Source organism: Pungitius pungitius, chromosome 18, assembly GCF_949316345.1.
Source record: "Pungitius pungitius chromosome 18, fPunPun2.1, whole genome shotgun sequence".
Classification (NCBI taxonomy): Eukaryota; Metazoa; Chordata; class Actinopteri; order Perciformes; family Gasterosteidae; genus Pungitius; species Pungitius pungitius.
Genome location: NC_084917.1, coordinates 2672061 through 2727509, shown reverse-complemented (window position 1 = coordinate 2727509; position 55449 = coordinate 2672061). Strand labels below are relative to the sequence as shown.

The 55449-nt window shown below is 46.8% G+C and overlaps 4 protein-coding genes across 5 annotated transcripts in view; all 4 read left to right on the top strand.

Annotated features, from left to right (window-relative positions):
* The first annotated feature begins 11280 nt into the window (after positions 1–11280).
* Positions 11281–26074, top strand: map1b (microtubule-associated protein 1B). The gene is made up of 7 exons (XM_037484415.2): positions 11281–11726; positions 13328–13429; positions 17031–17113; positions 17627–17767; positions 17988–23217; positions 23298–23536; positions 23932–26074. The coding sequence occupies exons 1-7, from the start codon at positions 11306–11308 to the stop codon at positions 24085–24087; spliced, it is 6372 nt and encodes a 2123-aa protein (XP_037340312.2). The 5' UTR covers positions 11281–11305; the 3' UTR covers positions 24088–26074.
* A 2892-nt stretch (positions 26075–28966) lies between these two features.
* Positions 28967–32088, top strand: ptcd2 (pentatricopeptide repeat domain 2). Its single transcript, XM_037484901.2, has 10 exons — positions 28967–29096; positions 29431–29523; positions 29609–29738; positions 29850–29967; positions 30054–30132; positions 30222–30313; positions 30431–30544; positions 30645–30719; positions 30816–30929; positions 31127–32088. The coding sequence occupies exons 1-10, from the start codon at positions 28967–28969 to the stop codon at positions 31346–31348; spliced, it is 1167 nt and encodes a 388-aa protein (XP_037340798.2). The 3' UTR covers positions 31349–32088.
* Positions 32089–32253: 165 nt separating this feature from the next.
* On the top strand, positions 32254–37438 carry cacfd1 (calcium channel flower domain containing 1). Of its 2 annotated transcripts, none has more exons than XM_037485362.2 (5): positions 32254–32845; positions 34162–34234; positions 34811–34936; positions 35105–35212; positions 35714–37438. In XM_037485362.2, exons 1-5 carry the CDS (start codon positions 32734–32736, stop codon positions 35802–35804), a joined length of 510 nt encoding a protein of 169 aa, XP_037341259.2. In that variant the 5' UTR covers positions 32254–32733; the 3' UTR covers positions 35805–37438. The 2 variants fall into 2 exon arrangements, with proteins under 2 accessions (XP_037341259.2, XP_037341260.1); XM_037485363.2 differs by lacking the exon at positions 35714–37438 and adding an exon at positions 35438–35655.
* A 4189-nt stretch (positions 37439–41627) lies between these two features.
* si:dkey-34e4.1 (carboxyl-terminal PDZ ligand of neuronal nitric oxide synthase protein) overlaps positions 41628–55449 on the top strand; it is a 28043-nt gene continuing 14221 nt past the window's right edge. Inside the window, exons 1-4 of the mRNA XM_062559012.1 lie at positions 41628–42178; positions 43167–43238; positions 54858–54950; positions 55066–55124. Of these exons, the coding sequence (XP_062414996.1) occupies positions 42074–42178; positions 43167–43238; positions 54858–54950; positions 55066–55124 (329 nt within the window). The 5' untranslated portion in view covers positions 41628–42073. The remainder of the gene's footprint in view (positions 42179–43166; positions 43239–54857; positions 54951–55065; positions 55125–55449) is intronic.

Below are 55449 nucleotides of genomic sequence, written 5' to 3'. Positions count from 1 at the left end.
CCCGACTGGACTGCGCCTCTGATCACGCTGTAGGCCCTGGAGGCCCCCGGGATGCAGGCCAAATACTTTGTGTGCGATCTGGCTAACAGAAGTGCTTTTCCCAGAGCCATTGGGCAATTCCTCTGTAATTCCACTACGGTGAGCATGCTTATGGGCACGAGCGTGATTATTTATTAATTTGCGCGCCGCTGCTGGAGACTGATCGTTTCTCTGGAGACTGTGGAGCGAGAATACTGCAAAATACTTCACATGCAACGTCTTTACACGGAAAACACCACGTTATTGTCAGTAGTACAGCATATTTGGAATACCAACATTTGGGGTTTTCTGCACAAAAAACACAACAATGGCATCAAGCGTTTCCAGTTTAACCAGCGTTCATTATAACATTATAACCTGGTTACATCCAAACCTTTCCCCAAAAAGATCTATCTTACTTTGGATCTATGTTCGGTTTTACGTAGACGGCATTTCTAAAAGTCGGGTTCAGGTTGTGTAGAAACCCGAGGAGGGAACTTGCGTCTGGATGGACAGGAACAGGTTTATCTTGAAATCTGGGAACATTAACAACACCATTAAGTACAGGTTTTCAGTTTCGCACCCTGCAGCCGCTCTAAGCCGCTCTAATTTCTCTTTCTACACTCTCAACATAGAGTTTTTAGGGAGAAATGCACAGACAAGCGTCATGGTGTCACAGTGTGAATCCCGTACGAACGTCACATGATTGCTATAATTGTTCGAAAGTTTCATCCAAAACATACGGAAAACGTGTCAACTTTTAGATAAGAAAGAAAAGGAATTGGCCATACAAAACTTATTGGAATCACATTCTCACTTTTTGGGAATCCACTTCACACTAACGACTCAGTACCACATGGCACATGTCTTTTTGCCAAAGAAAAAAAAGTGCAAACACCTGTTTGTCTGCAGACGCTCGGTGAGCCTTTCAAAGGCAACATTTCCAGGAAATTCTACTGAAAATACACAGCATTCCTCGGCGCCGCGTCATTGCTGAAGTTGTGACTCCGTTTGACCCAGAAGTTGCATGTGGGCCTCTGTGAGGTCCCTGCACAAGCGACCGATCAAACAGATACGTGCAGCTTTTATCATCTGCAGTACGAGTCAGAGAAAACACGCTCTCTGATTCGTAGAATGGAATTTTTTTAATCTGCAGCATCGGCCCGAAACGAATCTCTGTCAATATCTGTTCTTGTAAATAAGCTTTTGTCAAAACATTACTGATAAAGTAAAGAAGTTTCATAGTTATCTTATGATAGGTATCTATAAATGCTGCTCTTTCAATTTCATTTAATTTGATCTTAATGACCTGAGCAGCATAACTGCATTTCTTGCTTTTTTAAATATGTAGCTGTAGTTTTGTGATGTATTTACAAAGTGAAAGTAGTTAAAGGCCAGATAATCCTTCTGTCATTGTAGAGACATGTCATTGCTAGTCCTCCTTTAATTGATGCATGTTGCCACTTGGAGACAGCATAACATGATGTAAAAAAACAGGTCTGAAATATGAACAACTTATAAAGTTAAGGATTTCGCGGATGTGCATCGATTTGGTTCTGTTCTGCTCTGAAATCAGTCAAATCGGTTCAATCAGTACGAGTCGATCTTTGCTCGACGACTTTATGTTTGTGAGGATGGTCTCACCAGCGCTATTAAACCTTTTCCATCACGCGACACCAAGTCAAACGGCGACGTTGTGACGGATGCATGTTCAGCACCACGGACAGCACTCCACGTCGAGCGGCACCTCCACATCGTGAGGGCGATTTCGTTCTTCTCCTCTGGCCCGATCCTTCCACTCGAAAAACACCCTGAGAGAGACCAAATGTTTTTTTGGACAGTTCCGTGAAGAAGAAAAGCGGTTTACTTATCTACATTCACCAGGAGACGTCCAAACCTTCCTTAAACCCAGGGCCTTAAGTAATGAAACCCTAGAAAATAACATATGTTGTGTCAAATTATTACATGCATACAATCGTTATTAGAATCCTAAAAGTTGAGAGGTTCTACTAATCTAACATGAATAGATTGTAACCGAACTTAATGCCTGCAAAGAACCCTGAATAAGTTGCAGTTTTGATGCGTTACACACTTTGTTTTGTGACTGCCTAAAAAAAAATAAACAAGAAAATACAAATTTGGAGAGCAGCCCAACAAAATTGCAGAGAAGCTAAATCACCCCTCCTATTGATACAGAGCTGAGCTGTTACAGATGGAAGGTCAGAAAGAAGTCAGCCAATAGTGTGGGTGTGTGTGTGTGTGTGTGTTTTAGCAAGAACTTTGGATGAACATCAGTCAACGCGTTGGTGGATAGCTTACAGTTAGTCAGATAAGGAGTGAGTGATCCTTTAACCTGACGGGAACCTGATTAAAGGAGCACGGAGCATGTGCAGCACAGTGCGGCCCGGTGGGAGAACGTCTGCACGGAACGTCATGTTTCAAAATCTAATTCTGAGGTTGAGAATCTACAGAGCCGACCGCAGGAATGACTGCTCGGGACAAAATGGGACGTCCTTGCCTCGCACTGAGGGAAAGCCGGTCATTTCTCTACATCTTCCATAAATGGGAAGTGAGTCCATCGGTGGTATTTTTCATTCGTTCTTTGAGCCCGTTTTGATGGCAACAGCTTGTGTGGTGTTTGCAGCGCTCTTTGGCCCCGACGTTGGTTGCCACAGCTCTACGACATGTACAGTAGTGCCCCGTGTTTTCCCACACTCCAACTCAGATGTCGGGAAAGGCGGCTGCCGCGTGCGACATTCTGCCGCAGGTGCCAAGGATTTTCGACGGAGAGGCGCTTTGTGGATTTAATGGACCCCGCTGTTGCCTTAATGTCCTTGTTGAAATGGAAACTGCTGGCGCAGAAAGCAGGCAGCACATTAACTCCCTGCCTCCTGAGGCAAATCTCAAGCATCAGCGCTAAAGCAACTCACTCGGCGCGGAGTGTGATGTTAATTCATGTCGCATGAAGAGTATATAGAAGACACTGCTAAGCTGAGCCGCAGGTTGTGGCCTAATGTGTGTAAAGGATGTGTGTGAAAGAGAGCTGGCTCCTCGTTGAGCTCCGGTTAAGAGGGGGAATCCTTTCCCCAAATTGTATCCAAAACATTCCGTTATTTCTCACACCTTTGGCCTCCCGGGGGAAGTCTGCTCCAAGGTGCCGGAGAGGAGGGTTCGGCCCGATAGTGGAACCAAGGGATCGAAGTGGGACAATGCGGCTTTCGTCCTGGTCCTTACTTGGGGCCATCCGATCCCTGTACTCACAAAGCGAGAGCTTATCGCCAGGATGTCGGGATATTAAGGCGTAGTCGGGGGGGGGGAGGAGGGTCTACAGTTCGGGGGGGGCTGCAGACTTCATCCTGATGGCGTCCTCGCTCCGCGGCCTCCAACTCTCTCACTGCAGCGGTTTGCGGCCGAGGGTGATTGAGCGGTTGGGACGAGGATCAGCACCTCCGGATCCGAGGCCACGGTTCTCAGCAGGAAAACCGATGGATTGCCTACTAAGGGTAGGGAATGTGACCTTATTGGCCGGAGTATCGGAGCAGCGGGGGCGGCGTTGCACTCGCTTTTACCGCACCGCTGTGACGAAAAGAGAGCTGAGCCCGAAAAGGCAAAGCCCTCGATGTACCGGTCAATCTTCATTCCTACCCTCACCTCCAGGTCACGGAGGATGGCTCATGACCGAAAGAACTAGGTCACGGGTCACGGGTACAAATGGGTTTCCTCAGGAGGGGGGGCTGGCGTCTCCCTCGGAGACCCTCAGAGGGTGAGAAGCTCAGCCACTCGCGAGGAGCTCGGAGTGGAGCCGCTGCTCCTTTTGCGTGGAAAGCAGCCAGTTGAGGTGGTTCGGGCGTCTGGTGAGGACGCCCCCCCCCCCCTCCCCCGGACGCCTCCCTTGGGAGGTGTTCCAGGCGCGTCCAGCTGGGAAGACCCAGGACCAGGTGGAGAGATTATATCTCTGCACTGGGAACACCTTGGGATCCCCCCAGTAAGAGCTGGTAGATGTGGCCCAGGAAAGGGAAGTTTGGGATTGGCCCCCGCGACCCGACCCCGAATCAGCGGTTGAAGATGGATGGATGGATGGATGGATGAACCTTTGACTTTAAAATCAAATCCAAAAAGGCCTGACCTTGTCACGGTTTGGCTTCGCTTCCTGTTTTAGTTTGAAGTTTCATGTCTCTTGTGGTCCTGGGTTAACTTCACTTCCTGCCTTGTCTTGTGATTGCGTGATTGATTCCACCTGTGTCCAATCACCTGCACCTCCCTTGTGTATTTAAGCCCTGTGTGCCAGTTGTCCTTTGTCGCGTCACTGTCCGTGTTACTTTCCGTCGGTGCACGTTGTCCTGTTTTTTCGAATAAAGAGCACACTTCGTCTGGGAATCCTGCATTTGAGTCGTGCTTCCGCCTGCACCGGCAATCCCCCATGTGACAGAATGACGCGACCATGGAAGGACTCAGCGGGATTCAGTTTTGTGAACCCGTTTTTGGGAACCCGTCTGGCCCTCGGCGGTCCCCGCAGCGTGCAGCAGGCTGCCAGGCGTAACGCCGACCCCGGCTCGCCAGCAGGCTCCGGGCGGCGTCCCGGTCGACGCCCTCGCCGCTGTCCAGACACTGCTTGGGACTCTCAGTGGGAGGCCAGCGCCCAGCCTCCAGTCCTTAGCGAACGCGGGAAGCAGGTGCTGGAGCTGGCCGCCCTCCTCCAGGCCAGGTACGATCCCCACGTCCTGGACCTCCGAGGTCGGCGGCAGCAACACCGTCCACGACGCCCGTCAGCGCCCGTTCCGGCGCCGAGACGCCCGTCAGCGCCCGTTCCGGCGCCGAGACGCCCGTCAGCGCCCGTTCCGGCGCCGAGACGCCCGTCAGCGCCCGTTCCTGCCCCGAGAACCCGGTCAGCGCCCGTTCCTGCCCCGAGAACCCGGTCAGCGCCCGTTCCTGCCCCGAGAACCCGGTCAGCGCCCGTTCCTGCCCCGAGAACCCGGTCAGCGCCCGTTCCTGCCCCGAGAACCCGGTCAGCGCCCGTTCCTGCCCCGAGAACCCGGTCAGCGCCCGTTCCTGCCCCGAGAACCCGGTCAGCGCCCGTTCCTGCCCCGAGAACCCGGTCAGCGCCCGTTCCTGCCCCGAGAACCCGGTCAGCGCCCGTTCTTGCTCCGAGAACCCGGTCAGCGCCCGTTCTTGCTCCGAGAACCCGGTCAGCGCCCGTTCCTGCCCCGAGAACCACGCCCCCGGTTCCGGCCCCGCGGCGCCTGACCATGACCCCTCCCTCCCACCCTCTTGGGACCGCCTGGAAGTCGGTCCTTGAAGGGGGGGTGGGGTCAGGGGTTGGGCCGGAGCCCCACGCCACGACGACGCCGCAGCCGCACTGCTCGGCGCCCCCCGCCACGACGACGCCGCAGCCGCACAGCTCGGCGCCCCCCGCCACGACGACGCCGGAGCCGCACAGCTCGGCGCCCCCCGCCACGACGACGCCGGAGCCGCACAGCTCGGCGCCCCCCGCCACGACGACGCCGGAGCCGCACAGCTCGGCGCCCCCCGCCACGACGACGCCGGAGCCGCACAGCTCGGCGCCCCCCGCCACGACGACGCCGGAGCCGCACAGCTCGGCGCCCCCCGCCACGACGACGCCGGAGCCGCACAGCTCGGCGCCCCCTGCCACGACGACGCCGGAGCCGCACAGCTCGGCGCCCCCCGCCACGACGACGCCGGAGCCGCACAGCTCGGCGCCCCCCGCCACGACGACGCCGGAGCCGCACAGCTCGGCGCCCCCCGCCACGACGCCGCAGCCGCACAGCTCGCCGCCCCCCGCCACGACAATGCCGGAGCCGCGCCGACCCGGCACGCCCCCCGAGACCCTGACGCCCGGTCTCCGACCCGGCAGGCCCCCCGAGACCCTGAGGCCCGGTCGCCGACCCGGCAGGCCCCGCGAGACCCTGAGGCCCGGTCGCCGACCCGGCAGGCCCCCCGAGACCCTGAGGCCCGGTCGCCGACCCGGCAGGCCCCCCGAGACCCTGAGGCCCGGTCGCCGACCCGGCAGGCCCCCCGAGACCCTGAGGCCCGGTCGCCGACCCGGCAGGCCCCCCGAGACCCTGAGGCCCGGTCGCCGACCCGGCAGGCCCCCCGAGACCCTGAGGCCCGGTCGCCGACCCGACAGACCCCCCGAGACCCTGAGGTCCGGCGGTCATCCCGGCCGGAGGGACCCGACCCCGTGCCGCCGACCCTTGGAGTCCCCTGGGCGGCCGGGGGTTGTCGGGTTCCCCGCCCTCCCTCCCTTGTCTGTTTTTCTGGGTTCCACCCTCCTTTAGGACCGTCTGGAATTCGGTCCTTGAGGGGGGGGTTCTGTCACGGTTTGGCTTCGCTTCCTGTTTTAGTTTGAAGTTTCATGTCTCTTGTGGTCCTGGGTTAACTTCACTTCCTGCCTTGTCTTGTGATTGCGTGATTGATTCCACCTGTGTCCAATCACCTGCACCTCCCTTGTGTATTTAAGCCCTGTGTGCCAGTTGTCCTTTGTCGCGTCACTGTCCGTGTTACTTTCCGTCGGTGCACGTTGTCCTGTTTTTTCGAATAAAGAGCACACTTCGTCTGGGAATCCTGCATTTGAGTCGTGCTTCCGCCTGCACCGGCAATCCCCCATGTGACAGACCTATGCTTCCAATGAATGTCAAAAAAACGATTCCCACTAAATGGATGTGGGTGATGTTTCTTCACGTTACGGAGCCACAGCTCCACCCCCTGGTTGTGTTTTAATTACAAATAATGACCCACTGTGCAAATTCAGATAATAAACCTGCTGATGTGGCAGTTACCCTCCCTTAAATGAAGCAGTTGGCTGTTAAAAAAAAAGCGCAGCAGCGTGCAAAAATCCGACCTCACAGATGGTTATCATTGGCGCTGATTTAAGGTAATGATGTGTTTGAGTGGGTTAAGGGAAGTGCGTGATGTAATGATGCGTGAAATGTCTCTCCTACCGGACACAACAAGGCAAATGACAGAACACAAATGCGTGTTGAAAAGTAGTACCTGAAGCGTGTCACTACACAAACTTAGTATTTTAATGTCATACCACTTTATACATTGACTCCACTACGTCTACTTCCCTTCCTAAAAGATCCCATTTAAACAGGGCTTCAGCTCAACCAACCACATCAAAATAATTAAATCAACTTTTGAATTAGTTGGAAATAATAGTCTAATAATCAATGTAAAATATTCCATCAGTGAGGGGGGATTTTTCTGCATAATGAGTATTCTTTACCTTAGATGAGTACATTTACATGAAGATACTATAAATATTATTCGGTGCAGGACTTTTGCTTGTAACAGAGGAATTGTGCCATGCGGTATTGCTAATTTTAATTAAGGAACGGATGTGAACGCTCCTTTTATCGCTGCTGGATTTAATCTACCAGAATAAGCACACGACCATGCAAGAGGCCAGATGTGATTCACTGTCATTCCTTTGTGAACATAACAACATCAACTCCGGGACCAGAGTGCCAGCAACACAACCAATTCAATAGAATCACCACACGGGGGAGCTGTCAGTCCAGTTATTGCAGTTATTACACTATACTGTACATCTGCAAGACACTCAACATCTGCCGAAGCATTCTAATGCAGAGAAAAAATCCCATACATTGAACAGATGTTTCCTTTAGGCTGTACTTGGTCACAGCGGTGCTTTGAGCTAAATGCTAACAAGGTCAACATGCTGACATGCAGGTGTAGCAAGGATGCTGCTTATTACAAATGTGTTTACCTGCTGGAGGGTTAGAAGTTAATGCATCATCAGAGATAATATTACTACTAGTATGTTTCCGCCGTATTCAATGCAACAGATGTTGGTTTAAAACTATTGCATGGATGCTTCAGTCTGCACCAGAGTGGTCAGCTGACCGACTTTGGCCTCCACGCAGTTTGTGTGTCCAAAAACGCACCAGGGTTCAGACAAACGCACACACACACGCATGCTCACACACTCACACACCACTCACTGCTGGTGGTCTTTCTGACCTTTGTGTACTAAAAAAAAAAAAAAAGAAGGCGGCAACTAATGGACAGGATGAAGTCGAACAATAATAGAAAAGTTCAACCCTGCTCCTCCAATAGAGACGTCCTACAGTAGTGAGCGCAACACCGGGTGCTCGTCCAAACCGATTGATTGAACTTTACTGGGCCACTTTCCGTCTCACTGGGTCAATTGTACTGCATGTTCAGACACCTAGCACTCCCACTGACACACACACACACACACACACACTACAGGGTGACACATTGCTGTTGTCAGCTCTGCAGGGTGTAGTCTGGCCCAGAGTAATGCCACAGAGATACCAGGCGGGGCAGAGGGGGGGGGGAGAGTGCTTCTCTTCTCCAGTCCTGTCTGTTATACGAATATCGGTCATTTTAAAGCTCAATGATGCCCCTTCATTTCTTTCGTCTTTTTACCACAGCGGTTGAAACACGCGTGATATGAACAGGCGGTGCACGTCCTCGAGGTGAAACAGGTGGTGCTTGTTGTGGCTTTTGCTATTCCGGATGCTGGCCCTCGCATGACCTCAGTGACACGTCTGTAGTCACAACTGTGCTTTTCCCCTGTTGCGTTGAAGGTCTTTCAAGGTTGATGGCAATTCAGGTGTTTGTATAAAGGAAACGTTGTGAAGCAAAAGTCCGTCTCTGACGACTTTGTACACCGCTGACAACGAATAAGTAGAAGTAACCGAATGAGACCTCAAAACGCGGGCTCCAAAGTGCGCCACGGTGGGTCACATCGGGGAACCTTTTGGCCGGCTGAGAGCCGTGCGGCAGGCAGGCGGCACTTTGATACGTGAGTTTTCAAAGCAACATGAAGAAAACAAAGAGAACTGTCTTTGACGGCACACGTGCGTCATGAAAAAAAGAAAAGAAAGATACAGCAGAACAAAACACAAATAAATCAAATGTGAAGGAAACATAGGGGTTTAAATGACTATCCAGTTTAACTCAAATGATATTTTTACCCACTTCAAATCTCTTATCCTTTTCCTATATGTTTATTTATTGTATCTGTTGTCTCTTCACTGGATACATCTCTTTGTTCTCCAGACTCACACAGTACATCGTGCTGTTTCTTTTGTCTCCACAAGTGACCCAAGGCGTCGCAGGTTTTGAAGTTTTTGCAAGACCCGCGTGGTTTAAGAATTGAATTATTAAAATCCTTTCATTTTTTTTGAACCGCCCCTACACGCACGGGCAGGTAGACGTGAATGCACGTGCACGGGCCAAAGGTCCACGGCGGTGTCATCCGTCAGCCCACCTCCTGATTTTTAATGCCTTCCTTTCTTTGCCAGCTGTGTGATGATGAATGTTTGATTTGCCCTTCCATGGCCTTAGGAGAATATGACCAAGCCCCCCCCCCCCCACCCCCCTCCCACCCCTCCCCTCCTCTCCATCCCCCTCATGCTACAAAGAATGGCCGGAGTGGCCTAATGTTCCCCAGATAGTCTTATTAAAGTCAATGACGCAGGTCCAGTGGTCCACGAGACCCAATCACATCAACGGGGGTCACCGGGGAGAAGGGGCAGCATTTGTGTAGGTGTGTGTGTGTGTGTGTCCCACGGTGCCTCCTTTTTGTATCTGCATCCGTCTCTTTCAAACGCACCACCTTTGTTCTTCGCAACAGTCGGCTGCGGTTCTGAAGTCTGTCGGCTTCCACAAAGGGCTCGACGGGTTTCGCCGATCCTCCTCTTTAATCTTTGCACCGTAGGACAAACATTGTTTTATTTTTCACTGCCAACTGCATTTAAAATCTATTTAATATCTGGGCCACACATGCATTCACACACACACAAACACACACACACACATCCTTCTGACATAGTGAGTTCCTCGTTAACCCCCCCCTTTCATTACAAATACATGTTTTTGTTAGATAGAAGATTTCCACAATCAAAGACTTTTTGTAGGTAATGAATCTCTTGCGGGGGACCGACCTGTCAGATCAGGGATGGATGCTGTGATCAGACATCAAACCACTCGCCTCTGCATGGAGAAACTGTAACACACTGTGCACAAATGCTCAAGTTAAATATGCAAAGACATTAATAGCATTTTTGCACAAAGCCTCCCTGTCACAGTTGCCTCTGCTGAGCGAAGCTTTTCAAAGCTCAAACTAATCAAAACGTACCTGCGCTCATCAATGGGGCAGGAACGTTTAAGTGGTCTGGCTGTCATCAGCATCAATGGGGACGTGGCTCAGAAACTGTCATATGACCTGAGAGCTGATTTTGCAGCTAGGAAATGCAGGCGTGTGCCTCTGCAGGGCCTTTGACAACTGATGGTAGTGAAAATGTTTGTAATATAGTTCTATCGGATAGCAGAATGGTCTCTTTTATAGAGATGGTAAAGTAAATTCTACTGTGCAGTTTGCACTTTATTATTATTATTTGTACTTACTGAAGAAATGTGCACATTATTACTTACACGGTTATATACTTGAATACTTTCTGCATTTACAATGTTCAGTTCCAAATCTGTGTTTTTAGTAATTGTGGTGGTATTTGGTATTTATAATTTTATCTTTTATATAATTTATTTCTTTTCATGTTTGTTTATGTAAATTATTTATGTTTAGAAGTTATTCGGGGAATAAAGAGAACCTAACTAAGACATTCTGAATGGTTGTTATTCCTTTGGTGGTGGTGGTGGTTGGTTGGTTCGTTGGTTGGGGGGGGCACCACCAAGCATTTGTGCTTAGGGCACCCAAATGGCTAGCGCCGGCCCTGAGCCTCAGTATATTCCTGAAATGAGATTTGAAGTGATGGTTCATTTAGAACTTGCCAATTGGTGCCAATCATTACCTCTGTAAACTCTTATGCGACTACTGCTATATTTTTATTTAAATGAACAAAGCGATCATCACATCACCGCATTTGCTCACGGATGTTAAACCTCGAGGGTCATATTTACAGGAGCAACACCTCTTGTAAAAATGTGTCCACAGAAAACTCTTTGATAAACACCGACAGGGGCACTCCCTCCGTGTGCCGTGAAATAAGCAGACATTTTTAATGTGGAATCAATATTGAGAAACCTTTTTTTTAGTGGTATTCGAGTGTCGCCCAAGCCTGGTGCTCCCCAAATAATCTCTTCCGATGAATATCTAAATGAAGTCTTTCAAAATATGGATCTAGTGAAAGTGGATATGTTTTATTTCCAACGGGGCAGCGGTTGAAAATGACCACAACCCACATCCGACCTGTAGGGAGTAACAAGCAGCATCTCATCCCAGTGACTTCCGGAGGCGTTTGGTTCGTTGCGGATGACATCAGCTGTGGAGCGAATGTGCGAAAAAGAAGAAGAAGAAGAAGAAAGAAAAAAAAAAAGAGAAACCCGGCGCCCTCTCCGCCCCCCCCCCCCCTCCCACCGGTTACCGAGCATACACAATGTCTGCTGGTATAAAACGCTAGGGCCACTCCTATCGCGCGTCTGGAGACTAGTCCGGTGCTCTGCGGCGCGTAACGGGGAGCGGGCTGCCGGGCAGACACGAGACGAGAGGATGGCCACCCTGGTACAATCTGCAGAAATGGAGACTTTGAGCGTTCAAAGCGGTTCGGGGACGTCTCCGACATCCCCCGGCCCCTCGCAGCACTTCAACGACGGCAAATTCTATCTGCTGGTGGTTATCGGGGAGATCGTCACGGAGGATCACCTGAAGTGTGCCATTGCGGACATAGAGAAAGGTAGGATGCGGCTTCTCCTTTTTTTCTTTTCTTCAAATGGCTGCGGACCAAAGCTCAACATCTTCATAACGAAAGTTCTTCTTGTGGGTTTAGGAGGGAAATCTGCTTGCTAACTTGCCAACTTAACATATTAATGGTTCGTCAACTAACATGTGGACGTCATGTATAATCTGGTCGCTGTTTGAGCTTGAGACCGTGCACGTTCATTTTAACAGGGGATATAAAGCTTGTCGCTTCCTCCATCGTGTTAATTCAGTAAGATTACCACATTAAAGTCGTGAGGCCCAATTGTTGTCATCCTCACACGTGGGCCCGGTCCTCTAATAAAGCCTCCAGCGGTGATTCAGCAATAAATCTGCACTATGCGTCAATAACGCAGCGCATCGCATTGTTTTGGCAACGGTTCAAATTTATTTTTTTGGTTGTTGTTATTGTTGTTATTCCTCCTGCAGCACCTTGACAGAGCTTTTATTCAGGTGCGTTCGGCTTTTGTTTGAGAAGAGCGCGGGGGGGGGGGGCGGCACGCAACGGTTTGCATGCGGGTGGAGACTCCCGGTGAAGCAGCAGCTTTCTCCCGGTCCGTGTCGCACGCGGAACCGGAGGAGCACGCGCTATCCACCGGGCAGCGGTAGATTTATGGCACCCTTTGGTCCCCGTGGGAACGTCTCTCCATCGTCATCACCATCATCCCGCATCCAGCTCCCTCATCCCTCACCGGCAGGTGGGCGTGGCCATGGCCGCACTGCGGTCCCTACGGAAAGCGACGAGGAACGTTTTTCTTTTTTTTTTTTAACCAAGCAGGGCGTTTTAGTAAAAAACGCCACAGCTGATGTGGCTTAGCTGTCTGGCTTTTGGGACTGTTGTCACCGTGTTTGTGTGAGTGGGGGGGGGGGGGAGAACGCAGGGGGAGAATATGGCGTAGTGGCTGTAGGAGGTAAGAAGAAAGAGGAGGTGTTTCCTTCTCGGTCTCACCGGATTCTGGTGAAACAATTTGACCTCGGATTCTCCGTTGCATTTTCTATTATTAGGTGTGTCCTTGTTATGTCAGAACTCGAGACCAAAAGTTTGCTGTCGCCCCAAACACAAAGTCCCTTTGTCATGGAAAATCCATTAGTTGTAACACTTCTTATTGATTTTGTATTAACAAATGACCTTATTCTTGTAAAACTATTTTATGATCTTTGTAGTATTGTAGAGTATTTTTTTGTCACCACGCCCAGTGCTCGTCATCACGTGACCAAATAGAGGCCTTTGTGAGGCCTTCACATGATCATGAAGAGAAGATGATGCCAGCGTGACTCAGCTCAGATTACCAGTGCGCCATACTGACCGGGCCATGGATATTTCCTATTATAGATTTATTTTCTCATGCCGGACCAGTCTATACATGTTCACTCTAAGATTTTCCAATAAACTGGGGGCAAAGGATCAGGCAAATAGAAGCGTGGGTGAGACAGCACGTTTGATAAACCTGTTGCCTGTGTTGTCTGCCGTGAGCATTGATTCCTTTTCAGCAAGCAGAATTATCCTATGTTTTTCTTTTTTCTCTTCGCTCCCTCTATTTCTATTTTAAACTCTTTTTTTTTCTGTTCATCTTCCAGGGATCCGCTCATGGGACACCAACCTCGTCGACTGCAACCTGGACCAGGAGCTCAAGCTGTTTGTCTCCAGACACTCGGCTCGCTTCTCTGCAGACGTCAAAGGTAGACTGGAAATTAAAGACCTCTTTACTTTTTTAAGCGTTTTATACTCTTAACAGCAATCAATAAATTAAAGTTTCTATGGCCGTAGCAAGACTGGAAAAAGACGGTCCAATCAAATAATTCGACCACAAAGAAGGGACGAGCTCTCAATATCTCCTTCGTTGTCTTTAAATTCAGCGGTTGTACATAAGTGTTTACTTTAATACACAATGTTATATTCTGCTGCTTGTCTGCAGCTTACAAGGTCGGTAACTTCCAAGCACCACAAGCAGAGGGGTTTTAGGACCTGTCCCCCCCCCCCGGGTGTATGTCCTGTCAGCCTTTTGTTGCATGGTGTTGGTATCATATGAGAGGTGATGGAAGACAAGTTGGGGCCGTATCCCTCGGCGGGATATTGGACGCGACCAAACGGTTCGATCCAACCAACGATTGCTGCCGCGGACTAAATCAGGTGGTTTCTTTATTAACGCGGTAATAGCAAATGTCAGAATTGGGCCTCCGGGACACAACGTGTTTCGAAGGAGGACTACTTTGGTCCAACCTCGTTTCTACCATCCTCCCAGCCTTCGCCCTCCCTCTTTCATCTGTGCTGTTGCCCTGCAACGCAGTTCTAGATGTGCAGTTGATTCCAGAGTAATTAGCAGTGAATCCCCAGCGGTAAGTGTCTGTCCATGAAAATGAGAGGGGAGGGGAGCGGCTGTGAAGAGGAAGAGGATGAGAGACAAGCAAACAAGGGAGAAGAGGAGGAGGAGGAGGAGGAGGAGGAGACAGGGTGAAAACATGGCTGAAAATAGATGTGACAGAGCCAGAGATGCTGTGAATGAATGAAAACCTGGAATATTATTGCTCTCTTGCATTGAACGACTGCCCTCATTCCTCAAAGGGAGGATTTCCATTGTCTTTTGAACTTTCAATACATGAACCGCTTCATGAGGGGCTTCCTAGAAACATTTTAAAAAACAGGGTTTTTGAGTTTGAGTCAATTACGTTTCAACAGATTGAAAGCAACGCATTGATTAATCTCTTATTTGCATCTTTTCTAAAAAAAAAAGTCTGACGAGAAGGTCAATGTACCTCTCTCATATCCTTCAGCTGCTTCGCTTTGAACAGCAAAGGTAACAAAATCACCCTAAAGCATCTCTAAATTGCACAAATCAGCAGGAACTCACTTGAAAGAACCATTTTATCGGTCATTTCATCCAGCTCTCGTCAAGAAAGTAACGTTGAGCAAACATGAAGTGCATTATTGAAGACAAAGATGACAGATGAGGAAGCTGATTCAATAACTCTACGGTAGTTTCCTGTTGAATTGTGTTTTCTATGTTCATATCTGAGCCGTTAGTGCGCTCAGGGGTAATTGCTTCCAGGAAAAACACAAACCAGCGGGTGGTGCTTGGGACGAATGCAATTATCCGTCCACCTGACGGATGATACGGCGCCCATCACAGGAAGCCCGGACCCCACGGCGAGGAGGACGAGAAGGCCGGTAAAAAAGGGTCAAAGAAGGAGAGACCCCCGGGTGTCCCCTCGGTGGATCAATCAATCAAGCCATATATTCATCGCTGGAATAATTGAGAAAGAAACAGGCGGCGTTAAGACATAATGAGGTTTTAATTGAAATTGTAGCCGCTCGGTGTATTGTGTAGAATATTAGAACAGAATGTTATTCAGACGCATCAATCACAGAGCGACCTGTGAGTCAGTTTAACACACGTGGTCGTGCCATTAGCTCCGAAACTAATTACACACACCAGTTTCCCTTTATAAACAAGCGACTTTGAGTGCTGGTGGGGGGGGGGGGGGGGGGGGGGCTGAAAGTCACATTATTATTCTGCTGCGGTGGAAAAAGGAAATGAAGGAGGAAGGAGAAAAGGGGCATCAGAGCAGATTCAACTCTTCATGTGAGCAGTATTTTCCTGTTTTTTTTCATGTAAAAATAAAAGAAGTGAGTGAATTTAGTTGTTCCACTGATCTATTTTTGGTGGGGTGCCAGCCGCATCGACGTTTCCCCCCGTGGGGGAGGGCGGGCGGGTGGGGCGGGGGGGGGGGGGGGGGTTCAGTCTAGGGCAGGTTTTTCACTTTCTATTCAGACTGACGGAAAATGCTCAGTGATGCGCGTCGCATTACGTCGCGTCCCGCTGAGACGGAGACACACTCTGGGCACTCAGGGGTTTTATATCAATCGAGGTGATTGTCAGGGTCAAGCAACCCCCACCCCCCCCCCCTCTCCCCCCCTCCAGGGCACAATCTGACAATTTTTTTGACGGCCCGCCATTTGGCGGCTGGAGGGTGGCGTCGCCGGTGGATCCTTTGTGTTGTAAGTATTTTCTGATAAAATGGGCGTTATGATGAACAGAAAGGAAGCGGGGGGGGGGGGGGGCTTCTGTTACATCGGAGACGATGGCCTGTGTGGAGATGACGATGATGGCCTGTGTGGAGATGACGGGATGAACGACAGACATCGAGGATTGATTGCTCTCCAATTTCACACACACCACTGGAAACTGCTCCCTGAGTCACTTGTTCTGCGGCCATCGGTTTGAGTCGACTGGGATTCTGCTGACCAGGTGGTATCGGACTCACACAGATCTCCTCCAACCCACCGCTGCAGAAAAACTATTTTCCCCGTAGCAACACATTGAAACTAAATGCTCATTGTTAACCATGGGAGAAGTTAATAGGAGTCTACATTTGATGAAACTATGATGTTGTAATTTTGGGGGGGAAAAAAAGACACCAAATATTTCAATGCAAATCTTCAAAAAGACAGCAGAAAAAAAATCCAAAATCGAAGCCACACTCTGAATAGTGTTCCCTCTGGGCAACCAACTCCATTATTCACGTGGAGTGCTGTACCAGAACTGCTTAAGGGTTGGAAAGTGGGGAAGGACTCATTATTTCAAGCATGGTAGTGAGGGACAGCCCTGTGGGAGGCAGTGTCAGGGTTAATGGCTTTATATATGGAAGATGCTGCTGCAGGATCACGTCTCTGGAGCTTTGAAGCTTACTCGAACAACACCTCACTAACCTATAGAAGCAGTAGGTTTGCAGCAGCATTTGTTACGATTTTTACCAGTAGAGTTTAATTCAAATGAACAAAATCAAACTCAATCTTTTTGTGAATCGGCAGTAGCAGAATTGACTGATTCATGTATTCAAAAATGAATGAAATAAGGAAAAAACGATGACAGATGAGTGAAGCCTCATGTGAATAATGACCAAATGCATACAGACACACATACACAGTGGGAACAAAGTCATCATAATAATAAAGTAAATACAATAAGATGATTGATGAGCCTGTTAATCTTTTTTTTATTACCTTTGTCTACTGAGAGGAGACTGCTGCTAATGGTGGGGTACACAGAATCATATGTACAGCCAATTATGGAGAGAAAACCAACAATTATTTGGTCCTAACAATTAATAATCTCCTCTGCATCGTTTTATCAGGAGTCAAGAAGCCGATTACCACTTAATCATTAGTTGATTCATTTATTAGTCGACACACGGAAAGATATTTGGCAACTCTTTTGAAAACGAAACAGAAGTCGTTTGCACCATAAATAGCCAAAAATGTGTCCTCTATTTTGTTTTGCAGGGCAGAGAATTCTTCACCATAAAAGCAATGTCCTGGAGACGGTGGTGCTCATCAACCCTTCAGACGATGCAGTTAGTACTGAGGTAAAATGACTATAACCTCATCTTCAGTCTTCCATATTACTATCAAGGAGGAATCATTCACAAAAAGATGAAATAAATGCACATCTACAACGCAACCCCTTTTTTTGCTGTTGCATTAATGCTTTTGCTACATTTTTATAAAGATACGGACACACGAGGGTCAGGAGAAAAGATGACACAAGACTCTCGTGTAATTGTTCCGTTTCAGTGTTGCCTCCAACCCCAACCCCAATGTCTGCAGTCCTACTATGCATTAATAATATCTCACAGCAGCCGACGTTGTTTAAGTAGATCAAATAAAAGACCAACGGCAGAGGGAGAGATCTGGAGATGGATCCTCTAGTCAAGTCAGCTAATTCGCTAATGGATTTGAGTGACGTGGAACCGGTGATATTTCAAATGCACTTAATCCTCAAGCTGATGGCTGAAGTAACATGGCTTTGTATTCAGGAGTAGTCTCTGTGGCCGGTCATTTTTATTTCTATTACGTCATTTTCCTCCGTTCGTTTCTAGGCTCGTCTGATGATCTCAGACACTGCCAGACACAAGCTCCTGGTTCTCTCAGGACAATGCTCTGAAAACAACGGGCAGCTGATTCTTCAGTCTGGATCCTTTTCTTTTTTCAACTTCATAGACATATTCACCGACCAAGAGGTGAGCACTTTTCTATGACATTATAATATGAGTTTTCTTTCTTTTTCATGAGTGGAGGTGTTTTTATAAAAGGAGAAAATGATATACTTTTGTCAATAACACCCTTCCAATTCCCTAAAATAGTCTTAAAACTCAATCCAAATATGATTCACATCTGTGATTACAAAACTCTAGTTTGACATATTAGAAACTAAAGCCCCCTAATTTCCCTCATGCACAGATCGGTGAATTGCTCAGCACCATTAACCCTGCAAACAAAGCCAACCTCACACTGTCCTGCCCTGAGCAAGGCGAATGGAAAAACTCAAACCTGGACAAACACAACCTGCAGGATTTCATTAATATAAAGTTAAACTCTGTTCCCATACTCCCTGAAATGGAGGGCCTCTCAGAGTTCACGGAGTATTTGTCTGAATCAGTCGAGATCCCATCTCCCTTTGACATGTTGGAGCCACCGACCTCGGGCGGATTCCTGAAACTCTCCAAACCCTGCTGCTACATCTTCCCCGCCGGCAGCGGCGACTCCGCTCTCTTCGCCGTCAACGGCTTCAACATGCTCGTCAACGGCGGCTCGGACAGGAAGTCGTGCTTCTGGAAGCTGGTGAGACACCTGGACCGCGTGGACTCCATCCTCATGACCCACGTTGGCGAGGACAACCTTCCGGGCATCAACAGCATGCTGATGAGGAAGGTGGCGGAGCTGGAGGAGGAACAGTCGCAGGGGTCGACCGCAAACAGCGACTGGGTGAAGAACATGATTTCTCCAGATATCGGCGTTGTGTTCGTGAATCTTCCGGAAAACCTGGAAAACCAAGGACCGGATTACAGAGTGCGGAAGAATGTTGAGGAGGCGGCGTTCACTCAGCAGTTCCTCACCAAGCTGAATTTGAGGTTGGAGCCTTTGCAAAGGCCTCTTGGAAACACTATTGAACCGCTCATACTTTTTCAGAAGATGGGCGTCGGAAAGCTCGAGATGTACGTGCTCAATCCGTCGAGGAACAGCAAGGAGATGCAACACTTTATGAAGCAGTGGACGGGAAATGAGAAAGACACGGCCTCCATTCTGCTGCCGAACGGAAAAGAATCAGAGTTCCCCGTCTCTTACTTGACTTCTATCTCTACGCTCATCGTGTGGCACCCTGCAAATCCCTCAGATAAGGTTGTGCGCGTTCTCTTCCCCGGAAATGCCACCCAGCATCACGTCTTCGAAGGTTTAGAAAAGCTGAAGCACTTGGACTTCCTGAAACAGCCGGTGGTCACTCAGAAAGCAGCGTCGACTGAAATGCTGGCCACGCCAACACTTAAGCAAGCTAAGATGAAACACAGAGCAGACAGCAAAGAGAGCTTGAAGTCCACCCCGAAGCCGTCACCGAGCAAAAGCATCAGAAAGGATTCAAAGGAGGAAGAAAAGGCAAAGGCAGATGCGGAATCGTCTCATGAAAAGACACAGAAGACTGAGAAAAGAGAAAAGGCCCCCCTGAAAAAAGAAAAGGCAAAAGCGCCTGAAAAAGAATCAAAAGCAAAGGCAGAGCCAACCGCTCAAAATGAAACTCCAGAAAAAAAGAAGTCCGAGGCGAAACCCAAAAAGGAGGCCAAAGTGTCCGCGGAGAAGAAAAAGGAGGTGAAAAAAGAAGTAGTAAAGAAAGACGACACACCCAAACACGACATTAAAAAGGATGAAAAAGTAAAGAGAGAGGAGGCAAAGAAAGCTGTTAAAAAGGATGTGAGGAGAGACTCGCCTCTGAAGGAGAAGAAGGAAGACAAGAAAGAGCAAAAGAAAGACGTCAAAAGACCCTTCAAAGACATAAAGAAGACAGCCGCTGTGGCTGAGAGCATAGCACCAAAACCAAAGCCCCTGAAGAAAGACAATGCTTCAAAGAAAGACATGGGGATCCCATCAAAGTCTAAAGAGAAAGGGAAGCCAAAGGTGACAAAGAAGGAGGCAAAGGTGGACAGTGGCAAGGTGGCAGCAAGTGCATCTGCTGTTGCAGAGGATCCAGAGGTAGTGAGATCTCTGATGTCCACACCAGAGGACCTCACTAAGGATTTTGAGGAGCTTAAAGCGGAAGATTTGGTGGAGGATGACGCGACCGTGCCACAAATTAAGGAAGAAGAGGCCGTGGTGATCCACAGTGAAGACGTATTACAGACCAAAGAGTCACCTGAGGCATTAGAGTCGGTGGATGAGGGTATAACCACAACAGAGGTGGAAGGAGACAGCGGAGAGACTCCAGAAGAACAAGTTGTCAAAGGAAGATTCCATGGCAGTGTGATTGAGAAGTTTGAAGATGAAGGTACTGTCATGGAGGAGTCATCTGAGGGAGGAGATTATGAAGATAAGGGAGAGATGGAAGAAGTCTCTGAACCACAGAGAGTGGAACCAGATACAAATAAGGGAGAGATGGAAGAAGTTTCTGAACCAGAGAGAGTGGAACCAGATAAAAATAAGGGAGAGATGGAAGAAGTCTCTGAACCACAGAGAGTGGAACCAGATAAAAATAACGTAATTAATGAAGATGAACATCAAGCGACTCTTTTTGACATCATACCAAGAGCTAGTGTTGAAGACAACACTGATTCCATTAATAAAAACGAAAGTGTGGCAGAGAGAGACAATCATAACATGTTTGTATCAGCTTCACCAAAAGTGTCCTCGCCCGTTTCCCCGGCTGCATCGATCCACGACGAAGCGCTCCCTGTTGCCTTCGAGAGCTCAACAGCCTCCGATTGCGAGAACAGAGATGAACCCCGTGAGGATCACACCGTCGCCACCTGCCACGCCGAGTCCACCAACGAGCCCTCCAGCGCGCCCGCTCCCGCGGACGAGGTGTTGACCCCCGAGGGCGTGGCGAGCGACGAGTCTCCTGCGCGGGACGCGGGCCGGTTTGTGACACCCGGGGAGTTCGATGGGAAGAAGCTGTCTCCGCTTCAGGACGTTCCGCGGGACGATCACTCGCACAGCGGTGCCACAGAAGGCCAGGACTACGACCACTCCGCTTCCACGATATCTCCCCCGTCGTCGCTAGAAGAGGACAAATTCTGTCGGGAGTTTCCCCCCGCGGGGACGTCTGGAGGGTTCGCCTCACGGCAGGGGCCGCGTGAGAACCCCGAGGCGGACTCGGACGCCGCCGGGCTCGGCTCGGCCTCCGCGGCGTCCCCTCTGGTGCGCTCCCCGTCAGTGGACCGCAAGGACGGGTTCGATTCGCCGGCGCCGTTTGCCGCCGCAATAGAACTGTCCACCACGCTGGCCGGTGGGGTCAGAGAGAGGGCCGACTCCTCCGCCAGCCAAGACGACAAGACGCTGGAGGGAGCGAATTCGCCTCAGTCATCCGGTCACACGCCTTACCATCAGTCACCCGTGGAGGAAAGAGCTGGAGATCTACCACCTGCGTCGGGGGACGAAGCGCCGGGTCCAACCATCGTGGAGGTCACGAGTGATAAAGAGGATTTCTCCGACGGAGGTACTCCAGAGCCTAATGAGCCAGAACAAGACATGGTATCCCCCGTTGAGAGGTTAACGTCCCCACCTAACGGCTCCCGTTCAACTGAACCCGATTCCCCGACGAAGACGGACAAGTCGCCCTTCGACGTAGATCAGAGGAAAAATGGAGATTCAATCTTGTCGTCGGCACCGATCCCCAAACAGGAATCGGACAGCTGTCCTTCCGCGGCCTTCAAAGAGGAGAGTAAAATGTCTATCTCGGAGGGTACCACTTCAGACAAGTCAGGCACCTCTCTGGAGGAGGTGGTGGCAGAAGACACATTTTCACACTTAGCTTCAGCATCCACCGCCTCGTTGGCCACCAGCTCCCTTCCGGAACCCACCACTGACTCTCCCTCCCTTCATGCTGAGGTGGGCTCTCCTCACTCAACAGAGGTGGACGACTCGTTGTCCGTGTCCGTGGTTCAGACCCCAAACACCTTCCAGGAGGCCGAGGGGTCGCCCTGCAAGGAAGATAGCCCGAGGCCCATGTCCATATCCCCGGACATCTCGCCAAAGACCAAAAGCAGGATGCAGGACACAAAATCCCCGGAGCACTCCACCATGTCAATCGAGTTCGACCAGGAGTCCCCTGACCACTCCTTAGCCCTGGACTTTAGCAAGCAGTCCCCCGAGCATCAGTCCGCGGGGGGCAGTTCACGCGCTACGGAGAACGGTCCGACCGAGGTCGAGTACAGCCCGTCGGACGAAGCGAACGGAAAGACGTCCGAGGGCCACAGCTCGTCGGTGGAAAAGCCTTTTCTTTTTGAAGAGAGCGATTCGGCGCTCGCCACTTCGGCGACCCCGTCGGACGCGTCTCAGTCGACCCCCTCCGTGACGACCCCGTGCCAGATGACGGAGATGCTACATGCCGCCGTGCACCAGACGGAAACGTCTCCGGTTGCCCCGGGGGCATCTTCTCTCACCCATTCTCCCAATTACAATGAGCCGCCCCCTGCGCTGGGAGGCTCGCCCGCCAAGGAAACCATCGGCCCAGTTCCCCCATCCGCGGAGAGCATTACGAACAAATCTGACACGCGACAGAAATGCGGCGAGTCGGCTCCCAGAGCTGCTTCTCCTTCGCCGCCTTTGGACTTTTCAAAAGAAAACATCTTCTCCCCCGGAAGAGAGACAAATCCCTTTAAATGTGAGGATTCTGCACCAGAGGTTAAATCTCCTTTGAGCCCTAAAGTTCCCTTTCCATCATATCTACCGCTCTCCTCTGATCCTTGTCATTTCAACTCTGCCTGCGGCTCCAGGGAGCCGGACTTTTCCACTAAGAAGAGCCCCTGTGGTCCATCTAAGACGGATGTCGATCTCTGTCTCGTCACCTCGTGTGAGTATCTCCACCCAAAGACGGAGCTGTCCCCGTCTTTCATCAACCCCAACCCTCTGGAGTATTTCATCAATGAAGAACATGCCGCGGACGAGGAGAAGCCTCTGACCAAGTCGGCGGGGGGTCCACCGCCTCCGGGCGGTAAGCTTCCCGTCAAGCAGTGTGAGGAGACCCCGCCCACGTCCATCAGCGAATCCGCCCCCTCCCAGACGGATTCCGATGTGCCGCCAGGGACGGAGGAGTGCCCCTCCATCACGGCGGACGCCAACATCGACTCCGAAGACGACTCCGAGACGCTGCCCACGGACAGGACGCTGACGTACAGGCACGCCGACCCCCCGCCGGTGACGCTCAGGGACTCGGCTCCGTCCTCGGGCCCCCATGACGTCTGCATGGTGGACCCAGAGGCCCTCAAGGCCGAGGAAAACCTCCACAATGCTAACACGGAAGCGGGAGAGAAGCCCAAGAAGAAGAAGCTTTTAAAGAAGTCTTCCTCGCCGGCTAGGAAGAGTGTCCTTTCGAAAGTGAAGGACACAAAGACTTTGTCTCCAAAAAAGAGCGTCGGGGAAGGAAAAGATGCAAAAAACGCAACCAATACCTCTGCATCCAGAGGTGTCAGAAGTGCCTCATCGGGTGAGTACTTCTTACTTATTGTCATCATTTAAATCCCCTTATTACTTCACACAATGTGCTCATATATTTAAACTTTTCAGGTGCCGGCAGTGGAAAGGCGTCCGGCGGGGTTTCTCTGCCCAACTGTCCTCCCATGTACATGGATTTGGTTTACATCCCCAATCACTGCAATGCCAAGAATGCAGACGCGGAGTTCTTTAAGCGGGTGCGCTCTTCTTACTACGTGGTCAGTGGCAATGACCAGACGGCTCAGGAGCCCAGTCGGGCTGTCCTTGATGCTCTGCTGGAAGGAAAAGCCCAGTGGGGAAACAATATGCAGGTCAGTGTTAATATGATTGATACGATACTGTAAAACTATCTAGAGTGCTGTTAATTTTTGCTTAATTGCTTACTAAGTCTTAAATTAAATTTGGTAATGACCCAACTATATTGTGCCTGAAATTTTTGAATAAATACAATATTTAATTATTTTTTTTAAAGATCTATAATTGAAATGTGGTTTGCTTTTTGTCCAAAACTTTCTTTTTGATTAGAAAGTTTCGATGGGAATAAAAGAATTACGTAAATAACTTATTTTTTCTGTGAAATCCCCATTTGTAATATTACTGAACGGAAAATGGGATACAGAAAGACAAAGAACGTTTAATATTTTACATTGGCTGAGAATTCTCTGAATGCTTGAGCTCACAAACTTCCCTCCTCCTGTGGTGTCAGGTCACTTTGATTCCAACCCATGACACTGATGTGATGAGGGAGTGGTACCAGGAGACCCACGACAAGCAGCAGGAGCTCAACATCATGGTCCTGGCCAGCAGCAGCACCGTTGTCATGCAGGACGAGTCCTTTCCAGCCTGTAAGATTGAGATGTAGGTTCAGCAAGAAGACCGCGGGGCCTAGTGACTGATGATGACTATTTAAGGAGAGGAAAAACAACAAATCCCTGTAGCATAAAACCTAAGCAGGCACTCTAACACTAAAATGCCCCTTCTTGTGTCTCTAATGAGGACTAATACCAACATGAATTAGCTGTGAGGGGCTCAATCAAGGTCAGCGTTCCCCGCATACAGCAAAGTGAGAGGTCTGTGACATCATCAAGTGAATTTTTAGGTTTAAATGGAACATGCTGGGAGGAAATTACAATCCATGAAAAAAAACCAGCAAAGTAATTAGGGTTCAATTAAGCTGACTTTTTTTCTGATCCCCGTAATCAACAATCATGAGGAGTTAAGTTAAATTGAACTCCTGTCAAGGGAGTCAACCTCCCTGCGTGTGATATAATCTTGAATAACGTCCGTTGTCCAAACCAAAGGATAAAACATTGTTTCTGTTATTGCCTTACGGAGAGAGTCAGAGTGAATGTACAAGAACTGGTGCAAGTAGCAGACGAGATGGCAGGTAACCCTACAGACCAGTGGTCAATCCCAAAAAAGGGCTGTTAGATCGTAACATAGTTGAATGATGGTGGGTAAGAATTAACTTGAAAGGACACTTGATAAGCATCGATATGACAAAAAAGTGCCCCCTTTTGTGAAACCTGATGTCGGCTGGGTTTCATTTGGTTTCTAGTGGATGCTTTGAATCTGCTTAATGTCGCTGCTTACGTGTGATTATTAATTTATTATGCTAAATGTTTTATTTATTTATTTATTTATTTATTGATTGTCCAGGTAGCCTTTTTTTCACTGTGCAACAGGAAACTGCTTCAGAATGCGCTCCCTTTGCCTTTTGTCTTAATGCTTTTTAGAACATCGCCTTTCATTTCAGATTGACAGTCTTATTTGAGGATTATTTAAGTTTTTTTTTTTTTTTTTTTTAAAGAACATCTGATCGTATCTGGTACACCTGTTTTTTTATGTAATCGTTGAGCTGTGGGAGTGCTCGCCTTTCCCATTGTAAATCTGGTGAAGCAGGATATTTTCATAGACCTTAAAATGTCTTGTTTTTCTAAAGCATTGTACTATAATTATAAATAGCTTTGGGGCCAATGGAGTGGTTGGAAGACATGCATGACATGTCAACTTTTTTTTGCTCAGACTTGCATTAAGAACAATAGGGCTAGGCTAAATTAATTGATGCGAGGAGCATTTTATGATTTTTGCAAGTTGTGCCACGGCATTGTACACTACAGTAACTCAAACAGCATACCAAGGTGTAACACTCGACTTTGGGTACAGTAGTTCTTAAGGGTGGAAATGAGAGAAGAGAAGATCCTCTTCAGTCGGGATGAAAAGGAAACACATAAACAAAAACTAGACACTTTAAACACTTAAATGACACAAACTAACAGTGCAGACACCACGGGTCAACTTTTGGAGGCAACCTTCCGGGAGAACGATCTGATAGATCACAATTCCATGATTACGCACTTGGGTGCTTTGCGATATTTCATCAGTTCGCCAGGCTTACCAGATGTTCCTGAAGTGATGTTCGTCAACGACCAGATTTCCTGCAGGGGAACTTAAAACCAAACGCCACGACCAACAAACACACCGTCAATCTCCGAACTGACATTTCTCTTGAACTGGCGTTTCGTTCTTTCTCTATACTCCTTCTCTTTCTCTCTCTCTGTCTATTTATCTATGCCTTTTCCTCCTTATCTTTCTCTTGGGAGAACTTTAAAATGTTTGTCCGCGGCTGTGTGGTATATTTGTCTTGTGGTCTTGCATCTTCTCGGGCCCCTTAACCCAACTCATATGTAACTCATAGCGATTAGTTTCAAGTGAAAGTATTCCTTAGTGCTTTCTGATGTTTGTGTGCGAATCTCTCCCCATATGGCAAATCTGATGTAAGAGGAACCACTACTAAAGAGCAAACATTTAAAACAAATACAATAAAATCTGGTGTGTGACAAATAAAAGATTTGTGGATTTTTTTTCTTTCCATTTATGTCATTGTGTGTTACAAAGGCAGTGTGTTATTTCTGTAACTAGACTGAAATATCAACAACTGCTAAGGTGCAGCAGTGTTGACTCCACTACTACTTTGAATCAAAAGGGGAAAAAAATAAAATAAATGTAGTGTATTTCGAACCAGAAGGCCTAAAATATTTAAGAATATCTCGAACATGAAATATGCCTGAAGAATCTGAGAAAGATGACATAAATTGCCAGCGTATTCAGTACCGAACTGAAGGACCTCGTCAGACGCCCCGCGGGAAACCACCTGAGAAAGCAGAGCCTGTTAAGAGGACATGTCTTCACGACTCAACATCCATCTGCTGTGCATGTCCACGTGTCTGATGTCTGGACTCGTGTCTCTCGGGGCTGTTGTTTCAGCCTTTTACTGCACGCCAGTAAGTCGAAAGCTTTTACGTGTCCTCCTTTAAAATAGGACATTACATTTGCAACGGAAGGAACATCCACACCGTTCGTCTGGAGATTTGAAGATCAAGATAAAGATTGATTGGAAAAATGTGCCACAAGGTGAAAATACATGCACACAGTATAAACGAATGTCCTGTTTATTACCATAGATGTAAGTTTCAATGTAATTGTCTTTTAACGACAGCGGCTTTAGATCAGTAGCACACAGTCCAACAAAGTGATTGGTACCAGCTGTTTTCCGTGCCAAAACCGTTTCAGTGGGGACATTAATTAATGATGATGGGGCACCCAAGGCGCTTTCCAAAACCAAAGGGAAAGTGCATTCAGGAACAAATCAAAGCAGATGTGAGAGCTGCTAGCTGTCCTCTATGTTAGGAAAACGACAGTGCGAATGCTTCAATAGACTTCGCCCTTCAAACGGTGCTATCCGTCCCCTGCGTTGTTGCATCATTGGATTTACCGCACCAAATCCTCAAATTGTATCTACAGTATGCAGGATCTATATCTCGTGAAACCTTATTTTATGAGATATAGATATAGATGTTATGTTTATTCATGCACAGAGAGAGAACCCCACAGAGACACATGCACCTTACAGGATACCATGAATTATCCAAGGCGCTTGTCTGATTGGCTGAGCGAGCAATCTCAGCTGGATCGGCTGAGATCTTGTTGCCAGGGCAACAGTGGGGAACTCCCTGTCCCAGCCCCTATTTTCTCTGCATGAGTCTATCTTTGGAGTCACTTTAAGATGCACCTCAATCATTGAGAGGAATCTTTGCCCACAGGTTCACTAATAATGTTTACATTATATTGTAATGAAATATACATGTGCATGGTGTGCATTTCCATAAACGACTGATTAAGACTTTTCTCCTGTCCGAGTTCTGACACTAAACGTATTTAAGAGTGGCACTGAATCTAGAACATACCTGAATGTTACAGAGAAAAGGCAGAAAGAACTCCTTCACAAGGGCGTCAGTCCTTGGTTATGTAATGCTGTGTAGGTCAATGGGTACACTAAGTGGAGGCAGGGTTTGGTGCTCACTGCAGCTGCCCCTATTTAAATAGTGGAGGTAAATTGATTTGAATTTGTAAAAGTTCCTACTTAACCACAAGGTTGAAACCAAAAATGTCAATAGTACAAGCAATTCTGAACTATTATGACATAAATCATGGCCTTTATGAACTAAATTGTTTGAGTCCAAGGGATGATATGATGTTTGTTTTGAGAATTATTCAAGCCCTGAAATAGGGACTCTTTTCTGAAGCATCTCAAGGATCTGGTGTGATACAAAAACAAAGATATGAAGTTACACATCAATAGTTGTGTACTTCAGCACTGTAGTCTTGAATTTTATATTTCAAGCCCTGAAAAGATATTCTTAATTAAGACTAGTTGTCCCATTAATTGATTTAGCATCAATTATGGCATTGTTTCCAAAGACCAAATAAGAGTTTTTCTTGTGTTGCTTCATTTCATTCCTTGTAAAAATGTTATATTCTGAGGGTATAATTTCAGTTGAAGCTAAAAAGGCAGAATAAAACAAGAAATAATAAATAGTAATACTTATTTTCTATAAGGGACAAATGCAATGGAAAACAGAGGTGAAAATATTTGAATAATGTTTTGATTAGATCGGATCAGATTGGAAAATGAAATGTGACTGTATTGTCTCTACATAAGTGCAAGTTCTAAGAAAGAAAAGTGCATATTAGCATTTAACCAGAAGAATAAATAACAGAAAAGTGCAGAGTAACATAGTGACAATATAAAAAGAAAATATCATAGACAGTTTAGGGTAGATTTTAATATGCTAACATGTACAACCTTCAGTATGAACAGTTTGAAGATATTCTAAAAAATATTAACCACTTAGCTGTACAAACTTTTTTTTTTAAATGTATAACAATGACAACATAATTCACGAAAGGTCAAACAGTTCATGTATTTGAATTGCTGTGTACCACACATTATTTACACAAAGGTTATTGTGTCTTAAAACTTGAAACATAGTTAACAACAGTAATACAACAGCGCCACCTGTAGGTCACAACATAAACACCTTTATGCTAAAAGAAAATGCTTATTCAGATTAAGCATGTTGGCCTGGTGTTTAAATAAATAATAAATACAATTCAAATGTAAAACCCGGAGTGAAAAAAATGAATGACGTAGAATTGTAAAGCTCTGTAGACTGCTCCTGTGTCGGATTACAGGGCGCCGCCATATTGGATGATACCAAATTGAGTATCACCACATTAAAGCGAACTTTAAGAAAGGTTACACACTCTTACCCAAGTTAGAATATACATATATATAATAAACTACTGCATTATAATGCATGTGTTAGTAGTTGGTAATGAATCGACGTTATGTCACTCTATTCTTTTTCTAATTCCCCCCCCCCTTGGTTTTGGCGCGCATGGTACGGTCAGTGGGCACTATGGCGCTGGTCGGGCTAGCTAGATGTTGTCGGTCTTTCGGACGGGATCCCTCCAAAGTGGCCTTCTGTGGTGTTTGGAAGCCGGCTTGGATTGAAGGTTGCGCAGGAGGTAACTCGTTGGCGTGTCTCCGTGTCTGTAACCTTAAAAAGGGTCTGTTTTTTGAGAGAAGCTACGTCAGCTGGTAGAGAAGTAACCCACATGTTTACAGAGATGCTTCATGCGATTTTATTCTGTACTTTTACCTCCTTACATTTTAAAATACTGTTCTTTTTACTCCACTAAGGGTAATATATTACTCTGAAGTGGGCCACTGCATACTTTTATTTTTTAATATTTTAATTTCTAACTACAAGTAGATTTTGTTTTGGATCCTTGCTGATGGATGCATGTTTTTGTAGTTTTTGAAGTACTTTTACTTGAGTAGTTCTGGTTTTCTCTGCAGCTAAGAGGCATCTGTTGTCAGAAGATGTCATCAAACTCCAAGGCTTCCAGCAGAGAAAGCTGGCTGTGGCTCATCTCGTCACTGGGTCAAAAGGTGAAGAACTGCTGCTGCAGTATTCTGTCATTTGTGAGCTCAGATTCATTGAGAGCTCATATTCTCCACCACCACCATTTTACAGGAAATTACATCGAGCTATTTACCAAGAGGCTACAAAGAAATGAGCTGATTCCGAGGGAAGAGCTGAAACTGCTCCTTCACTTGTGCCAGACCGCCGATGACGTGCTGATAGCGAGGGATGCCATTTATAGGTCATTTACATCTTTTATTACCAAAACATGTTTGATGTCTTATCTTCTTCTCTTTCTCTGAATCGCCTTTGTCTCACACTAAAAGATAGAAACTTGATGTTCAATCACAAGGTATCACACGGACAACAGGAACTTGATGTTTGGAGAGTTCAAGTTTGGTCCCCTCTTTGTGAGACTGTGCTACGAGCTGGGCCTGGAGAGCTTGGCTGCCGCTACACTTACAGATGAGGTGAGGTAAGGGGCAACACTTTAATACTTTTATAAGAACTGAACTAAACTTAACTTGGTACTCTTTTCTCTCACTTGTCTAAACAGAAAATGGGAGGATTTTTCGATGACGCAACTTCCTTTAACATCACCATAGACATGTTATTCATTAAAGGCTCTTTTGAAAGTAAGTGCCCGATTATTTTCCCATTATTCATTTTTTCTTCTGAAATTATCAGCATATATGTTTAATATTCCCAATGATGAATATTGCAGAAGCCTTGGAGCTACTTAGAACCATGAGGGCCCAAGGTATACCATTCAACAAGGACACACTGACACTGGCAGCTGGCACCTGCTATAAACTGGTACTTAACCTATAAAATATTATGAAGTCTGTTTTAACATTACAGTTCTTACCGTCATATTTGTTAGGATGCAAAAACTCTCTAAAGTCCGCTAATATTCTGTGTGGTTTGGGTCAGAACACGGCCGACTCGTACAGGATCTGCACTGCTCTGATAGAGGAGGGTCAGACCAAAGGGAACGCCGTCCCCAGACACGCTCACTGCTTTGCTGTAGCATTGGCACTTAGACAAGTGAGTCGAGGCCTCTTCCTCTGAGCATTTTCATCTCAAGAATGTCCCAAGATATACGTGATCAATCGTGTTTTTTTTCTGGGTTTTGTATTTGTTCCAGAATGACATAGAAAAGGCCCAGTCGTTGTTTTCACAAATAATGATTACTGACAGCAGATTGTGCCAAAATCTGAAGGTAAGTGTGCTCATGTATCTGCAGCCTGTTCATCAGCAGTATTTCTTGCATTTTTTGTTAAATTCTAAAATGTATTTTTTTTAAATATAAATTTAGGTCACAATACTAACGATGTCAGGAGCCGTGACGGATGCTGTTTCTCTGCTGTCGGCCGCCTTGTTGCCTAAAAGCCCTGCTTTTGTGAAGAAGCTCGACTTTTCTCAGGAGGTGGTAAGTCGCTCTTTCCTCAAAAATGCAGATGTTGACTAAAAATAATTATTATTAATAGATGTAAAATGTTTTAACATATTCTTGCGGTTAATATTCATTTGAATGTAAACGTTTCACTTGGGAACAGGATAGGATGTATGTGGAGATGAACTGCTGTAGACTAGTTTGCCCATGTGACCTCTCGCGACCTGTTGCAGGTGGACTTGCTGCGCTTGAGGAGTGAGGGCGGCCCACACGCGATGGAAGTGGACCAGATAATTACCAATCTTGAGCGAGCCCATCAGGTGACCCAGCAGACCCTTGACGGCATGCTCTGCCACACACCCACAGGGAAGAGGAAACCAGAGCTGAATATGACGGACAGAAAGACCAGACGAAGGAATCTGAAGTCACTTCAATCCACTCTGCTGTCGGAGTGATGGAAGCCTGCTTTCACTGAAGGCTGGATGCAATCAGCCAAAACCACTGACTTGTTTGAGTATTAATGCACCTACCTCTCCTTAAACACAGATGCAGACTGGATTTCGGTCTGTTTTGTTTTTTGTTGCCATTCTTATCCAAATTTTGATGAGTGATCAAGTCCCGACAGGCACTTTAACAGAAAGATTCTGTGAGAAACCATTCAAGTGGACATGGATTTCCTTGCAAAAAAAACTCATACGGCTATTGAGTGATTTTGGAAGAATGTGTTGTATTTAAAAGTGTGAATGAGTGATTAAAGATGAATTGGACATTCAATGGTAAAAATAAAGTCTTGTTTTAATATAAAAGGGTGATGGTGAAATACGTTTTTTAGTTAAATAGCTTTACAATGTTTCCAGTATGTCTTTGAACAAAAGTGAGGTCAAATCTGACTGGATGCAATCACTTCTGTTCAAATTGATCATAAGGAGATCATTTGCCACAGCACTCTCAATTTAAAATCAAGACTGTTAGAATTCACAATGGATCTCAAGTGTAAATGAGGCCTCAGCAGTTTGCATTGGACAAATTATGTGAGATCAAAATGTTTTGTTGCTGTCATTGCACTGCAGATGCTTGCAGCAAGCAAAACCTGTTTCGACCTGTTTTTTAAACGTCGTTGGTTATTTATTTGGGAAGACGGCGATTATTTTGACCCAACTTTAATTTAAAACGAATAAGGCACAAAAAGGTGACCTGAACCCTGGAACGACAATGTCTCGAATTCAAAAGATAAAAAGACCAAACGGAATGTCGAGGTGTTTCCACCTCGAAATTGTGATAATAAAAACGTGTTGAAAACATGCTGCTCGTAGCCCTCTGCATGTAAACAAACCATGACGCGTTTTAGAAGCTCCCACAATGCACCGCGGTCATCGGCTGAGCGGCCAGATAGGAGAACAACGGAGCATCCACCCAACAAGCCGCCGGGCCACTGGACTCTATATAATATTATTTATTCAAAAATTAAAGTTCGGGATAGTTTTTCCTCGTTTTTATAAAACTGCTGAAGAGCTTAGTTACAGACGCAGAGGTGATATCCACTCCTATCGGCAGCTGGGTGGTGGTGCTCTTTAGCATTGGCTAGCCGGTTAGCTAGCACTAACTGACCGGGTGTTTGGGGGCGGTGTGAAAAGCAGCTGAACACAAACAAAACAAAAAGAAAGAAGAGCTCATTTAAAAATACATATTGTTTTTTTTTTTATTCCCTGCCACGCTAGGTACCGCGGTGTCGTAACAATCTGGTTTAGCAGTTAGTTTGTTGGGACTGGCTCAGCGTTCCGCACTAAATACCGGGACTCGGGTTAGCTTCAGCTTGGCTAAACGTCGCTAGAACAACGCGATGAACACCGAGGCGGAGACCGCAGCCTCGACCAAAGCCACCCCGGAGGACGATGGCATGACGTGGTGGTACCGATGGCTCTGCAAGATAGCCGGGGTTTTGGGAGGAGTGTGTAAGTGGCTGCCAGCGTTTCTCTTTTCTCAACTTAAGTATAAATACATTGACAGACAGGCCGCCGATATATCGCGTATCCACAAATCCTGCTTCGTACGATGCGGGGGGAACTCTTTCGTGTCAGTCTGGGGTGACGTTAAGTTTTTACTACTTTGTGTGTAGCAGTGCTTGTGGGTACTTTCCCCCGTTATTATAAGGGGTTGAAGTATAAACAGGGCAGCGAGGGCACCAGGTCACTATTTTGAAGGACACATTGTTTACAATTGTGACTTATATTGTCAAGCCAGACAAAAGCTTAGTTCAGCCCATTGCCCCCCCCCCCCCCCCCTCATCCATCCATCCATCCCCCACTGTAGGACACAGGCTGTTTGGCTTGCTCACTTCATGGCAGCGTGTCATTCCTAAATCAAAACAATATGATCTGTACACACAGAGTCCACTGCAGCTACTTTTGCTATTTCCCCTTGGAGTCCGCGTGAGAAGCAGTTTTCCAGCAGCGTTGCAGCTCTCCTTCACAGTGACACCAGAGTCCCGGCTCCCGTATCACATTAACCGAGCAGAGCAGAGCAGTGCAGTGCATATTCAATGGGGCTCTGTATTATTGAGGAGGCCGGAGAATTTGAGGGACAGCGAGATGAACTACATTGTTCCACTGTTGGAGGCAGCGTTTAGATCTCGGAGAAAACAAGGCAAATATGTATCCTCTCTTCTCACTGTGGGGTCTCCGCTTTCTCGCGTTTACTCTGAACACAAGGGATTTTTTTTATAGGTTAGGCAGGCTTACTAGTATGGTGCTAATTGCTTTTCCAATGTGTGATGGCACCATATCACACATTATTTACAAGAACTACCAAATATTCATATATGTCAAATTGAATTTTTCACAATTTATTAGGGACCACGGATAGTCAGACAATAGTATGAGGCACATAGGGACAAGTATAATAGTTTTAACACGCATGGGTGGGGGGAGATATCCCCGGGATGAAGCTATAAAAAGATACATTGAAACTGATCAGATTATCATGAAAGGAATCTTGTGAATGTGATTCTTACACTGTGGTAAACATTTGACATGGCTTAACTTCAGAACATTCAGCCCAAGTATGTGTGATGATAGTTTTTCCATCCAACATATACGAGCCCGGGCTAGTTTCTCAGTTATTTACTCTATTGCTTTAGAAATCAGGCAGCCACGTGCTTTACTTGGAAGACCTGCATGTGTTTGTTGTTTGTGCATTTGTTTCCTCATTCTGTGTTTATGCCTTTTGTGTCCTAATAATCACCCTTTGACTTTGTTTTGTTGTTCTGCAGCGTGTGCCGTCTCAGGAGTGTGGAACTGTGTCACCGTGAACCCTTTGAACATTGCTGCCGGAGTATGGATGGTGTAAGTCTGGCCCTCTTTACGCATATTTAAATGTAGCATGCACGAACAGCTCATTCACATTCCATAGTCTTAGACAGTTTTTACCTTGTTTTTTATTACAGGTAAAATACAAATAACAAACTTCTCATTTATACTATTCAAAGTGCTGGATGATATTTCTCCTCTTAGCTCAGGTCACAATGTACAGTGACGGTAATTTTAAAGTATCGGAAAAGACAACACACATGCTGCTCAGATGACCGAGGTGTGGAGAAAGTCGTGAACGTGTCGTGCCAAAGACATTTAGTTGCTCAGGATTTGCAGACTTGAAAATGTGCACGAAAAGCCAACTGTGGTTTTTGTTTGTTTGCTTTTTAACAATTAATTAAAAGCTTGCTAGAAACAAAGAATAATTAAACGATTATCCATTTATTGCTAATTTGGTCTTTTTTATTTTTATATACATTTTCTAGAAAAATGATCCTGGATGGTTCCAACTTCTCGGTTCTGCTTTCAAATGTGCTGTGAAACGGCCGGTGTTTGGGTTTCAAACTGTGCACAAGATAATTGACTGCTGCGTTTGTGTCCTGTCTCAAGGTTGAACGCCTTCGTGCTGTTCCTGTGTGAGGTCCCGTTCTGTTGCCAGTTCATAGAGTTTGCTAATGCCATAGCAGCCCGAGCAGACAAATTCAAACCTTGGCAGAAAGCCTTCTTCTACTGCGGGTGAGAACCACTACGCATGCTGCACAGTTTGTGTCACTCCAGACCGTGGACATCCTCACAGTGATTAACATTGCATCGTCTATTTTGGGCATGTCGCTTTCCTACCTCGGCATGTACGTGAAATGATTTCCTGACTTGTTGTATTTGTCTTTTGATGTTTATTTTCAGGATGGCGATATTTCCCGTATTTCTGAGTTTCTCCTTTACGACTTTGTTCGGAAACGCCATCGCCTTCGCCACAGGAGTCCTGTACGGACTTGCGTCTTTAGGCAAAAAGTAAGATGTCTGTTAGTTGCTTCTAAACTGTAATAATGTACTATATTGGAGGTATAATTAGTGTATCTTCTGAAGCAGAAAGAAGGGATGATGACAGCTATTCTATACAATAACCATGTCCATTATCTATTTTAAGACTTAAGAACTTCTCAAATGTACTATGCAGACATTTTGTAATTAATCCTATCCCTCGATTTCTCACTCATAATAACATCCCACTAAAAGGTTACATTAAAACAGGCTCTCATTAAATGCAGTATCCCACATTATAATCGCTAATATGATTGTAATCGTGTGCTTCTAACAACCCTAATGAGTCCCTTTACTCATGCAAATCAACTTCTGAAGAGGTGAGCCGCGTAATAATCGCACATTAACATTGTCCTCCTCTCCTGTCGCACCTGCCTTCTCTTCGTTTCTACCCGTCTTTTGGTTACCCCCCCCCTCCCCCCTCTCGCCTCCCGTCCTCCTCCCCCCCCCCCCCCCCCCCTCCCGTCACAGGGGAGACGCAGTGACGTACGCCCGACTGCAGCATCACAAACAGGGGGACGAAGAGAGGATGACGGAAGCGGCCAACGGGGCTCCGGAGTGAGGCGTCCGCCCTCCGTCCATCTCCAACGCTCCTTTCCTTCTTTCCCGTTTCTGTCGCTGCATAATTATGACACGGAGTTTATTTATTTCCTGGAAACTGCTGCATTATTGTTCTCCTGGCCGGGGTAAACATCCAAGCAGATTGGATTGTGTCCATTATTTGGTACCTGGGGTGGAAGTGGGATCTTTTATCAAGACTCCATGACTTAAACTGTAAGCTTTGTTCTTATGGTCTTTTCATGGATTGTATTTATTATTTTATTACCTTTTGTTGTTGCTGTCAGTCGTAAACCCCATTTCTGTCGCAAAAAAGTGAGGTACGTCTTTTTCGCCCCAAAAGCCTTTCAGGAAATCCCAATAGAATTCAATGTGATTGTAAAACGTGTCTTCAGGTTATTTGCTATGACTCTTGAGGCCGTGATTCAGAGAGGTCTGATCACCACATATCTGTAAATAGTCCCGTGGGTTTCCTTTAGTATCTCCCTGTATTTGAATCGCAGAATGTACCTTTGTTGGATTACTATCTAGTAAAGAGAGACAGAGAGAGAGAGAGATTTTAAAGCTACGATGCAGACGACACTCTGAATTGCAGCCTGAACGATTTTTTAAATGTTAAAGTCATTATGGATAAGTGTAACATTGGGAATGTGGTCTACCCAACGACACACACAGTTACTGCTTATCCGATCTTCATTTTCTACGCATGGCCTCGTATGGAGGGAGTGTCACTAAAAAGCTTTCAGTGCATGTGTGAGGTTGTTAACGTGTCGTTCCTCGTGATCAAGTAGCCGGTAGCTGCGTGCATCCTTTTTTGTGTTTTTTTTGGGGGGGGGTTAGAATCTTTTACCGAAAATGTGTTGTATTTATTAAGAGTCTTAATTGGTACATTCTACCAAAAACACATACAATATTAAATGACGGGACATGTGTCGGGATTGGTCTGCACTCCGCACATTCACCAAAGCCATGGTTTGCCTTTGTCACAGAAGGGAGGTCTGCAGTGTGCGACGTGTGTTTGTAATGTTGTTGCCTCGCCTCTGTTGCGTCATCGTCGGTGGGGACTCTTTGGGAAATGATTGTTTACACGTACCTCTTACGGCGGTTTCCATCCGGTGGCCCTCACTGGCCGCTCCGTGACTGGCTGGGTTTTTTTCACACGGCGCCAGCAGCTCTCAGGTGTCACACGTGCGGATGTACGCTGGCAGTTTGTGTTGCGTTTTGAAGCGTGCACAAGCAGATTTAAGAAGGGATTAAGCACTACACACCAGCAGTACGCTACACTACAAACACACTTTACCGTTTTGGTAAGATGTTAAATACAATAAACGGCGTTCTTTGTCCACAAGCATCCATCCAAGTGTATTTTAGCGCAGTGACTGGCATTGGAGACTCCTTTGGTTCTGATTGATTTTACGTCATACAGTGTTGAGTGCACATTGTGCTGTAAGGGATGTGTGTTGTGATGTGAATTCTTATGTTATCCATTAGTGAATTAAACAAACTTGCTACTACTGTCACGGGTCGAGCTTTCTTATGCTTTTGATCCTTTTTTATGGGGATGAATTCTTTTGACTTTGATGATCCAACTTGTCTCAAAGCTTTGCTGAACGCTTTTAACCAACTACCTTCACACTTCCACTCCCATCGGCGTCATGCTTTTTTATCAAATGCCAGCACACTAATAAGCTGAAGACTGAATGTTAAGCCTCATACCGGCGGAACATCCATTCCAGCAGATGGACCTGCAAAAGTTAAAGCTTGCATGTCTTGGTGAGCTCACGTATCTATATGTGAGGCACGTGGGGGGTGAAAACATTACATTACATTTGCATAGATATCATGAACTGGAACATCTGAGTCTAAAGAACCAAACGGCAGGAAGTCGACACAAAACCCTCACACGAGGATGTAATGTTGTTGAGCCTGACAATGGTCTTGGCATTTCCAAAAGCCCACAGTGGATTCAATTTTAATAACATCGGGGCATTGTGCTTTATCTAAAAATATTTTTAAAAAAAGATCATGCATAATTGTAGTTGAACACAGAGCACGTCTCTCCTCTCTTGTGACCGCTGTGACTCATTAGTGGTGTTATGCAAAAAGATGCGAGTGCTGACAATGTAACCTTTGAATATAATAATTAACAATAAAAACAGATCCTTCAAATAAATCACAGGACATTTAAAAATAAAGGCAATATGCACTACACCATTCCGACCTAATGTGAGCCACAGTGTTTGTAATTTAGGATTAAGCTGCAGTTCATCTTAATGAGATGCTTTCTTTTTTTTGTCTCAATGTGTGTAAATGACACACGGATGCCACGTGGAACCAGGACTGTTACTACAGAAACTGGAATTAGCCCTGAAGATTCTAATCAAGCGTTTACTTCATTTATGTTGCTTTAGAGGACACAATACTGTTTGAAGTAATCAAATACCTGTTTCTTGGGCATATTTCTGTCTCATTTACAGATGTAAATCATTAAGATAACGTTAAGTTGACACAAATTCTTTAGAATAACTAATCTTCTTAAAGATGAAATTTGATTTTTGATTTTTTTATTTTATTGAAGATTAAGGAGTGGTAATAAATTTGGATTCTCCAGCATATTTAATTCATGTGCAAAGCAAAGTCTAATTCCCAAAATGACAAGCTATATCTTTATATATATATATATATATATATATATATATATACACTCACCGGCCACTTTATTAGGTACACCTGTCCAACTGCTCGTTAACACTTAATTTCTAAGCAGCCAATCACATGGCGGCAACTCAGTGCATTTAGGCATGTAGACATTGTCAAGACAATCTCCTGCAGTTCAAACCGAGCATCAGTATGGGGAACAAAGGTGATTTGAGTGACTTTGAACGTGGCATGATTGTTGGTGCCAGAAGGGCTGGTCTGAGTATTTCAGAAACTGCTAATCTACTGGGATTTTCACGCACAACCATCTCTAGGGTTTACAGAGAATGGTCCGAAAAAGAAAAAACATCCAGTGAGCGGCAGTTCTGTGGGCGGAAATGCCTTGTTGATGCCAGAGGTCAGAGGAGAATGGCCAGACTGGTTCGAGCTGATAGAAGGGCAACAGTGACTCAAATAACCACCCGTTACAACCAAGGTGGGCATAAGAGCATCTCTGAACGCACAGTACGTCGAACTTTGAGGCAGGTGGGCTACAGCAGCAGAAGACCACACCGGGTGCCACTCCTTTCAGCTAAGAACAGGAAACTGAGGCTACAATTTGCACAAGCTCATCGAAATTGGACAATAGAAGATTGGAAAAACGTTGCCTGGTCTGATGAGTCTCGATTTCTGCTGCGACATTCGGATGGTAGGGTCAGAATTTGGCGTCTACAACATGAAAGCATGGATCCATCCTGCCTTGTATCAACGGTTCAGGCTGGTGGTGGTGGTGTCATGGTGTGGGGAATATTTTCTTGGCACTCTTTGGGCCCCTTGGTACCAATTGAGCATCGTTGCAACGCCACAGCCTACCTGAGTATTGTTCCTGACCATGTCCATCCCTTTATGACCACAATGTACCCAACTTCTGATGGCTACTTTCAGCAGGATAATGCGCCATGTCATAAAGCTGGAATCATCTCAGACTGGTTTCTTGAACATGACAATGAGTTCGCTGTACTCAAATGGCCTCCACAATCACCAGATCTCAATCCAATAGAGCATCTTTGGGATGTGGTGGAACGGGAGATTCGCATCATGGATGTGCAGCCGACAAATCTGCAGCAACTGTGTGATGCCATCATGTCAATATGGACCAAACTCCCTGAGGAATGCTTCCAGCACCTTGTTGAATCTATGCCACGAAGAATTGAGGCAGTTCTGAAGGCAAAAGGGGGTCCAACCCGTTACTAGCATGGGGTACCTAATAAAGTGGCCGGTGAGTGTATATATATCTGTCTTATTGATCCCCTTGAGAACAGATGGAAAGCACAAATAAGGCTTTAAATGCCTCAATTTCAATTCATTTCATTTTTTATTTTGTATTATATTTCCATGAAAGTAATATGATTCCATGAATGATATTACTTTTATATTAATCAAGTTCTGCATGATTGTCCTACTTCCCCTGTTCTACATGAACAAACCCATAACCCTCTAACCACACTGTTCATGTTATATATGAAGTTAAAGACTATTTTAAAGGTTTATTTTCACATAAGGGCCCGTTTGATGAATTAATCAAGTTTATGATCAACACCTCTCTGCATTTCATTAATACTGCATTATCTTTGCATTATTCCTCCCCGGTGAGGCATCTTCTCTCACCTTAAAGCCAATAATCTTTCAATCTTGCTGTCGTGTCTTGCCATTTGAGTACAGCTTGTGGGGATTTAGTGACCTCTTTCTTGTATTAACAGATCTTAATTCATTGGATTAGCCAGGATCAGTCCGTATAAATCCATCTGCACTGTAACGCATTGTACTGTAGAAAATCTTTCTTTTAAATGTTGCACTTTTCATCTTGAAACAGAACTGGAAACACAAAATTCATTTTGACTTCAGTAACATGAGGAGAAATCAACAGAGGGCGCCATTGCATTATTAAAACAATATGTAATTGCTTTAAGTTAGTTCATTATATAATATTACAGAATGGCTCTTCTTCTGTTGGAATTGAACAGGCAGTGATGCTCCTCTTGGAGGACTTATCACTGGCCTGAACATCCATGGGATCAATGCTGCAGCTGCAGGTGGAAGCGCTATAAAGGCTTAGCATCATGAAGGCCGAGGCTCCCATTATTTCCACTTTATTACCAGCAGTGTCTGAGCGGAGATGCCATTCTGCAGCCACAAGAACCGAACTGTTGTTATCTACAAATAGAATCCTTGGGCCCCTGTGGGAGGATCTCAAGGACGATGCAAATGAACAAATGAGGATTGTGCGATGAATCTTCCCCATTTGATCATCATCATCATCATCTTGACTCAGTATTGCGTACGAGGAGCGTACTGAAAGCCGCCTTTTATAGTGAGAAGAAATAGCCCCCGGCTCGTTGCCTACAGAGGAATGACTGCATGACGCAACGAGGGAAACCAAAACCTAGATCTGGACCCCAAAAAAAAAAAACATGTTGTCAAATTCAGGGAATGTAAAATGACATGACGAAATATTCCCCAATATCTCCCATACTAGAGAATGTGGAGGAAAAGGGACTCCACATACTCATCAATGGTATACACAAACACTGAAACAACAAAAACACATGTATGAAAAACAATACTCATAATGCAGAATGGCCTCTGTCAGTATTAAATAGTTACTTTGACGTTGAGGTTCATTCAGAATACTACTGTACTTATTATGTAGCTCACTGCGTCAGATTCGATGAAATGACAAAACATGCAAAATCGTTATCTGCTAAAGAAGTGTAGTGGACCGAAAAGTAATATTTACTTTAAATATAAGGGATTTAAAATAAAAGTGGCTCATTTAAGTACTTGAGCAGTGGTGGAAGAAGTAATCAGAACCCTTAGAGTAGAAGTTTTATCAACTATGATTAAGCATGAGGCAGAATGACTCAGTCTCAAGTGTTAGAATAACATGTTGGAATGGAATATTCTTATGATACGGCTTCATAGTGTGGGTCCACTTGGCAGCATTATTCAGCTGTAGAACTCTAAATCCTCCACAGGTTCCCCGGCAAGACATATATCGAATCCCCCGGGGGGGGGGAAGACTGGGACTGGAACCCCCCCCCCCTCCACGCAGCTCCAGGTTGCATCATGCCTGGGAACTTTGCTCCAATGAGCGGCTCGCGTTGCGCTCTGAGGGGGGGGGAGAGAGGGGAGGAGGGGGGGCGGACGGGTGCAGCGCTGCTCGCCACCAACAGGACGAGATTCAAAAAGAAGAAGAGGAACAGAAGAACACACCGACGGTCGAGCAGCACCACCTGCGAGGGGAAAGAACACCGCTTCCTTACGCAGGACCCCCCCCCTACCCCACTCCAACACAGACACACACCGGGAGCTTTTGGGGGAGAAACAGGGAACCCGGTGTCTCGGTGCTTTGTCACCGCGGGAAAAAAAAGAAAGAAGGGGGGGGGCTCGAATCGGTCCCTCGAGGACGGGACCTTTTCTGGAGCTCCGAAGGACAACAATGGACTCGCATGGGGAAGGTAGGGTCTCGAACCCGGTCCTCACTACTCTGTTTGTCCGCTAAACACCGTGCCGGAGGAAGGTAGAGGGGAGGAGGGGGGGGGGGGGGTGTAAGGAGAGGTCAGGTGACCAGGCGCGATGCCCGCGCGGAACAGGTACAACCTGGTGGACGACGTCAAGGACTCGAGGTTGCCGCTGCACAACGACGAGGCGTACCACCATGGCATCTCCTTCCAGGCCAAGGTGAGTGCAATCAAGCCCCCCCCCCCCCCCCCCCCCCGTCACCCCCACGGAGGCATGGTCCTGGAGCAGGTGCACTGGAGCCTTTCAGCTGGGATCCACCATGAAGTTTGAACGCGTGGGGGGGGGGGGGTTTAGTGCTGCAGGGCCAATGGGGAATTGAAACTGAGCGAGATGTCTTTTTATTTTTAGAGCTCAAAAGTGAACTGAGTGTATTTTCAGGTTCCCCACCCCCCCCCTCCCCCCAGGTAGTTGAATTATTAACCTCTCAGGGAAAGCAGCTTTCAGATGTGAGTGACAAACACACAGCGACGCGAGTGTGGTGTGGTGAAATCATTCGTGTGCCACAGGTCCAAAGGTCACGCGGCGTGCCACTGCTTACCTTCTGGCGGCGTTCTCGTCTCTAGCTCGTTTTGTTTTTCCTCTTCCTCATCATTTATTTACTCCACGGAGTGTTTGCGAAAAAGACAAAACATCCCGAATACAAGAGCCCGCACAACTTCAACAAAAAACACAGCGGTAGGAAGCGATGATCTGAGGGCAGGTGGGGACCGAGAGCTAAACGTGACCCTTCCTTCCTGAGATATCATGGAAAAATAACATTTCAACCAATTACCTGACTATCAAGACACCCTGACATGCCGAATGAACGCACCTGAATTACATTTAAGGCAAAGAGACAAAGATTAAAACTTAATGTTTCTCACTTTCAAACATAAAATGCATCTCGACAACAAAAGCAACACAATCCTCACAGCTGCGTAAATAGACAAAGCGCTTCTTAAGAAGGCAGCGTGTCGTGTTTTTGTGTTTCCTGTTCCCATTGCTTCGTATTGTAGACGCTTGTACACAGTTTTTTTGTGTTTTTGGAAAAAACACCAAAACCTTGGGAGTGTGTGCCGCTGTAATGTGTGTGATAACATCTCTGACTGTGTGTGTGCTCTCCTAACGCGTGTGTGTGTGTGTGTGTGTGCGCAATGGTTGACCTCAGTACGTGGGGTGCCTCGACGTGCCCAGGCCCAGCAGTCGGATGGAGATCGTGGCCGCCATGAGGAGAATCCGGGTAAGATGAAAACATCTCACACACACACACACCCTCCTCCTCCTCCTCATCAGTCCTGTGCTGATGGCTCCGAGATGGAGGACAGAGACCTTTTTTAACAACGCAGTAAACACTCGATAGAAACATTGTGCGTCTGGCAGGTAAGCCTTGATATGAATAATAATAATAATAATGATGATGATAATTTGCTGACTAATGCGTTCGAGAGGCAGGGATTGACATCAGTGGCAGTTTATCAGAAGCGGACAAATCGAACCCGTTCTTCTTCCGCCTGTCACCTTGGATTCACTCCTTCGCGATCATGTGATCGTTTTCCGCCTCTCATCGTCCCGGCGGGTCAGCGGTTTCCCCCACAGGTCAACGCAGTCATCTCAGAGAGCCCGAGGGGGAGGTGGGTGGGGGGGGGGGGTTCTGTGATTCAAGCGTGACTCACGGTCTCGCTGGGTTCAGACGTGAGAAGCCTTTTGACCCGGCGCTGAATCTGCTGCAAAGAAATGTGATTTCATTTTGGCGAGTCACTCAAAAATCATCATGTTTTTTTTTTTAAGGCATTCAAACTTTTTCTTTGTATTTACCAAAGGCCTATGAAACTTTTTCATAGGCCTTTGTTTTGGGGTGTTAGTGGGCAGAGAGCGCTTGTTATTTTCTGCAAATCCCAAACTGACAAATCAATAAGGTTGTGAGAAGGAAGAAAAAAAAAAGAAAAGACACAAGATGTCTTCATTTAAAAGCTACAACCTCATTAGTGCTTATTCATGTGCGAGAGTGTCGATGCATTCGGGTTTGTGTATTTTTAGTTCCCTTGAGGTCCAAAGAAAGCCTCGGATAAATAATAAATGAATGAGTGTATTTAAGTTGCAGCCCTCAGACCGTTATAGAGGGTATCTTTGTTTTTGCATGGCTAATGAATGAAGTAGAACACTGCTGTATAAAGTCCTCTGTGACCCGTGTACACGGGATCAGCCTAAATGGGAAGGAACCTCCATGTTAATTACATATCATCAGCTGTGTTGAATGAAAGGTGACTACATCGTATGTATAGACTCCGTTTCATAGGCCTTTTTTTTTTTTTCTTCCTTTGGATGAAAGCCCGGCTAGCTGTTTTTTTTGTTGTTGTTGTATATATGCTAAGCTAAGTGAATTCATATTTAATGGAGTCATACAAAAGTGTAGTCAAAAAAGCGACTGAGCTTGTTTAGTTAGTTCTGGGGAAAAAGAGGGGAATTGGAATGGAACCGCAAGCAGAAGAACAGAAATATGTTGTCAGTGCGATGCGTAACAACAGTATATTGTATCCGTAGTATGTTGTAACGACAGCTATTATACAGGAAGCTGCTTCTGGAGCCAGCTAGCATTAGCCACTTTAAGCTAACGGTCAAACCAGACTGCAAGCAAGCATGCTTTTAGATGCAGGTTTCTATTTGAAGGGGGGGGGGGGGGGGAATTAGTTTGTCCCCAAGTCAAGGGCCAAGTCAAACGCCATTAGCTTTGTGTAGCGGGACTTTGACCGGCCTCCCAGACCTTTTTCCACTCCGAGGCGCCGTCTTTGATTTTAATAAAAGCGCAACCCTTCAGCCCGAGGCGAGGGATGGGCCGATGGCCGGTGGGTAGCACCGTTCCGGAGGGGAGTCCTGGAACCCCGGGCAGGTCCCCCCCCCCCCCCCCCTCCTCGTCCTCTGAGCCCTTTTGGTCTCAGCCGATGTGAGGAAACCGTTGAAGGGGGGGGGGCGAGCAGGCGGGGGAGGAAATGGCCCGGTACGAGCACCTGCCCTTCCCTCAACGACAAAGGGAAAAGACAACATTCTTGTGTCCCGCGGCGCTTTTCAGACAAAAAAACCCTTCTCCCATTATGGTTGACTGGTCCCACTGTGTTGGTTTATGAGCACTGGTTTCCCCCAGCAGTCCTGTTTGTATCCACGGATGTGTGAGAGCTGCTCCGTGGTGGGAAAAAAGAACCTTTTAGCTTTAATAAGATCGATTAACGAGGATGTCTGACAAAAGGGCTTCAGGATGTACTGGAACTTTCTCGGGGGGGGGGGGGGAAACAAACCGCTATCAAGAGGCCACTGGCTCCCCATGAAAGGAAACCCATTAAAGCCACTGCTGTTTTCTTCCTTCCCCTCAGCCTCGTCCTACCAAAATAGAACACCTCAATTTAGCCCGTCTCTGCTGCTATCTACTCGGTGCCGACAGGAATAGATTTCAGTGTGCATGCGTCCCCTTTGAATTTTGATCGGCCCTAATGGGGTTTCTACCCCCCCCCCCCCCCCCCCTCGCACGTCCCTCAGGAGGCAGCCTCCTTCCCCCCCCCCCCCCCGGGATGCAGAGGGTCTGGTATGGCCCCCCCGTCCAGAGTCTGTTTCGGAGCATCTCAACCTCATGTCTGGTGTCGACTGGAACCCCCCCCCCCACACCCCCTTCCAAAGTTAGACCCAAAAACAGATGATCAAACTACAAACACAAACACATCCTAAACATCAGTGAGTCACATGTTAGCATAAAAATCCTTCTCCCCCCCCAGCAGAATGAGAGCACAGATTTACTCGGGGGGTTCAGTGGGGGGCGGTTGGACGTGCGTGAATGTGGGATGTGAAATATTTAAGGAGGCAGGGTGACATGGGGGGTGGGTGGGGGGGGCATTGTTTTTATTCATGCCAGCTTAATGGCAGATGTACACGAGCATTGTGGGTGACCTACATGTGTCCTGGATTAGACGTGATTTCGGCTTTTGAAAGGGTGCGCTACTCTTTGTTTAACCAACCCCGACCCCCCCGTCCACCCGTCCCCCCCCCGTCCCTCAGGAGAAAAGAGGGTCCCATTCTTCTTGATTAACGTTGTCGTTTGAAAAGTGAGTCCCAACCCCGCGATGGTCGTGTCCTTCTGCGCGGTCGGGAGCAGGAAGTGGCTCAGTGGTCATAGTGGTCATAGTGGCTCAGTGGTCATGGTGGTCATAGTGGTCCCAGTGGAAGCTCCCGAGGCCAGCGGGGAACCACTGGAAGGGCTCGTTAGCCAACTCGAGCCCCTGGGAAACCCTCCTTACCCTCTACCGCACACTCTGGGTCCCTGAAACAGTCACCGCAGTGGAATCCTGCTCCGTTCACGCTGGGGTGGACGATTCATACTCTCAGTTCATGTTTTAATCCTACGTTTTTAGCGTGGGGGGGGGGGGGGGTTATTCTCTGCTGGAGTGTGCAAAGCATGAATCTGCTGAAGGGACAGCAGGTCTTTGCTCACATGGATGTGACGGACAGGTGGCAACCGGCATTGTGTCACACGCATGCAGACACACACACACACACACACACACCTACACACTGGTGCTTCTGCTTTCATCATCCGCCCCTAGGCAATGCTGTGTCATTTTCCGTGACACAATTAGTCAAGTCTTGCGTTCTAAGTAAAACGAGCCGGACTGAGGGATGAACTCACCCTGCCTGAAGGGCAGCCTTTTTCACACACTTAGCTCTCTGCAGCCTGGGACGTGTTTGTCAGCACTGTGATGGATACACGAATACGGAATGTGCCGTTTTGTAGTATTTCCAGTCTTCAACATCTATCTAACGATACGGCACAAGTGTTTTTAAGAAGACAAACGGATCAGACTTTCAGCCCGGGTCAGATGTATAAATGACTCCGTGGAGGAATAGTTGTCTACAGTGTAAATACACCAGAGGAGCTCATGGCAGAAAGTGCAGAGTACAAGGAGTGCAAACACCGTCACAAGGAACTGGACACGTGTGTTGATATACGGGGTGTGTGTGTGTGTGTGTGTGTGTGCGTACATGCACCATATATATATATATATATAAAGTCATGCAGTCCTGTATCTGTACAAAGGGAGAACAAACTCAAAGGAACATTTAACAATTTGATGTTCAAAACAACTCGATAGAACATATTCAGCTAATTTGGTTTCTTTAGGTCTCAGTTTATTTGTTCTTGTTGTTTTTTCAGCCACACAAGTTGTAGGGATGCAATGGTATAACATTCACGCTCCCCAGAGGCTCTTACTTACTTTGTTGAACAACAGCAGGTTTATTTGATTAGTTTGAGTGATCTTCAAAAACGTTGGATGGAGGCCCCTGAAATGTGTTACAATCATCCATATTCCCCAAAAGATTCATTATTGTGATCCACCGATCCTTTTGGCTGCTGCCATAATTAGGTTTAAATTTAAATTTGCAAAGAAAACATTTCCTGATGTTTATTCATCATGTTTGCCTTGTTATTTTTAGCATTTAGCCTCACTGGATCACTTTTAATCAAAAGTGTAATTGAAACTCTCGTTGCAAGTGGTCACATGCTACAATAAAAATGATATTGCTATATGGGATGTTGGTTTTTGTGTCGTTCTCTCTTTTAACGAATGGCACTTTTAAAAAAAAAAGTGGTTCTTTCTCAGCACGAGTAGGCAGATGAACTTGGTGCGTTGTGGTTGTCGTTTTTGTTGGATAATGATTGACGAAACTGCATTGTCACAGGGATCTTCCGTTGGCATCTCGGGACTCGAGCTACAGCGCCAGGTCGTACATCTGGTGCACGTTTCGTTTTTTTGCAACGTTTATTACACAATGGTTTGCACCTTGTTAGTCCACGCGGCGAACGTGCCAGTCACTCAGATCAACGACGTCTCGCTCTCGTCACCTGTCAACTTTCAGTTGTTGGTCGTGCAGGAGAGTGCCGTTTGGTGTTGTTTACGTAACACACCGCTCTGCAGGGGGGGGGGGGGGGGGGATTTGAGGAAGTGTTTTGCTGCGCTCGTTGTTGTCTTCTCCGCACGCATCAACCTTTTCAGGGCAGACGCGCTGAATGGATAACGAGGCAGGAGACACCCCCCTGAGCCGCATATTCATATGCACTCGAGGCATTTGCATATTGTTGGAGCGGAATTTCCCAAACTGTGTAAAAAAAAAAAAGGTTTTGTTGTGCCTCCTTTGAATAATTTGATCGCAATTGCATTTCATTATAATCTTTGACTGGTTTCTCCCTTTCTGTGTGTGTGTGTGTGTGTGTGTGTGTGTGTTTGCGTGTCACGATGAAGCTCCTCTGATGTCCCTCTGCTCTTTCGGCTTAATTGTCACCGTGTGATCTGTCACAGCCGGGAACACGAAACAAGACAGGGGACTACGTCCTGACTTTCCAACATTACAAGGGCTCCTTCCCCCCCCCAGCTGAATGTATTTCTGAGCTGACCTTCAGTAACCGTGGAAATGAGACCCGTGTCACCAAACGTTTGGTCCTTTTTTGGGGTAATATCACGTGGCACATGGATCGTCTTGGTCATAAATGTCAGGGTTTGGGTCTGCTTCCTGTTTTATTTTGTAGTTTCTTGTCTCTTGTGTCCCTGGGTTAGCTTCACTTCCTGCCTTGTCCTGTGATTGCCTGATTGTTTCCACCTGTGTCCAATCACCTGCACCTCCCTAGTGTATTTAAGCCCTGTGTGCCTGTTGTCCCCTGTCGCTTCATTGTTTCCTGTCCCGTTTTCAGGTTGGTGTATGTCGTTTTTTTAAAGAAAGATTAAAGAGCACTTTGCTTGTTGGCACTCTGTGTTTGAGTCCTCCCTCCCTGCCTGCCTTCGACCAATAAAACGTGACAATAAAAGTGAATACGGTCCTTTGATTCTGCACAAAAAGATCCGTTTGATTGCGTCTTACCTGCAGCATTGCATTACTCAGGATTATTCACGGAGAACCACCAAAAACCCAACTTTGCTTCCATTTTTTTTATGCTATTGTACAATAATTTCTCCGCCAACAAGTGCGGACAAGCTGGGTTGAGCTGTCATCAATCAGTGGCGCAGGGTTGCCCAACCTCCCCGTTGTCGAGACAAGTTGCTGACGACGGGTGGGGGGGGGGGGGGTGCAGCATGCCGCGCGAGAAGCCGTCTCCGTCCTCCCAGACACGGATTTAAGCAACTCATGACTGGGCTTTATGAAAGCTCTCTCGCGCTATTAAAGCTTCTTCCAAAGGGCTTTTTGGGGACATGTTTGCACAGATGGCGACCCCCGAACATTTACCCCCCCCCACCCTAAAACCAGGTTAACATGTGGTTAATCCGGCGGTTGCATTTGGCCTTCAAACCTCACATTGTTTCATTAAATAGTTCATCACCTAATTTCTTGTTCACCCCCCCCCCCCCCCCCCCCCTTTGTTTCCTTTCATCATTTAGCGCCTTCGCACCAGCTCTAAAGTCTCTCCGGTAACACAAAAAAAGCAACACCCTATGAAACGTGTCCATACCTGCATCTTCAATCAATGTGTTAATCTCTTCCCGGCTTCCAACATGTCCTCATATGGTCAACGTAGCGTTTGCACGGCGTACGTATGCAGATCGCTGATGGTTGCCCCCCCCCCCCCCCCCCTGCACTGGGCGCCGAGGGACTTAAGAGCCTGTGATCTGACAGGGTTGGTCCTGGTAATCCTATTACTCTGACTGCTGCTTTGAGCCATGCTCAGCATCTCTTTTTTTTTTCTTTTCTTTTTGCCATGGACTCACAATGATATGCAGCTATTCACATCCGTCGTTGGCCTCGGGCTGGTGTTACGGCCGAGGTCGTTCATGTCGGGTTTAAAAGATGGACACAAGTGACAACCATTTAATGTCCAGGGAAACTCCCCTTCTCGGTGCTTGTACACTTGTGTATCTGGAATGCCGCTTTTTGAGGACCTGCCTAGTTCAGATTTGCATTTAAAGGAGACATTTCACTGTCTGGTATTGTAATAACTGAAGAAGATTAAGGTGTCTGCAGGTGTAGTTCTGCCCTCCTTACATTGTTATGTTATTAAATAATTAAATTTTAATTAATTTGAGTGTCTTTGTGAGTACACCCGTGGATGCGTGTACTTGGTGTGTCTGTGTGTGTGTGTGTGTGTGTGTGTGTACACGTATTCTCATTCAGAGCCAGTGTTTGGCATCCTCAAGTCGCTCCTTTTGTATTTCCCCGGCGTCCCATGTGACTGACCCTGAGTGCGCGCCGTGTGACTGGCTCTCCTTTTTGTCTGGGGCCTGTCAGCGAGTCGCTGGGCCGTGAGTCCATTCTCGCCCTGACGAGCCCAGTTTCCGGCGTACTCTTCAGGTCCACTCCGAAAGAACCAGCATCCGTGGGGACCTTTGCTTGACCTTTCTGCATTGTCATGAGATGATGTTCGATTAAGTGTTTTTTTTTTTTTTTTACCTTGGTCCAGAAGTCAGAACCTTTCGAATTGAGTAAGAATAATGAAAGTCATTTATCGAAAGAAGTCACAGCTGTAGCTCCCAGGACGGAGCTGGTGCTGCGTCGGAATATCGGTCCAGAATTGTGTCTGTGACCCGCTGTCGCGGAGAAGCCCCCCCCCCCCCCCCCCCCACGTTAAGCAGCCCTTCCTGTTGGCGCCGTCCCTCCCACAGGACCCGGGCCAAACAGACTGGAGCCCAGGAGTCCAATCCATAACGCGTGCACTCGGGCGGAAACCACTCACGGAGGCACTAACCCGCCAAGCCTCCAACAGACACACTGCTTTTTTTATCTTTTTATTTTTTTAATGTCCTGGTCTTGCTCTTGTATCTTTATTTATTTTTTTTGGTTTCGGCACGACACCCGGCGCGCGCACCATCTACAGAGACCCGGCCCTACTGGGGCCGAGCCAAGGTCGTTGTCCGTGGCAACCGTCGAGGTAATTGCTCCCTTATCACACCCCCCCCCCCCCCCTCCTGCTGACTCAAGATGAGCGAAGCCACTTCACGCCGGAGGTTTGGGCCTCGGTGGCGTCGGGGGAGTCGCTCCATCCTCCCCCGTTTTGGCCTTGAGAGGAAAATACCACCCGCAGGGGGGGGGAGAGAGAGAGAGAGAGAGAGAGACTGGTGGAGCAGCAGTGAGTAGAGCTCTTGATTCTTGGGACTCTCTTGAGGTGCTGCCTGCTGGATTGTCAAGAAAACAAAATGTTTTCTTCACATGAAAAAAAAAACCTCGTGGTTTGAGTGGAAAAATGAAGTAACATCTAATTTCAAATTGTTCCTCTGCCCCCCCCCCCCACCCTCCTCCCCTTGAGATAACTGGGAGGCTGTTTCTCAGCTCCCAACAGTCATCTCTTTGTGTACAGAACTGGGGGGGGGGAAGCAGGGAAAATCCTTGGAACTCCCCAAATCCTGTGCAATTGTAATGAAGGGGTTGCTAGGTTACGATCTATAGGGCCTATTGTGGACTCCTGTATGGCTTTAGCGGTGCTACTGGGAGCATCAATGACCCACAATGCACCCCACATTCCGCTGCTTTTCAGGATGGAGGATTGGGGGGGGGGGGGTAGCCCATAACGTCTTGTTCCAGGATTTAAATCCTACTAATTGAAAAATCCATAAATAGTTTAAGTAAAAATAATGTGTATATATATATATATATATATATATATATATATTTCTTCTCATCCAACTTTTCTCTTAAGAGCCGCATGAATCAAATACGATTCACTGACGGCACCGCTGGGCTTTTCATTAAGTGGCTGCCGACGGATACGGTTTTGGAGCCAGGCAGTTTAGCCCCAGCATCCGCCGCCGAACGGCTGCAGAGACCTTTATCCTGGAACTGAGGCCCCTCCAAGAGAAGGAGAAGGAGGAGGAGGAGAGCACTGGAGCTCACTGGAGGATCTTTAGATTTGTTTTTGTGCGCGCACCACAACTGGATCCGACTTGTTTGTGTGCATTCATACCTGTTGAATAGTTTGAGGGCAGAGTCCGCCTCCCGCTCTTTACACCCGAAAGAGTTCTTTAACATGTCTTTGTGTTCGCTGTCAGTCCGAGAGGTCGATAAGAAGCCCAGTATCCACCTCTGCTTATCTGAGCACACAGACTGGGTGGGGGGGGGGGGGGGGCAGCCTGGTGCCTCCAAGGACGCCTGTGACTTAATGCCACTCTAAGGTCTCTATTGCTTGGCCATAGCTTCAGATTCAGTGTACAAATATGCAACATGAATCTCCTTTACAAAAAGCACAGAGGCTCGTTTCCAACGGTTTACAGAACGCATTAAATGCGTCTGACCGCTCGTCTCCCCCTGGTCCTGATCGGGCAACGTGCTCGTCTCTATTCACCGAACCACCAACGCCCCCCTGGGAGCCGCCGCGCCCTTCTCACCGACACGAGAGAGCGAGAGAGAGAGAGAGCGAGAGAGAGAGAATATAGATTGCAGGGGAGCGTCGGCTCAAATTTGTTCCGCCGTCTGGAAAGACTGATGAGTCTGGCGGGTTTTTAAAATGCACACATCCAGCCGGATAAAAGGTTGAGAGAACGGGCTTCTACCTTTTGCTGCGGCGCCGCAGCAGCGCCGGAGGCCTGTTTTTTTTTATTTTTTTAAAGACGGCTCTTTGACGTGTGCGTCTCAGAACTTTAAGTCCTTTGCGCGCCTGTTCTGTTCACGCATTAGTCATATTAGCTTTTTACAACGTGTGTGTGTGTGTGTGTGTGTGCGCGTGTGTGTGTGCGTGCGCTCTTCTCGTGCCTTTCTGAACGTTTTGACACCAGGTTTCTGGGGAACATGTGTCATAGACTTTTGAGGTGTTTTTTGCTGATGATGATGATGATGAAAAGAAAACCGCAACAATGAAAGTGCATTAAACGTCTGAATATTTCAAAGCACCCGTCACTTAAGCAAAGAAAATATAAAAATTTCATACTTTGAATGAAGTTGCAATATCCCACTTTGCTTCACTCGAATGGCGGCATAAGCTGCGGCGTATGGAGGGGCCGTGGGTGTTGGTTCTGAGAAGGTTCTGACGCAGGTGGGGCGTGTTTTGTCTGGGATTTAGTAGCAAATAGGTCGTCTGCCAGTGGAAAAAAGGTCACATTGCCACGGAGTTCTTATCTCTAGATTAGTCCTGTCTGGTATTCAGAGCTTCCAAACTATCAAAAGGCAAAACTTGATAATAAACAGTCTTCATTACCGCTGCCGATTTGAAATGTCAGAGAGTGTCGGCAAATTTCTCGTTTTGTTCAAGATTAAAGAACTCCGAGGTCGAGCCCGTTGGGTGTTGATCACGTCTGAGAGGCACATCTTATCGGGGTGTCTTTACTTTCCCCACTAATTAACAAGCGTTACGAGAGCTTGTGAAGTTCTTTGGGTCTCGTTATGTGGAAAGACGTGATGTCAAAAATACCTGATAATGTACCAAAAGCCCACCAATCACTTCGTAGTGGGATGCGTAAGTAATTTAAACAAGAAAGCACGAAAACTGGAGTTGAGAAATGTGCTTAGCCGACATTAATAAGCACCAAGATAAAGGTTTAATTTATTAGCTTGAAAAAATAAATGTTAACCGAGTTTTCAAGGTAAATGAAAGTTACACCTGATACTCTTTTCCTTTGAATTTTGATCTCTTTCAATTTCATCTCGTCTTATTATGTGCCCCGGATTAAACATAATAACCTCAACATCAGGGTTCATCGTGAGGCAGAGACGAACGAGGCTCTTTGGTTTCACACTTTTCTTTCTTTAATCTCCCACTGAACCACTCAGCATTTCCCCACTCCTCCTCCTCCTCCTCCTCCAGCTCCTCTCTCCTCTCTCCTCCCATCCCTGCGGTGCGTTTCCTCCTCTCCCTCCCTGAACCCATTCTGCATTTAATCAGCTCTCTCAGGATTCTGTTCTGTATAATTAGAGACTGAGAGTTTAATCACCCCATGATCCGGGGCGCATTTCAAACAGACCCAAGCGAGACGTCGGCACGAGGAAATGTGGAACGTATGGAAACGTGGGAGTCGGTTCATGGCGTTTATTTGCCGTTTTACGCTCTCCTTCAGACGATGACGTCACAGCTCAGGGGCTATTTCATCGTGGCGCCTGGGAGGTCTTATCATTTCCTTTTTATCATGTTCCACTAATTTATCCCCGGGAGGCTTTGTGTGGCTGGAGGGAAAGGTCACAGTTTGCAGGGTGTCCTTACGTAACACAACAGCTGTCTCCTCACCTCCTCTGCTTTTGTCTCATCTGCTTATATCCCTTAAACCCCCCCCACCCCCATCCTCATCCCCATCATCCAGCTAAAGAATTCACATTTGCTGTGTAATTACAGAATAGAGTTAATAGAAGTTGTCCAGTCAGAAGCTGAAGCCAAAATGGAAAATGGTTAAAACCTTTTTACTGTTTAACTCTTATTTCTGCACAACGAGGTGTGGCTCAACGGTTTGACACACATTGTAGGTACCCTTCATCGGGAAGCATTCTCCTAGTTCCTCAAGATTACTCACCCTGCCCTTTTAATTATTGAGCTTTTCCCGTGCTACGCTAAGCTAACCACCAGCCGGCTCTGGGCTCACATTCAGTGCACAGATGCGACATTTAAAAATGTCTCTACATGGTCACCTGATCACTTCCTGTCACTTTCTATCGCCCTGAGTAATTCACAGGATTAATGGGCGAGGCAGCTGTGTTTACACCAACAAGGCATTTAAACACTTTAAAAGAGCACAAAGGAGGCCCTGTTTATAGGGTTCAAAAAGCTTCTGAGTCTGAGTGAAAAGTATAATTCACCTAAACAAATCCCTCATTTACTGCCATGCGCTTTGTTCAAAGCTGACTTATTTAATGCGGAAAAGATGGAATACTATCTAAATGTTTTATTCCTACTGGATTATTTTTTTTTTTGTCTTCTTAGTATGAATTCAAGGCCAAGAACATCAAGAAGAAGAAAGTCAGCATCGTGGTGTCTGTGGACGGAGTGAAGGTGCTGCTGAGGAAGAAGCAGAAGGTAAATATAAAAACCCCTTTTCCTTCTTCAGTAACAGTTAAAGTTAAAGTTAAAATCTTTTTAATACGAGACGCGTTACCGGTGCTTCGTCTGTCTCCCCCCCCCCCCCCCGCAGAGGAAAGAGTGGACGTGGGACGAGAGCAAGATGCTGATCATGCAAGATCCCATCTACAGGTCGGTGCAACCAACTTCTGAACATGTCCCCCCCCCCCCCCCCCCCTCCCCCTCCCTGCCGAGTGGGAAACACATATTACATCTCGCTATTGTTGCCAGGCGGGACGCACTTTGTGGAAATTAGACCTCGACCCCCCCGTGGACGAATCTTTGCAGGACTGATGTGCTCGAATTTGCGATGCTGTACGTGTCAGATGCATTTTAAAAGCACAGCGTTATGAATTATCTATAGCCTCGGCCTGTACTTGGTGGAGCATATGGGTTTTGGCAGGTGAAAAAAAACTAAAAGGTAACATTTTTGCAAAATGTAGATGGCTTGAAACGA

Excerpts from the sequence above, each read along its gene's own strand:
- map1b (XM_037484415.2), top strand. The coding sequence starts at position 11,306 with ATGACATCAGCTGTGGAGCGAATGTGCGAAAAAGAAGAAGAAGAAGAA. Across the intron at positions 11,727-13,327 it reads CATTGCGGACATAGAGAAAG|GGATCCGCTCATGGGACACC; the intron begins GTAGGATGCGGC and ends TTCATCTTCCAG. Across the intron at positions 17,114-17,626 it reads ACGATGCAGTTAGTACTGAG|GCTCGTCTGATGATCTCAGA; the intron begins GTAAAATGACTA and ends GTTCGTTTCTAG.
- ptcd2 (XM_037484901.2), top strand. The coding sequence starts at position 28,967 with ATGGTACGGTCAGTGGGCACTATGGCGCTGGTCGGGCTAGCTAGATGT. Across the intron at positions 29,097-29,430 it reads GATTGAAGGTTGCGCAGGAG|CTAAGAGGCATCTGTTGTCA; the intron begins GTAACTCGTTGG and ends TTTTCTCTGCAG. Across the intron at positions 30,720-30,815 it reads GATTGTGCCAAAATCTGAAG|GTCACAATACTAACGATGTC; the intron begins GTAAGTGTGCTC and ends ATATAAATTTAG.
- cacfd1 (XM_037485362.2), top strand. The coding sequence starts at position 32,734 with ATGAACACCGAGGCGGAGACCGCAGCCTCGACCAAAGCCACCCCGGAG. Across the intron at positions 32,846-34,161 it reads CGGGGTTTTGGGAGGAGTGT|CGTGTGCCGTCTCAGGAGTG; the intron begins GTAAGTGGCTGC and ends GTTGTTCTGCAG. Across the intron at positions 35,213-35,713 it reads CTTGCGTCTTTAGGCAAAAA|GGGAGACGCAGTGACGTACG; the intron begins GTAAGATGTCTG and ends CTCCCGTCACAG.